General features: G+C 33.9%; 5 protein-coding genes across 6 annotated transcripts in view; 4 read left to right on the forward strand and 1 right to left on the reverse strand.

Annotated features, from left to right (window-relative positions):
* Positions 1-4,519: 4,519 nt before the first annotated feature.
* Positions 4,520-16,146, reverse strand: LOC126699710 (uncharacterized). The gene is made up of 6 exons (XM_050397662.1): positions 16,029-16,146; positions 9,207-9,280; positions 8,864-8,923; positions 7,233-7,334; positions 5,900-6,277; positions 4,520-4,808 (listed from the first exon to the last, which is right to left on the reverse strand). Exons 1-6 carry the CDS (start codon positions 16,144-16,146, stop codon positions 4,734-4,736), a joined length of 807 nt encoding a protein of 268 aa, XP_050253619.1. The 3' UTR covers positions 4,520-4,733.
* Positions 16,147-43,178: 27,032 nt separating this feature from the next.
* On the forward strand, positions 43,179-50,476 carry LOC126713816 (uncharacterized). Of its 2 annotated transcripts, none has more exons than XM_050413687.1 (2): positions 43,179-46,101; positions 49,828-50,476. In XM_050413687.1, the coding sequence occupies exon 1, from the start codon at positions 43,958-43,960 to the stop codon at positions 45,044-45,046; it is 1,089 nt and encodes a 362-aa protein (XP_050269644.1). In that variant the 5' UTR covers positions 43,179-43,957; the 3' UTR covers positions 45,047-46,101; positions 49,828-50,476. Both variants share the same exon structure in this region, with proteins under 2 accessions (XP_050269644.1, XP_050269645.1).
* A 13,357-nt stretch (positions 50,477-63,833) lies between these two features.
* Positions 63,834-67,492, forward strand: LOC126713820 (uncharacterized). Its single transcript, XM_050413690.1, has 3 exons — positions 63,834-64,006; positions 66,298-66,632; positions 66,792-67,492. The coding sequence occupies exons 2-3, from the start codon at positions 66,300-66,302 to the stop codon at positions 67,329-67,331; spliced, it is 873 nt and encodes a 290-aa protein (XP_050269647.1). The 5' UTR covers positions 63,834-64,006; positions 66,298-66,299; the 3' UTR covers positions 67,332-67,492.
* On the forward strand, positions 64,248-66,138 carry LOC126713819 (uncharacterized). Its single transcript, XM_050413689.1, has 2 exons — positions 64,248-65,163; positions 65,243-66,138. Exons 1-2 carry the CDS (start codon positions 64,669-64,671, stop codon positions 65,507-65,509), a joined length of 762 nt encoding a protein of 253 aa, XP_050269646.1. The 5' UTR covers positions 64,248-64,668; the 3' UTR covers positions 65,510-66,138.
* A 3,824-nt stretch (positions 67,493-71,316) lies between the features above and the next one.
* LOC126699719 (uncharacterized mitochondrial protein AtMg00810-like) overlaps positions 71,317-72,089 on the forward strand; it is a 933-nt gene continuing 160 nt past the window's right edge. Inside the window, exons 1-2 of the mRNA XM_050397674.1 lie at positions 71,317-71,363; positions 71,499-72,089. The exon at positions 71,499-72,089 is cut by the window's right edge and continues 160 nt beyond it. Coding sequence (XP_050253631.1) covers positions 71,317-71,363; positions 71,499-72,089 — 638 coding nt within the window. The remainder of the gene's footprint in view (positions 71,364-71,498) is intronic.

A 72,089-nucleotide genomic window follows, 5' to 3' on the forward strand; every position in this document is an offset into this window, starting at 1 on the left:
AATAATAATAATAAAGAAAAAAGAAGAGGATCTCGACCAGGCCAGAGGGAGGATCCCGGTCAAGCCAGAGGAAGGATCCTAGTCAGGCCAGAGGATATGCAACAAGAAGAAGGATCCCAGAAAAACTAGAGGATATGCAGCAAGATGTATATTCATATTTCCAACAAAATCATTATCTTTGTAACCCATGGTCCAAGCTCGTGGGATCCCAAGTGGATAGTAAGGGAGAAATGGTTTGCTCGGTAAGGGAGTGATTTCTGGTGAAAGAAGGATCCCGAGGGTTTCCCTTTGTTCATATATTTTCTTGGAATGCATGAACCAATGGAAAACTCAGTTCCCCTATGTACATGACACCTCCCCACATATTCCTCTCAATTGTCATTTTCAACAAAGCTGTCACAGTACACTGAGCAGCCCACCCATTGTTTTGACTTTCCAAGAAGGAATCTTTCACTTATAGCTAAAGCCAAATACCCTTTTTGAGTTATAATTTCCTAAATAAGCTAAACCCCTGCCCAATGCAGCTTTTCAGGTCTCAGAGGACATGGTTTTACCCAGCAAACTAGAGGCGTCCTCGCCCGGGGTACCAGACTAGGTCTGCTATAAAAGGAACACTAAGGCATAGCAAAATGGGAGAGATTTTGGAGGGGGAGAAAAATGGGGATTTAGAGGGATAGTTCAGAGGTTCAAAAGATATTTTCTTAGAGCTTTAATAGCCCAGCAAGGAAGAGAAAGAAAGAAATAAAATAAGAGAGCCAAGGTGAAGGAATTTGTCCCATATCCTTGAGATCGTTCAAAATATCACTTAGCCTCCAAAGAAACATATGCCAAAACATGCACACATCAGATATCACTCTCTCCCACAAAAATCCTCCTCACCTAACTATCTTGGAAGGCAATGCCCAAGCAAAGCCACTTGGACTTGAGTTCCAAATCCCACAAGTCTTATGAAAAAGCACTAAGTCTGTGAGAATTGGTGTCAGGATCCTCATGGCTGAATCATTCTCATGAAATTTATTTACATATATGTATATGTATTAAAATATATATCCTAATCTAATAAACTAACAATTATTTGAAGATATGTGTATTGTATAGTGTGTTCTTATGCAGGACCTATAGAGGTAAAGGGAAATGACAAAACTCTATTCCATAATAAGCAAGGAGAAAGATCGTATAGTTCAGAAAATCAGTATTCTAGGTTCTTACAGGCCTAGTACCCCTGTGAACCACGACTGTACACTTGGGGTACCACGACTGTACGCCCAGGGTACCAAGTGAAGGAACTTTTTTTAATGTTTACATAATAAAAGATAAGCCTTAAATACTCTATTTCAGTCTCTTCTCATTGTAAATATTATGAATAATTATTTTACTTGTTTCGTAAGAGTAAATGGTCATTTTATGACACTAAAACACTTATAATGGTATTGTATTGCTTAGGAGGAATGGCATTTTCGTCTTGAGGAGCTTTATGTGACTTGCACACAGCTTGGTTCGTAATCAGCCCCCATTTAGCTGCGGTGAACCAAGCCCAATCCACCAAACAACAATTAAAGGGCTCAGGATCCTTGTTTCTACTTGGGCCTGGGTACTGTCCAAAAAAGGACCCTTGCAAAATCTAATTGAATTTAGACTCTTTGATTTTTGCCCCTAATAATTCACTTGACACACAAATTTAAAAATTAGATGAGACACGTGGCACAAAATGAAACTCCAATTTAGAATTTAATTGGATTTTTTCTCAGCTTTGGCTATTAAATTTTTATATTTTTTAAGTTTCGATTCATTGAATCTACATGCAAAGACACTAGGTATAGAATGAGAGATGGGAAGACACTTGTCATATATTAAAACTCATTTAAAATATAGGGACACTTGGTAACAATTTAGTGGGCACTTAAAAGGACACTTGGTACAAAAATTGCAATTCAATTAGAATCTAATTTGGATTCTTAATTGAATTTATCTCATTTCACTTTAATATAATACTATTGTGTAACCTCATGCATATACACGGGTACATTTAAAAACAATAACAATTATATATATATATATATATATATGATTTAGAATCTAATTGGATCTAAACTCTTCGGTTTTTGTATCCAATAATTCATTTGCCACAAAAATTTAAAAATTAGATGAGACAAGTTGTGCAAAATTAGACTCCAATTTAGAATTTAATTGGATTTTCTCTCAGTTTTGGCTATATATAAATATATATATACACTAGCTTGTTACCCGTGCTTTCGCACAAAAACATTGAACAAAAAAAAAAATTTAAATGGAAAATTTTGCCAAATTTGTAACCTGCACTTATTTTTGTTTTAAATTGTTAAGAATATTGATTATTAGTAATAATATTATACTATGAAACTCTGTGGTTAACAATGGTGATTTTAAAGAGAAATTTGACGTAATGAATGAAATTGTTTGTTTATTAATTGGAATTTAATAAAAAAGATTTGAAATCAACATTTAAAATGAATTTGAGTAATAATATTGTAAATATCTTTTGTACAATTTAAATATATTTGCTTGTTTGCTTTGTGTTGGTGCAAACACAATGATAATGGAAATAACACAAAGAGAAACTGAATAATACTTCTGAATTTTATTAATTTAAATAGAGAAATTACACAATACTATTTGGACTGAGGCGCAACACCACAATTAAAAAGAATAAAATAGTCTCTCTCCTTTTCAATGTGAGATTAAATATTTTCACTAGCTTCTCATCTTCCATATTCACTCCCAAATCTTTACATTTATGTTGTAACATTTATTCATTTTAATTATTTAATATTAAAATGCTCCAACACTTTGTAATTAATAATTGAATGCTTTTAATTTTGTGTAAACTTCATAATGTTTAATAAGAAACTACTAAAAAATCTATAAAAAGAAAATCTTCACTGTGATGAATCTAGAAGAGCATTCAAATTTTGAATGACACTTTTTTTTTTTTTTTTTTGGGATAAAAAATGTAGACAAAAACCTTGTATAACACTTGGTACTGAAAACATTACATTTCAGGAAATTTAGAGCAATGAGCTCATGAGCTGACCAGCTGGGGTTGCAATGTAATTTTCTACGGTTAATACTGGACATGAGCCACCTATGGTCTAGGACAAGTTATTGGACACTGCGCAAATTCAAATCTTTTACTTTTTAAGCTAAACATTTTTAGTAACATTGATGGCCATGCATACTTTTTTAAATTCCTTTTTTAAGTTTGCGTAAAAACTTATTCTAAACTTTATTTTGAGCAAGTAAAGTTTTAGGACTTTGGTCCTAACTCAAGTTCATTAGAGCAACTTAATGTATGTGTTCAATTCAATAATTTATTTTTAGACAGTGAAACACCTTTTTCACTTTTGACTCTTCGATTTTGATAGTGTTTTTAAATGTCTGCAGTAAAATTAAGAAATCCAATAGCATACATGGCAGAAAATTAGGCTACAATTTAAATCTAATTTTATATATAATTGAATTATATATATATATATATATATATATCCGTTGGGTTCAAGTTACACCTGGTGTAACTCTAAATAATGTTACACCGCTAATTAATATTTTTTAATTGAGTGTGAATTTTGACAAATCGACGGTTGGATTACATTATCTTTGTATATTCTCCATACTTGCAAAATTTCAAGATGATGAAAGATCAATAGTCATGCTATCAATTGTATAAATTCAAGTTTTATAATTTAAAATAAAGCATAAAATATAAATTTATGGGTCGAATGGTAAATAACATCCGGTTGGTATGAAAATTGGCATACATGTTTATAACATATAGAACATGTAATCCAATAGTGAAATTTTCAAAATATAAATTCATTAACAAGTTATTGGGTAGTGTAACATTGCTTAGAGTTACATTAGGTATAACTTGAATCCAATCCTATATATATTACACTTTAGTCATTTTCAACTTTTTAAAAATAAGTTATCTTCATAAAAAGAAAGATCGCTACAAAAAAACTGGACTATTGCGGCGGGCCAAAACCGCCACTAAAGGTCCATTTGGCCTATTGCGACGAGCAAAAAAACGTTGCCATATGAGGTTGGGTCAATTGGCCTTTTAGCGGCGGGATAGACCCGCCGCTATATGTGACAACCTTCAGTGGCAGGCATTAAGTGCCACTATAGGATTTATTAAACAACAGACTCTACGCACCTTTTAGCAATGGGCCAAAAATGCCACTATAGGCCTCCAATTATTTCATAATTTTAGTCCTTCAGCGGCAGTTTTTGCCCACCGCTATAGGTTTTTTTTCCCCCTTCTAGGTTCTAAAACCACATTTCTATTGCAAATAACCTGTAACAATTTTATTTCCACTAAGACAATACCACAAATGTAACTAGATAACACCACAAATGTCTCCAAACTAACATTATATTAACATAGAAATATTCTATTACAAATAACCTATGACAATTTTAGCTCCACTAAGACAATACCACAAATGTCTCCAAGCTAACATTATATTAACATAGAAATATATTATCAAATACATAACATTGTCTATAACCATCATCATAAAATTAACCAAAGAAAGATGTGATCCTTTGTACACAGAAAGTCCTTCAACACTTAAATTAAACTAATACCATAATCAAAGTTTCAAAGTGTTTCAAAATATTTTTCAACACTTGCAAAAAATATGTTTAGAGTTCAACTGTGGTTCTTTGTACAAAAAATGTCCCCAACATAAAATTTATAAACTGTCTGGTTGATGGGATGCGGCTGATGATTTTTGGAGAGCTAGGGATTGTAGGATCGGAGGAACGTCCTACATACAAAAAAAAAATTAAAAAAAAAAGAAGAAGGCAATAATTAGGACACAACATTGAAACCAATGCAATCAAATTGATTAAATAAAAAATAAAAAATAAAACCAAGACAAAGAACTATACATGCACAAATAGTACTACAAAAGTATCAAATACAAGTGACATGACGATGAAATGTGATAGAGCAAGTCCTTCAAATACAAGTAAAAGAACCCAGAGATGTGCAAGCGCAATGCAGTGCAGCCAAGTTTCAGATTGTCAAGATGAGGTATGCTAGGTTCATAAACTTTCTTGAATATGCTAATGCGACAAATAGGACATTATGCAATAACACTAAAAAATGGGAAACAATCTCTATATATACTACCAAGTCTGCTACAGAACAAAGCCAAGTTCAAGTCATGGACATGGCGCGGTCACCTTATGGCACGTGTTGGGCAATGGCCATGCCAAGGCCACACCGTGGGCATAGCACAGTTCATGCTAGGTGGTGGCCATGCCAAGTCCATACATTATCTGAACCACACTACCTTGTGTCAACTACTTGTAAGGTTAACAGGTTCCACACAACAAATCTTTAAGCATCATTGTGCTATCAATTATGTTTTCAACCATGACAACCAATCTCTACAACTCATCTTCAAACACATCATGCTACAAAATTGGCTCATTATCAAGCTTGTTATTTCCTACCAAATCAAAATTAAAACAAATAACAACAATTAATAACAGTATCACACAAAGCTACCAAGCCAAAGGACAAAGGCCTAGCATTTGGAGTTGCAAAGGCTTTAAGATTTGGGAACTTTATAGAGAGCAGTCTCAAGGTATTCAAGTGGCAGTGATCATCAAGGCTTTGTTTACTTATTTATAACAAAAACAAGGAACTTAAACTTATAAGTACACTCATCATCAACTGCTTTAATCAAAGAACTCAAACTGCAAACATATTACACCAAGAATTCTATAACTTGAGAACTAACCAAACCAAAGAATTGTAACTAAACTCCGAAACCCACATTTAAAAATAGAAATCTTTATGCATACCAAAATAACCAATCAAAGGAATTAAACAAACATTAATGCCAACTTGACTGCATTGTGAAGTTATTTGTTGCATTTGTTGAAGCATGCGAGTCATTCTTTGCTCCATCTCTTCAAATTGGCTAAGTCTTTCCTTCATTTCATCAAAAGAGGACAATTTCTCTTGCATCTCAGCCAAGGAAGCCTTCAGTTGTGCAACTTTGTCGTCCCTTGATTGACTTGGTCGTATTTGAAGGTTTGTAACAGCACTCTTGCTACTACGGCCACTTGGGCTTGGACCAAATCCTTCCCCACGAATATGACCTTTGTGCTCCTTAGCCATCACTTTGGCAAACACATTGTCCGGTGCCCATGCAATACTACCACTTATGTCAGATGATTGCAATTGATTTGAAGGTTCAGCCAACAACTCCTTTATTTTATCCTGATATATGAATTCAATGAGCAATTTTTAAATAGCATTTAATGAGAAATCATTTATGAATAGTACAAATAAGATTTGAAATTATGGCATAGCAGTACCAACAAGCATGCTAAACTGCCATAATTACAAGGAGCTCTAATTAAGCAATATCTGGCAAGAACCAAATGTCTAATAGATTGCTTATTTAGACAAAAGCCTCATAGTTCAAGTCCAAACAACCTTTGAAAAGATACGAATATGGTGCAGAGAGCAGCTTCTAGCAGCCACACTTTGGGGGAATTATAATCGACTAATAGGCTACCTTAATAAAAGCAGGCTCTCTCTCTATAGAAGCCAGCTAGTTTCTAGCAAAAAAAAAAAACAAAACAAAACAAAACAAAACAAAAAACCTAACCTGCTTAATCCACAATCTAGAAGTTCCACCCTACCATAGTTTTTTAGATATTATAGTTCATATCAAAAGTGACCCATGTTCCTCCAGTAAACAAATCCAATTAAATGACGATAAACTTGCACCTGTAACCATCTTAAGGCCACTTTTTGTTGGTACCAAAACTGAACTTGATAAAGTCAAGCACTAGTTTCAATCCCTATATCAGTTTTAGTCTCTGCAAGAGTAATGGATGGAAATTAAGTTTGATTATCACTAGTGGTATTTTCTCGTTTAGCCTTACTTACTAGCAGCTGTGTAGAGAATGACATCAAATAACAAAATTAGATGAACCAAATTCAATGCTATATATTGATAAGTAATGTGATTTCATTAAAACTCAAAAACAATATGCAAAGGAAACAAAGCAACAAAAAAGAACAAAAGAATCACGTAACAAATAAAATTCATATTAATCAAATAATGGAGGCCACTGCCTCCATATTATTGTTTTGTTAACCTTCATTTCATTATGCTCCCATATACAAACTCAAAAGCAGGCACGTAATAAAATGGATTACTCACCATTTTTGCTTGCACTATAGGATTAATTGCAGATCCATCTTTACAAGTATGCTGTACTAAATATAATGTTGCATGCTCTACAGGACGTCCATCCGCTTTTGCCTACAATATGAACAACATATTTATGTTATGATTCATATTGGTTCCACATAAACTTAAGATAAGTCAAATCATTTACATATTAGTCATAATACTTATTACCTTTTTTGCAGCGTGCACGGCAAAGCTACATGAACAAGTAGTATGTAAGTCCTCCTGTTTAGAACGTCAGTCTATATTCTTCTTTGACTCTATCTACAAAATTATGGAGTCAGAGAATACAAAAACAAACAAACAAACTTACATTTTTACACACAACCACAAGTGTTCTACTAATTTAACTATTGTGTTATAAAAAAATAAATAAATAAACTTATTCATACAGAAAAATCATAGAAAATTAACATTGTTTAGTAAAGGTGCTATTTATCTCATGTGTTTTTCTAACTAGAATATCACTTCACATTTATGTGAAAAGTTTTTTAACTATTCATAGAGATCTAAATGTAGTTTCACACTTTCACTAAGTTCTTATTATATTTTTTTTAAATAAAATAAAATAAAATAAAAAAATAAAAAACTTGCCTCTTAACAAAGAATTTCAACAAGCTCAAGATATACAATTGGGCAACTGTGGAATTCTTAAAAACAAATTTGCGGAAAATAAGTAAAATTCCAAACATGAAATGCTATGATCAAGCAATTATCTTAAAAATTTTATACATAAACCATTAAAACTCTATTTTGAAGCAAAACCTAGTTCAAGAAATAGTTGTAAATTGTAATCTATTCTACATTTAAGTACGGAAGAGGTTATGTAAGGATTTACACTTTTACAAAGAAAATTGAACTATGAAAATGCCATGTAAGGATTTACACTTTTACAGTTATTGCAGAGAAACCAAATCCTAAAGTAAATGTGCAGTAAAAAAAATTGAACGCATCCAGCATTTCAGAACAATCAAATGCACAAGTGGGTTTGCTAAAACTCTAATTTTTGGATTAAACTAAATCACCAGACAATAATTTCTCACAATCAATTTCGAAAGGTATGCATAGAAAAAACAAAACCAAAGGAATAATCCCACAACGATCAAATAGACAAGTAGGTATGCAAAAAAACAAACCCTTGAAGAAACCAACTCACTAGCCAGTTGTTGCAGACAATCCATTTCAAAAGGGTATGTAATAATGCATAAAAAGACAACTGAGCCCACCAAACAATATTGCCAAAACAATCAAATCCACAAAAGGATATGCAAAAATTTCAATTCCTGGATAAAACTAACTCACCAACCAGTTGCTTTATGCAACCAAAGAACACCATATCCAAAGAAACAAAGCACAGTACCAACATGGCAATAATGAAAACCAAAAACACAGATTAAGCACATCTTAAAAAAAATTAAAATTAAAAATTAAAAAGAACATACCACTGTATCCTCAATATACCAATGGTCAACAAGAACATCCCAATCTTCTGGTATGCATCCCTTGGGTCAGTTGCTCTTCACCCGTGCTTTGTTTCTTGGATGCGGTATGTAATAAGCCGTTTTCAGCCAACACTTGTGATCCCTCCAAGCCCTACAAACTTTTGTAAATGTCTTCAAATCTGCATATGCAATAGGATTAGTAGGGACAACGTATTTTCGCTACAATCAAATAGTTGAGTTAGCAATTACAGTCAAATAGTTGAGTTAGAATTAGAACTGCAACAAGCATGCTAAAATGTAATAATTATAAGTATTATAAGTTCCTGGTTTACCTCTACAAGACACCAACACTCTTTTTTAAGTTCTTCTGGCATGTCCTTCCAACTTAGATATTTAATCGAGCAATGTGGGGTTTCCGTGCAATCGTCCCCAAGAAACCAGTGAAAGCCCTTGCCTCGTCATCAACCAACTGATGCATACTATTTAGCGACAAGTTAATTACTTGGTCATTGGGAAGATCCCAAACATCCAAGTACTTGCTTGGCCTGCGAGTGGCATGTACAGGTGGTTGCACATCTGAAATTTAAATCATGCATTACAAGAAAAAATTGGCATAGATTTTAACAGACACTCATCAAATGTTAAAATTTTAACCGTTATCACTTCCTAAACAACAAAAACAAGCAAAATGTTTACTCTTTTTTTTCCAGTTCAATCAGTTCCTCATTATCACTTTATGGATAAGATAAGACCACAAACAAAGAAAAAAGTAACCATTTTCTTAATTTATAATGGTATTTCACACACAATAAGCTAATTCCACTAACTGTAGACAAATACCCATCTGAACAATCAGGAACCAACAAAGATCAAAATAAAAACTAAAAAAAAATACCAGCTTTGTCTATTAAGACTCTTATACCATAGTCACTACATAAGTATGACATATTGACAGAATTTCACATACAAATAGCCAATTTCACTAGCTGCAAATAATACTTATCTATCTAAAAATCAGAACCCAACAAAGATTAATAAAAAGCAAACCAACCCAGAAAGCCAAACAAAAGAAAAACTAAAAACCATAACTGCTTTCTTAATTAAGACTCTCATGTTTATAAGTATCAAATGGTTAAATTCACTAAAAACACACAAATAAAAAGATAAACAATGAAACCCAAATAAAAATAAAAGGCACCCAGATAAGCATTATCAAAAAATTTTATAGGTGAAATTGCTTGGAAATGATACAATGAGAATTTCACATACAATACAAACTAGCTGCAGATAAATATCTCTCTAAACAATCAGAACCCAACAAAGATTAAGTAAAAGCAAACCAACCTAGAAAAACCCTCATGTTTGCTATATACAGAGGATTTCTCATTAAATATGGCTAATTTATCTAAAAACACACAAATACAAAGATAAACAATGAGAACCCAACAAAAATAAAAAAACAAATTGTAAACAAAGGTCTTTTCTTTCTCTATCTTCTTGTTTACTAGTTAGTAGACAGTGGGGCATAATATTAGAAAATTCAACTTAACAAATTAGCATTAGTTTAAATAAAGTGGAATCGAATTTTCAATTTAAATTCAACTTAAGAATTTTTAAATAAAATTCAACTATCTAGGTGGATTAGAGAGAAGGCATGGATATGTGTTCTACGTATTAAATTTGCAACTATGATTGATACTATTATTATTTGAATAACATACTTGAGCATGGTTGTATTGATTAGCAATTAAATGATTAACATGAACCAAACTGTTAGTTTTTAGACCCCTTAAAATACAACTAGATTAATCTAGTTAATTAGCCAAGTGATTACTTAGTCAAATTAATCAGATCTAGGTTAACACAAATATATCATATCATTGTAAAGTGCGGAAAATAAAGAACACAACGATATGATAACTCAAGAAAACCAAACCGGTAAAAAACCTGGGAAGGATTTAACCTAGCTATCCTTAAGGTAAAAAGCAAATCCACTATGAAATAATTGAAGTTTGTACAATAGAACTTAGACCACTAACATTCTATTGCTACCTCGAGTAGAAAACTTACTACGACGACCCCATGATAACTCCAAGTTCACGGACTACTTCTTTCTTTAGCCTTTGCAAAACACAAACACCCACGTTTGTGACTTTGAGATCTCACTCAAAGGTTTAACAACACAAACTCTCCTGTTTGTGACTCCAAGACCACCCTTGAGGTTTAGATCATCAGCACCTTTGATGACTAGAGAAGGCAGCAACTTCTACAACACCGGATCTTGAGATTCTTCAAGTAATAACACCAGTAGAAGATATGAGAGAGTTTTTGGGAACAAAACCCTAAAATACAAAAGAGGCACACTCTTCTCTCTCTAAAAAGCCTTATAAAAATGTGTTTAGGGTTTCTTTTATATACTGGGAGAAGTAGATCTGAAACTCTAATCCTTAATGGACTTGAACTGTTGTTTGGGCTTAATTAAAATTCTGCAGATATGACTTTTGATTGGTCGAGCCTGTCTTTCAATCGATCGAACTAGACAGATTATGAAATCTTCTTCCTGCAGCTTGTATGTTCTTGAATCTTGACTTGAATCACCTTGAGCATTGTCTAATAATACCTATAGACTCTAAGATCTATATCTAGATAAGTTTTCATGATTTGCCAATTGTTCTAAACATTTAGAACCTAACAATCTCCCCCTTTGGCAATTCGTGACAAAACTTACATACAATATGAAATGCTCAAATACAAGAACAACCCAATACAATAAAATGCCCAATTACATCACAAATCCCAATCTATGACTCCTAACCTAGAAGTTACAAGAAAAGGTAGAAGGTCTTAATCAGAATGTACCTGTCTTTCTTGAAAACACTCAAAAGAACACATCAACACATGTGTGGAAAGAAAGACATGTAAACAATAATATGAAGCAAAATATAAAAACAAAAATAAATTCTAACTCTCCCCCTAAGTTAGATACATCAAAAATATTCTCCCCCTTTCAAAAACAATTTCAACTCCCCCTAAACAAAACAAACAGGATTCCCACATTTTATTTATTTCTCCCCCTTTTTTTCAGGTATTGACAAAGACAACTCAAACAAAGAGTAGAGTGACAGTAAACATGAGAGAAAAAAGAGAACCAAGGGAACATAAAACAATTTAGCTCTATAAAAAATAGAGGCAACTCCCCCTATGAAGAGCAACAACTCCCCCTATGAACAACAAAGATTAAAGAGAAGCTTCTCCCCCTATAAAAATAGGAAAAACAAAACAAGTTTTGGGAAAAACAATTTTGGGGAAAATTTAGGAGGTGGGGAAAATAAAGACACACAAACCAAACTTAAAAACTAAGTTGAGGATACACATGAAGAAAAAATTCTCTCTTTCAATAAATGCAAACATGACATTATGTGACTCATAAACAGTTGCATGAGTAGAGAAAATATTTTCACATTGATTATCCATCATATCTCTTAAGAAAAATATTTTTTGCAGTTCACAAATAAAAATAGCATATGCTAAAAAGTACATAACTCAAAAATTAATTAATCAATTTTTAAATCAAGTTGAGTACCCAATTTAGCAAAGTGTATGCATGTTATGTGTGAAACAATGAGAGATATGACTGCAAAACTGCAAGATGGATACAAAAAACAATGTAATGCATGTGAATCCTAAACATAAATGATGCATGAAAAAATATTTGGTCAAAAACTTAGAAATTGAAAATTTTTCAGTTTCGATCGATCGAGCATCAATTGAATACCAATCGAGCCAAGCAAATTCTAACCAAAAATTGTTATCGCAATTTCGATCGATCGAGCAATAGATTCGATCGATCGAAAATCTGGAAAAATCAATTTTTTGAAAAACAGAGCATTTTAATGCAGAAACTCCTTAAAGCACAATGTTTTGTGAATAAAATGCATGAGTATGAGATGAAAAGTTTTTCAAAAACCCTTGAATTTAACCCAAATCTTCCAAAAACAAGATTTTCAATCAATTTGTCCTCAAATATCAAACTTTAAATACATTTTGCATTAAAAACAAGGAATTTTCAATCTTGGATGGCCAAAACAAAATCACACACAATAACATGTACAAAGTTTAGCAAAGAGTAACTTGTGTAGTGTGTGCAACGAGATACATGTGAAGTGATATGCGAATAGTAATCAAGCACAAATTTTACAAAATTCATCACATAGAATTTGAAAGAGACTATCACCAAAAGAGTTACATCATATAACTCCCACATCTCCTAGAAAACAAGCTTGCAATCTTGTAAATTTCTTGATTTGCCTCATAATATACACACCAATTTTATTTGATTGTGAAGTTATTAAAGCCTAATAATGTATACACTAATTTTAGCATTTAAACTGAGGCTACACCTTATGATCTTTTTATGCATGTACTACACTTTCTCGAGCACAAAATTTTACAATATGCACCAAGGTGTTCATGATTGGCTAGTAAACAGTAATGAGATGGTTATTTATGCCTTTTTCAATAAGTTCAAGTCCGACAATCAAAAGCATGTGATTTCAAGATCAAGATCATGTGATCAAAAACTATAAACATCTTCCCACATAACATGCACTACAAAACTCAAACTGGTAAAGTGCAATAAAATAAGCTCATCCAAACTAAACAAGGTACATAAACTTGTTATGTAAAGATAATATGGCCAATCCTTGATTATAAACCAAGATGTGAAAAATACAAAACACAAAAATCTTTTTGGTTTTAAAAATATATATGACAATAAAACAAAAAGCACACATTATGCTAAATCAACAATGCAAATTAATGCAATGCATGACAATGCTTAACTAAGCTATAGAGGGTACACAAACAAAAAATATCAATTTTTTAATTAACCCTTGAGTACATGTATAAACTAGTGCATACTCACACAAAATCAAAAATAGCTTAGCACTTATATAACACACACTATTCAAGTTTCTCCACAATGTCAAGCATGTTCTAAATCAAGAGAGATATCATAATTCATGTAATCCTCAAGAAAAATAAAACAAGACTAAAAAAAAAATATTGTTGTCTTTTTAAAATTTTTCAATGTTTTTGGATTTTTGAATAATCAAAACAACCTAAGAAACAAAACAACCAAAAACAAAAACAAAACATGTCCACAAATAATTGAAAGAATTAAATCAGGGACAAGTAAACAACACTCACCTTAGAAAATCTTTTCTCACTCATATAGCACGAGTCTTTGGATTTGTAGGTGAAAATCCATGAGAGGTAGAGTGTATTTGAGGGATTACACCAATCTTCTAAGAGAGACTAAAATCTTGCAAATTCCTTTCACAAGCCAACAAGCTCAAATTTTTCAAAAGAATATGAAACAATTTATATGGACTTATGGCAGGAGAAATATCGTCACATATCCTAAACTGAAACACAGAATGCTTAAATTTCAATTTGTGACAATTAGGACGAGTGTGACTGGAGACACCATAAAAGTGACAAACAGGAATAAATTTAGGAACATCAGTATTCCTAACAGCAAATCTAGTCTCAAATTTTGGTTTTTGCCTCAACAAAGAACAATTTGGTCTAATATGACCAACAACACCACAAAGGTGACAAGTAGGCACAAAAACATATTTATTATGCTCTCTAATAGTAGGTTTAGACATAGGTTTAGAAACTTCAGCGTCTACATCAGAACTTTTACCTTTGTCTAACCTAGCAAAATAAGCATTTTCTTTATTATTCCTCTTGAAAGGAGGGATATAAACTTTCTCAATTTTAGGCTTAAAAGAAACCAAAACACTTATGTTATCAACAGCAGGCTTGGTACTAGACAAATTTTCAATTTTAGCTTTAGATTCAACTAACTCTTGTTCCAAGCTTTTCATCTTCTCATCTTGAGCGGAAATTTGATTTCGCAAAAATTCATTCTTTTTATTAGATTCATCTAATCTAACAACCAATTCCTCTTTTTCAAGATTAGCCAATTTTAACTCTTCCTTGAATTTCTTAGCAATTTTCATAGATTTCAATAATTCCTTATGGAGAGTTTCACGGGCATCAATAAGATCAACAGAAACATGATCAGAAAGACACTTCAAATTATCCATGACAACAGGGGTCAAGGATCAGCTCTTAGATCAAAAGATCTAAAACAAAAAAGCTACCTGCTCTGATACCACTTGTACGTTTTTAAACCCCTTAAAATACAATCAAATTAACCTAGTTAATTAGCTAAGTGATTACTTAGTCAAATTAATCAGATCTAGGTTAGCACAAATATCATATCATTGTAAAGTGCAGAAAATAAAGAATACAACGATATGATAACCTAGGAAAACCAAACCGGTAAAAAACCTGGGGAGGATTTAACCTAGCTATCCTCAAGGTAAAAAGCAAATCCACTATGAAACAATTGAAGTTTGTACAATAGAATTTAGACCACTAACATTCCATTGCTACCTCGAGTAGAAAACTTACTACCACGACCCCATGATAACTCCGAGTCCACAGACTACTTCTTAACTTGGCCTTTGCAAAACACAAACACCCACGTTTGTGACTTTGAGATCCAACTCAAAGGTTTAGCAACACAAACTCTCCTGTTTGTGACTCCAAGACCACCCTTGAAGGGTTAGATCATCAGTACCTTTGATCATTAGAGAAGGCAGCAACTTCTATAACACCGGATCTTGAGATTCTTCAAGTAATAACACTGGTAGAAGATATGAGAGAGCTTTTTGGGAACAAAACCCTAAAATACAAAAGAGGCACACTCTTCTTTCTCTAAAAAGTCTTATAAAAACATGCTTAGGGTTTCCTTTATATACTGGGAAAAGTAGATCTAAAACCCTAATCCTTAATGGGCTTGAACTGCTGTTTATTCTTAATTAAAATTCTACAGATACGACTTTCGATCGGTCGAGCCTATCTTTCAATCGATTGAACCAGAAAGATTATGAAATCTTCTTTCTATAACTTGTATGTTCTTGAATCTTGACTTGAATCACCTTAAGCATTGTCTAATAATACCTATAGACTCTAAGATCTATATCTAGACAAGTTTATGTTCACGATTTGCCAATTGTTCTAAACATTTAGAACCTAACACAAACTATAGAACTTGAGAGTTTCAACATGCATACAGGCATAACAAATAAAACTGTCACATTTTAAAAAATATAAAAATAGACAACAACCATCATGAGACATATAGGGTAGGGGTTGAGACATAGAGGCTCCTCCTTTATTTATTTATTTTTAATAGAAATTTTAAGCAAACTAATAGCAAATTTGACATCAAGTTGTAAGCCCATACCTTGCATAGAAGCTTCGTGCATTTCTTGGTTCATTTCTTCATCCACATGTTCTGTAGAAGCTCCTTCCACAGTTGCACTCTTAGAACGCATGCACAAATTTAATTTTCGTCTTGCCATTTCAACTGTCAAAGTGTAAAATAAAAACAAGTATATAAGCACAACGACAAGTAAAAAACAAGTTGATATGAATGAAATATAATGCTGGACACATTACATAACATAACAAAAAAGAAACAAAAACAAAAACAAAAGCAGAAAAATGTAATATGAATGAAATATAATGCAGCATGTAACTAATTATTATTAACAACAACAATACTTGTAAATAAATAAAAAAATAAAAAAGGGAAACAACAACAAAAATAGCCCTTCACTAATAATTCATTCGTCTGTTAGAGTTTTAATAAAGAAAATAGCAGCTTTGGTTTTGGAAGAACAGTTTAAAATCTTTATTCTAAGACATGTAAATAAATTATAAAAAACCACCATTGAACCACTATTTTCACAAAGTTTTTAGGTAACGGATTGATTAGTATAATATCCCTTCAACCAAGCTAATCAAATTCAAAACCCAAATCTCATTTTAGTCCTTTAAGATAAAACCAAAAGAATTTAATAAATAAAAAAATAAAAAATATCAAACACCAAATTTGTTTTGTAAAGAAAATATATATAGTGAAACAAACAGTTTAAGGACTGTGAGGAATTGGCTGCCTGGTTGAAGCTAAAGAAAGTGAAGAAAAGGAAATGCAAAGAAATGAGGGTGAAAATCAGACTTTTGAACCAAGCTAATTTCCCTCTAATTTTCCATTCCTTTCCTTTTTACCATTTTCTTAGCAACCAAACACAAACCAAGACCCAAAAAAAAAAAAATCAATTTCAAGCTCTCCATTTTCTTTTATTTTCCACTACATTGTCAGCAATGAAACACAAACCGAGACAATAATAATGCATTTGGACACATCTAACAACTCAAATAAAAAATAAAAAATAATCATTAACAATCAAACAAGATTAGTAAAATACCCTAATCATAGGGATACCCATAATCTAATGTAAAATTTTCATTAACAAACCAATGCACATTTGAAAATCACAAACCAACGCATAGATAAAATAAAAAATAAAAATAAAATAGAGAGTGTGTTCAAGACAACTTACAGAGAGAGCATTTGGTTTTTGGGAGTGAAATGAGGTGGTGGCAACGAGGTGGATTGGGGTTGCTAGGTGGCGCCGACGAGGTGGATTGGGGTTCCTAGGTGGCAGCCACTGAGCGTTTGGTGGTGGTGGTGGGGTTGTTGTGAAGGCGGCGGTGGTGGTGGGATTTTGGGTCTATGATTTAGAGATTGAACTAAAGAGAGAGATAGAGTTTAAAAGATAAATAGTGTTTGAGCTGGGTGTTTGGGTCGGATTTTGGGTCTCTGAAGAGTTAGAGAGAGATATAGTGAATAGTGTGTTTTGAGTCTCTGAAGAGTTAGAGAAATAGAGTGAAATGAGATAGAGAGATACAGTGTTTTTGTCAAAAATGAAAAGCCAAAAAAAACAGAGGGAAGATTTAGGGAAAGGCGGGGAGTTAGAAGGTCTATAGCGGCGGTCCAACCCACCACTATAACTAAGAAACCGCACCACAAAAAGGAGTCCCTATTGCGGCAGTCATACAAAAGCCGCTATAGATTGCATATTGCGTCATTTTTCTCTACCGTCGCTATAGTATCTGTGCAAAATGATATATTTATTGCAGCAGGTTTTTGGAGTGCCGCTAAAACTATATATTGTGGGGGTTTTATGTTCCGCCACAGTTGGACGCCACAATAGACCCTATGTACAGCGGCGGTCTCAAAAAACGCCGCAATATGCGACATATAGCGGCGGTTTTTGCACCTGCCACAATAGTACAGATTTCTTATATAGTGGACTTTTTTTCTTAAAAGAATTGTGATTAGATTATTTATTTCTAATTTTCAACCCTTTTTTTTGTAAAAAAATTGTGTTTAATTGTAATAAAATTAAGAAACTCTATAACTGAATAATGAGCAATTGATTTATGAGAAAATGAGTTGAAATAGTCTAATTGGTTAGATGCAATGGGTTTAATTCTCAATACTCAATAGTTAGAAAGACGATTTTTAATTCAAGATAAGATTTTAACGTTAGATGAATTTCTTGATATGCCATTATTATCCCCTACGCGTGACGTACCAGCCCCCACATATATTTGTATCCTTCTCACATCTTTCTTGTTGATTGTGAAACCGCAAAATTATTCAACGGGCGCGAAGTATTTTGTTAATAAGAATAATTCAATAATCTTTGTAAAGTATTTTGTTAGATTATTTAATGGACAATGCTACATATATACCTTGAGGATGATAGTATGTGTGTGTGTAATTTTTTTTTTTAGAGTCAAGAAATTTTTTAGCGTTAGATGAATTCCTTGATATCCCCCTAGCTACTACCATCTCCATTTTTCTTTTTCAATGAAACAAGTGAGCCATCTCATGGGGGGGGGGGGGATAATCTTTGCAGTTTTATTCTTTGAGGGTTCACTATATTACGAGAGATTTTAGTATCTTTGCTCTTAACCCTTTTTTCCCATCCAGTCCTTAAATCTTAAAAGAGACCCCACATGGATACCTATGTGTGTCTTGGTTTTAGCCTTGGTAGGTTTGTCGAGAAAAAAGAGAGTTTAGCGTATAAAATAAGGAAAATAAGGCTTTTAATTAGCTTGGAAGAAAACATTATGATAGATGGTTGGTTTGGATGGCAGTATTTTCTCTGACATTACCACAAATCATTGAGAATATGGGAGGCTTGGACTGACCATTTTCACTTAAGGGTGGCCATGTTTGACATGATACAACAACAAGACAAAGTGTTTTTTATGGGTTAGGTTTTAGTGCAAATAGATTTAATTATATCAAAGCAGCTAATTCACTTTGACATGATTAATAAGTGTGTCAGTTTTTCATGTTGACCTACTTAACTTTCAAATCAACTAAATAAATGTCATTTTTAACTAACATAAGTTTGAATTTTATATAAAGAAATTGAGTAAATATATATATATATATATATATTTTTTTTTTTTTTGGTTGGGGGGTGGGGATCGGATTACAGGAAAGTCACGAATAATTGAATCCCAATTTCCTTCAACTCCTCCCAGGTCGAGTTAGCATCAGTGAACAACCTATGACAAAAATTAAGATGATGCATGCTAATTACTAACTAGTATATCCTAAATCGACCTGTGGGGTTGATTAAGGATACTCTCATGGCAAAGTTAGGTGAAAATCTTTCTAGAGTAGAAAATTCGGCAAAGTACGTGTAAGTTTTGTTTCCTTTGCCAATAAAGCTTCGTTTTTTGTAAGAGTTCCCCTTAGGGAAATATAGTCATTTTCTCCAACTCTAGATCTACGGACAGACCATGCCTTCACATCCACTCCTTTGGGAGCTCCCAAGTTAGAGGGGATTTAGGGCAATTCATATCCCTAACAATCAAGGGAGTAGAGTTGGGTGGCTGTCATGTAGCATTTTATGCGATTTGATGTTAGTCGAGAATCGAGATGCAATTAATGTGAAGGATTTTGGGAGGTTAAGAGCACTCATATTAGAGCATTCACACCAAAAGTGTGATAAATGCTAAAAAGCTATTTTAGCAACAAAACCACCAAAATGCATGCTACATCAAAGATGCTATAGTTAAAAAAAATAAATAAAAAAAAAAAAAAAAAAAATAGCAATGAAGCTATATATTGTAAGTTGTCAAAGATGACAACTTAGAGCATTCATAGTAAGGAAGCTAATATAGTTTTTAGCAACTCTAAAAGCCATTTTATCTATTTTAATAGCTCACACCCAACATCAAAGTCTCTATTTTGACATTCATCTCATTAAAATAATATAAACAGCTTATTAAAATAAAATAAAACTTCCCCCACAAAAATTCACAGCAACCAGCCTCCACAGCCCTTTCACCACCACCACCATCGTGGCAGCCACAACCCACTGCAAAACAAAAAACCCAAAACAAAACCACTGACACCACCACAACGACAACCACTGTTACCAACAACCCACCACCACACAAAAAAAAAAAAAAAAAAAAAAAAAAAAAAAAAAAAAAACCCACCAAATCAGACCATTAAGACGAGCACCATCAATACAAACACCAAAATCTGATACAAACACCAAATCAGACCATTAAAACCCACCGAAATCCACCATTAAAACCGACACCATCAATACAAACTGACCAAATTAGACCCACAATCAAGCCACAATCGAGGCATCGGAGCACGGCCAACCCAAACCCACGAATCCAAGCATGGTAAAACCTCACAAATCACAAAATTAGCAACCCAATGCCACGCCGATGTCCATAATCTGATTTCACATGGGCTAGGGTAGGAGCTGAAAGGAGAGAGTAGAGGAGAAGTGAGAATGGAGAAAGAAAAGAAAAGAGATAAAACAAACCTATGCGTGTGAAGAGATTTGTGAGCATGTGGAGAATAAAGAAATACTTTTTGTTATACCATCCAGCTACAGTGAGTACTAGAGATAGCAGCCCACTATAGCAATCACTCAAAATTTTTTAGCTTTTTCTTCTTTGCTATAGTGTGTGTTTTTGGTGTTTTGGTTGTTAAAATGACTATTTAGTCATTTTAGCAACCTTATTATGAGTGCTCTTACTGTAGCACAAAGTTAAAAATAAAAACCAATATTTTATTCTACAAAATTTAAACAAAGCAAATTTGGTGGTTGTGGTTGTTGTTTATTGTATTAGATATATTATTTTATTGTGTTTGATATATTATTTTATTTTGTTAAATGCTAAAATAAAACCATTGGTGTTGGGTGTTTTGTAAAGTATGGTGTTAAAATAGATAAAGCAGTGTTTTAAGTTGCTAAAAGCTATATTTTTTAGCAACCTTGATATGAATGCTCTAAGCTTGCACATGTATAAGAGAAAAAAAAAATACTAAATTTTAGCTAATCGAGCCCAAAATTCATTCACATCAAATTATGTAAAGTTGAATAAAAATTCATTATTGCTATAATAACCATGTAAATTTATATTGTACAATTTATTTTGCATTTAGTTTTTTATTCTCTCTTTATGTATTCCAAGAATAAAGGAAAATGATGGATGATTGTTGTCATGTGTGAAAAAAGAAAAACAATTTAGAAAATCAAGAAAATTTATATTTTAATGCAATGTAGTGTAAAATAAATAAATAGATGTGGTATGTTTTGAAAAGTAAGTATATAAAATAGAAAAAGTAAGTTTTTATGCTAAAGTAAACAAAAAAATTTACATGAGCTAATGCGAATACTAGCAATGTTTTACAAATTCCTATGGATTTATCTATGTTAGGACATATGTGATTCAATGATAGGAACATATGTCACTATTTTATGTAATTGGCTAATCCTTTAATAAAACACAATTTACTTGTAATTTGGTAGATCTAAAATGTGTTTAATGCTTCAAGAAACAAAGTTTTAAGTTCAAGTGTTAAAGCCATGCAAGTCTGTCCAAGAATCAAGTTAGAAAGTGTAGGATTTTAAATCTCGACAGCTAGCTCGATAGCTAGCATCTATCGAGGTTTAAAGAGAGCTGTTTCAGCCCGAGGCTCAACACTTGACAGATAGGGTATCTATCGAGATTTATGAAGTTCTGATTTTCATCCAATCTGTGAATGTATGTTTGGGCTTTCTTTTCTCACAACCCTAAACATATATAAGGATTATTTTAAGAGTCATAAAAGGTGACACAAGTTGCAAAAGAGCACAATTCCACAAGTATGAAGAAGGTGTGACCAGAAACCTAATTTGCCCTAGTTCTTGAAGAAGTTGTTGTGTTTGTATACCATAGGGTTTTGTGACCAAGCAACTTCATGATCTTCATCGTGTAATGAACTGAATAACTTTGCAGCCAACATCCTTCTCAAGTTGGTGATTAAGTCGCGTATTGGGATCTGCACAATTGGTTAGTCACGTACTAGGAGCCGTGTATTGAAAAGGAAATATTGTCACTACAGAACAATTCCAATTGGGAATTGAGGTAAGGATTCAATTGTATGTTGGTATAAGGTACTGGAATTTCTTTACTTGTAACTGCTTGTTTTGAAAACAGTAGATTCTTGGGAGTGGTGACCTTAAAATCACCCGATGGGGTTTTTGCCATGTAGGTTTTCCCCATTTGTAAACAAACCACCGTGTCAATTTAATTTCCGCTGCATACTTAGTTTAATTGGTGATTTTTTTGTGCTACCACGTACATCGCATGTTAATTTGATTAATTAATAAACTTGGCTAATTAATCAATTAATTCATCACAAAGGGTCAATTTGTTTTTGGCCTATCAATCTATACCAAAATCATGCTAGTCTAACTGTTTATGAGTATACATTAAAACTCCCAATTAAGCTCGATCCTAACAAGCTTGTTTAGGTGGTAAGTGATTTCTAGGTTAGCTTAGTTTCTTTTACGAAACCTTGTACGTAGAATGTTTGAGTCAATAATTGTAAACTTGTAATAGACTTTAGAATGCTTGAAATCACTATTGACACTATTGACTCTAAAATATGGGTGCTACATTAAGGTTGTGTCGTGTCAATCTGCTTAATAAATTAGGTTAAATTGGGAAGTTTTTACAAAATTATTAAATGGGTTAGATTAGGGTTAACTTTGTCCTTATTTGAAATTGGCCCACATGTAGCACCCATATTTTAAACATGTACTGTATGGAACTTTATTTAGAATGTGGTTTATAATTCAAATAGATGGTTTAATTGGATTGATAATTTTCAACAAGTACTATTTCAAATTTTTTTTTTAAAGGGTAAAATATAGTTAATAGCCTTGGGGTTTTGGTTAAATCAGCCAAGTTCAAAACATTTCAAAATTGACCAATTTGGTACCTAAATTCAACTTGGTCCCTAAACTGCTACTCATTTTCTCTCCTCTCTCATGGTGATTAAAGATAAAGTTGGTCACTTTAAAAATATTTTTTTTTTTTTTTTTTTTTAGACCTAATTAACATCAGCTCAAATGATATTTTACTCTTAATAAAAATTAGGTTATGTTTGAAATAGATAGTTTTCTTTAATTGATAAGATGTTTGTCAATACCTATTCAAACTCTAAATGAGTACCACTTGAACCCCTATGTCGGTTATTGGAATTTAGGCTTGACTCTTTTAACAGTACTTTGTTGCATATGATGCAGTTTATATGCAGCTCCTTTGGCCAAGTATTGTCCTACGCATGCGCGTGTTTATGGTTCAGTTTCTTTCAGTTGAAGTTTTCACTTGTTTCTCAAAAAAAAAAAAAAAAAAAAAGTTTTCACTTTTCATAACATATATTGCTCCTCATGCGAAAGTTCGTCTTATATAGCACACCAAAAAAATAAACAGAAAAGGACGGTGAGAGAAAGGTAGGGTGTTTGAAAGTTGAAACTTCGTCTCAAGGTACCAAACAGTAATACGTGGTCGAAAAGCAATGCGTGTCATCTTTCTCTAATTATTCCAAACGTGCAATTTTGTAATTTTGACACTAAATTATAGTATTTATATCTGAAATAAGAAACCTAGGAACGTTAATAGAACAACATTATCAAACGGCTCCTAGTCACCTTTAAATATTGTTTATAGTACCTTAATTAAGAGGCAGTCAAAGATTTCGGAGAGAGGAGATCAAAGATTCTTAAGGTAAAGATCTTAACAAAAATTTATGCAATTGATTAAACACCTTTTCCTAGTGGTATCTTAGGACTAGATTGATACTTTATATTTTGTGCACCGTACCTAAGGTTTTGGGATTTTGTTTTGGTCTTTGAATTATTAAGTTAGTTTTGAATTTGAGGTAATATATTTTCAAGAATAATTATTACTCTGTAAATGGGAATTGGAACTTTTGTAAGGTGAAATACTTATAAGTGTTCGGCCATGACAATCGTTCGGTAGTAAAATTTTTAAGATCTTCAACCCTAGTTGCACCTTAATTTGTAAGGTGAATACTGTCAATCTTCATATTTTGTTTCACTTATGCTTGATATATCCTTTGTAGCTTTTCTTAGAAAGAAGATCATATCCTTCGTATTCTATCCTCATCAATGAAAGCAACCCACCTTACCATCCCTAAGCTTTCCTGCCTGCCATCTTCTTTTACAAAACGGCATCAAAGAAGGCGTGTTAACTTAACTGTGGCGGCATGTGGAGGAACGAACAGACGAGACTATTGGGGTAGGCTGGTGGATGAGAACATGATTATGCTCCGGTTACGGATAAAGGAGATGAAAATCATGGAGACAAATTACGAGCCGCCTTCAAACTGGATGGAGTGGGAGAAGCAATACTATCCGCGTTACAATGAGGATGTTTGTGAAGCATTAGGGTTGCTGCAACGTTATTTGATGAATATGAGGCCAGGTTTGGCTTTTGGGGTAATTGCACTTGTTACATTTAGTGTGCTCATATCTACTGGCATGGTCATGTTCCATGCTATAGATATTTCTAAGAAAATCCTATGAGTTTCTTCTAACCAGGTCGATGTAATTTTTTGGAATAGGTCGGTTTCTCAAAAAGCAAGTGGGGTTTGATTGTTTTAACTCCAGCCCATCATTTGTAAAACTAGCTAGTGTTGATGCTTCTCTAGAGGAAAAGAACACTGTAAAAGAGCATGATCTTTAAAGGGGACAAAGCTAATTGAATAGACAAATAATTATTTCTGTTCTTATATTTGAGATTTGTTGTCTTCGTTCTTCGGTATTTGATGAGTATTCGTTTCAGGTTTAGCTAAACACTAGATGAGTTTTCATGGAGCTACTTACTTGTATATAGTTTGCAATCATTTTATAAATATTTGCCTAGCTCCACTCTGCCCTCGGTAGTGAAAGCAAGCAAAAGCTATGATGTTTATATTAAAACTATTTTCATGCATTTATGTCAAATTGTGTGAAGACCACGGCCATGTCCACGATGGTGTTGTTGGGTTATATCAAGTTCATGAAGAAAAGGACTGCACTGAAGCTAAAGCAGCAGCTGCAACTAAGAAGAAACCGAGTCTGCAGCTGATAAACAGAGAAGAAGAAGAACACTAAAAAACGACTAGTTGGTTATTGGTTAGTGATAAATGACATGTAGCTTAGTTCATTGTATACATGCCTTTAGTGAAACCACGTGCCTCACGTGCTTGTATTAGTTTTCTGTTAAGTCAGTTTTTCTGTTAATTAGTTTAGGCAAGTAAGTTAGTTTGTTAGTGGTTAAGTCTCTCTCGTATATAAAAGGGAAATAGCTTGTAATTGAGTTCCATTCAATTAAATCATTTTTCTTCCAAATCTAGTTCTGATAGTTAAGTTTCACATTAAATAATAATGTGAAGAATTAGTTAATATATATATAACACAATTGAATACATACACATTGGACTTAGGTTGTTTGGATTAAAGTGTATCTCTATATATTATATTAATTACTTAAGGAAATTCTCCATAGTGTTTATATTGAAATCTTGAAGGGAAAGTGATCGACCCTTAATTGGCTGTGAATTCATCAAAAAGGGGATTTTACTTTACCTAAAAACCACGGACTTGGGGACGAATTGTGGACGGAGGACATGAGTTGAAACCATTAATGAAACCAAGAAGGCCCTCTTGACCTTTAAGATAGGGAAGTAATTGGGTTTTCTAGCGCATATATATATATATATATATAATTTGTATTGGCAGTCTTAATTGAATGAAAATGATGAACATTGGACAAGATAGGAAGAGCAGACATGCAAGGGTATGGAAGATGAAATGATAGTGGTGGACTAATGGTGGTTATAGTGGTGACAAAAATTATAATGATTCAAAAGGAGGTCTTGCAATCCATGAAATCTTACATCGCCTAAGAAAGTAAATGGAGATATACTTATAAAGAGTGATTATTCTTTAATATGTAGAGGCTTTTTTTCTCATGAGAGATATGGCCCCAAAGTGGACAGTATCTAAGTCCTTATTAGTGTTGTTGGTACGTATATATGAGCAAGAAATAATCTACAAATTGGTGCTCATGATGAGAACGAGAATGAGAATGAGAAATGAATGAGATAACAATAAATAAGAATCCGGCTTAAATTTTTTTTTTTTTTTTTTTTTTTTTTTTGAAACTGAACTGCTCATGTATTGGATAAATAAGAATCCGGCTTAACTTAACAAAACAAAAACAAAATGTGTGGCTCTACTATATGGTAGCCCATTCATTCTGAATGAGATACAATAAATCGGAACCTGGCTTAATTAACTCCCGTCTTAACTTAACAAAACAAAAACAAAATGTGTTGCTCTACTATATGGTAGCCCATTCATTCTGAATGAGATACAATAAATAGGAACCCGGCTTAACTCCCATCTTAACTTAACAAAACAAAATGTGTGGCTCTACTGCATGGCAGTCCATTCATTCTGAAAAAACCCAGCATATATATTATTAGCCCAGAAACTCGTTCAATTCGGACAATTTGATGTATGGCAGCCCATTCATTCTGAATACTATACCAGACAAAGAGGGTTTTATAATTGGTGGGTATGGTTTTATAAGGGTTTTATTTTTTCAATTTACCCTTCCTTTTAAAGCAAAAAAATTTAAAAATTTTAAAAAATTAAAAAAAAAAATTAATGTCTTATTATTGCTAAATCTAATTTCAATTATGATTTGTTTTGCATGGTAAGATTTGGGTATATAGGCATTTGGATTTGATGATCTATATCCATATATTTTGCTTGCATTCTTTAAAAATGATAAAGATTGGATTTGGATTTATATCCGGTCCATATTTACAACCAATTTTTTTTTTTTTTTTTTTGCTTTAATACAAGATATAAATTTTACTTTAATCTAATTTAAGAGTATATGAATGTGAAATTCTCTCCTCGAGACTTGAACCATGGCTATTGTCATCTCTCACATCTCACAAATACTTATACTTGTAGAGTAACCACCGCACCATGAAATTTCATAACAACAAATTTTCTATTCTAATCTACATATACAAATTTAGCATCTTTAATTGCATGTTCAAAGTCTTTCTATTATTCTAATTTTAAACATAGTAACATAAAACACTTTTTCTTTTCATCATAAAGATGATCTATAATTGCTGTTATTCTAATTTTAAACTTATAAACATAAAACACCTTTTACACATTTTCTTTCCCCTCGTTTAGAGCATCTCCAACAGTCACTCTATCTCTATTTTATCTTCAAAAAAGTCATTGTTCACACAAAAAAAACCCCTCCAACAGCCTCTCCATCTCCAAATTTTTTTTTTTAGATTTGCATGCTACAGTAGCTCTCCAAGCCTGGAGAGCTACTGTAACTCCTCTAAACAATATCCTCCCTTAAAATATTACCCAGTTGAATAAAAAATTACTTTTTTCTCTTTCCTCCCTTTCTCTTTCTTCCTCACTCTCTTTCTCTCTTCTTTATCTCAACGGCTACAAAACGTAAAATACAATCCAAACACGAAAATAATTTTTCTCTTAAACCAAATGAAATCAAAAAAATAAAAGCAAAAAGAGAAAAGAGAGAGACCTGTTCATGAGCAAAAGAATTAATTCAATCTCAATAATTACAACCAATTAAAATATTTAATTTTCACTCAATAATCACAACAGTAACAACATAACTATTATCTTGATCTTTTCTCTTAAACATCTCTAAACTCCGACACTTTGCCCTATGAGTGCCTGTTCTTGCATTGATCGTGCATTGCACGTGCACACATCTTTGCTACCCTTGCCATGCCTTGGTCTATATCTTATTTCCACATCCTTAGCATGTCATGTTTTCTCCGAGTATACTGGAGAGTATTGTCATTTTCTCATTCATCTTGTACCCCTCAAGCATCATTATCCTTATTCATATCTTCTTTTCTTTTTCTCATTCCTCTTGATTCATTTGTCTATTCGTGACAAAAAAGGGAAGAGTATGCTAGAGAATATATCGAAGTGTATCTTCATTTCTATATGACTCATGTGCACATTCTTAGGGGGAGAAATTCCATAGGGGAGGTGCATATACCAAGAGAGAGAAGACATTTCTTTCAATGAGAAAACCTTGTTTTGTTTGTTTTTTTGTTTGCTTTATGGTACTTTGAGTTATGTTTAGTATCTATGCTTTGTTGTTCTCATTGCATTGTGTTTGTGTGTTGGACATGCATACATCCTTATGCCATTATGCCATTGTGCTTTATTGATTGCATGTTCGGATGATCTTTTACTTTGCTATATGGTCATTGTAGTCATTTCCATATGACTATCATGTGTATGATCAAGTTGCTCATATGATTCACATCATGTTTACTTAATCGCATTTTTTCTTATTACATTATACTCATCCCTTTATTATTTGCTTTATCTTAAGGGTCTAATGTGTTTTGTGCAAATGTTTCAGGATACAGATATTTTGTTCCAAGTTGATCACAGGTTTTAAATTTAGGTGTAAGTGAGTTTTGCCATTGTTTTCAATCTTACATTTAAGTCTAAAGTCTGTTATATAATGTTTTTGTCACAAAATAAGCAAAGGGGGAGATTGTAAAGTTGTGATTTACAACTATATTTTATATTGGCTTTATTCCATGATAAAAAGTGTTGTAATTGCATTAATTTTGTTCCTTGTATTTTGTGGAATTTTATTGTATTGAGTTTAGTATTAAGTTGGTGAAAACTTAAGCATGCAATGAAGATTAGTGCAATTTCGCGACTAGCTTGCAAGAAGTTCGCGAGTAAAGGTTCTAGTGAAAAGGTTACGTGAGAAGCACATGCTGAAAGCTGAAGAGTCAAGTGTCAAGTTGCATTTCGCAAGTACTTCGCGAGACAAGCCATCTTGGGAGGTACCCGCGAAACTTTCTACCTAGAGGATTTTGAAGTGTAACTTTCTTACCCTTCACCCATACTATATATACTTTCATTACCCATAAAAGTAAAAAGAAGGCTATTCAAAAAGAAAACCTTAGATAGGTTTCTACAACACAACACACCCACCTTTTAGAGAGAGAGAACTACTCATCCTTTAATGAGAAATCATTGTAGTCTTTTCTTCTTCCCCTCTCCCATTGTTATACCTTAAGAGGAAATTTGTACCCAAATATAACTCACACCTATTCAAAGTGTAGAGAGTATTTTGGAGCTTGGGACATATTTGGAATTTGCCAAAAGAAGTCGGTGAGGCTTGGCAGATGCAATCGGGCAGTATTGCGAGATCTGAAAAGTTAGTGAAGACAAGACTCCGAGAAGTCCATTGGTAGCAGGAGCTTGGAGGGCTCAAGTACATTGGGTAAACTAGACTTGAAGGGTCTTTTGTTATTCGTGTACTCTAACTTATTCACTAGTGAATCAATTTCGACTTGGAGGGTCGCGGAGAAGTTTTTCACCGAATTCTTCGGTTTCCTCTTCGATAACACGTCTTGGTGTTATCTTGTGTTTGCATCTTTCTTCCCTATTCTTTAAGTTTTTCTTTTACTGTTCATTGTAGTTAAATATGGTTTAGACTAGTGTTACCGGTTTATTACGCTTATTTACTCTTATTCCACACTTTGATAAGTTAGAGTAAAAGCAATCTAACTGTAATAATTGGGGTCTGAACAAGCATTAGTGTTTTCACACTAATTGAGCTTTCAATATAAATATAAATATAAATATAAATATAAATATATATATATATAAATATATATATATATATATATATATATATATATATATATAATATTGGATGAGTTTCAACTATTCAGGATGAGGTTGGGTTTTCACCGCTAGTGTAAGGTCTTTCCTTGCATAGTTTTTTTCGCTGCTATTGTATATTCTACTCTCCTTTTGGGGTTCTTTAATATAAGTTTTTACTTTCATCAAAATACTGAACTGTTTGTGAAGTTGATTGAAACACTCTTCTTTTAAATTTTCAAATATTATTTAAAGGAAAGATATGAAGGTTAATTTGAATGTGCATGATTGAAATACTCTTTTATGGGTTTTTTCTTTTTTTTTCTTTTTTACTTTAATAGCCTATGTACAACCAAAATGCATAGTAGTTGTAATGCTTAGGGTATTTGATTATTTTGAATATATCATTGTTGATTTAATGCATGTGCATGGTCATTAATCTTAATTTGGAATTTATAGTATGATACGATTCAATTGTCCCCAAAGTGAGCCAACTGGAATGACACATATATTACAAGTCAAATAACTGAAATTTAACGCCTCTTCCCTAGTTTTAATAACTAGTCGCTAACCCGTGCGATGCACAGAAAAGCTATTGACAAAAAAAAAACAAAAAAAAAAAAAATCCAACAATGAGTAAATAGACATTTTGCTAGTTAATATTTTTTTTAAATGAAGAAATATTTAACTTCTATACTTTTCAATAGTTTAGATGTGTTGTCTAACATAAAACGTTATTGAGTTGCAAGTACATTGTTACCAGAACCTACAAAGTAATTTACAATTCTTAAATTAATAAAGCAAAACTCCCAATAATTATACACACACACACTCAAAACTAATATAAACTGCAAAGATAGAAACAAAGACCATGATATGAGAAAGACACACCAAGTTTCAAATTTGAGTAGCAATATGACTTTCTCGTAGTAATAATATAGACAATTCAAAATATGGAACGATATCAAAATTATAATACCTAATTCCATTATCTTTTATGTTGAATCCCAATAGTTTTATATATATAAGAAACAATTAAGCTCATCCTTTTAAAATTTTAAATAGATTATGTCTTACCATAATGTTTTCCTTGTGGTGAGGACAAATAGAATGAAATAGGTGCTTCATGCTAAAAAGCTTTCTTCTAGTCAAATACCAAACCTGTTAAAATTCTAGTGAAAAGGAAAAACTCATCAAGAGGAGTGAGAGAGAAAGAAATTGTGCAATGAAAAACCACAATGAATGAAGAATTGATTTCAAATTTGAACTTCCAAAGAACAACATAAATTTCAGCCATAGGTTCAAAATGCCAAGTTAAACTTGTTGCTGAACACCTATCAAATACAGCCAAGAAATATAACTTTATTAATCTACATGTGAAATTTTTAAATGGACAACATAAATTTTTTTAATACTTATTGAGAAATAAATTTCATACCCTTTTTTTTTGTGTTGATTCACAGTAAAAACAAAACAAATAAGCAAATAAAATTTTCAACTAAATAGAAAAACCGTAACATTGATAAATAAATAAATATATATATATATATATATATTAATTATAAAATCAGATATACCTCATCATTGTTTGTTGTTTGAAAAAGAAAAGTATAGTATCAGATTATTCCTCATATGAATCTGTTTTAATTTTTTAACAATTATCTAAAAAAAATGTTTTCACATAATTAAAAAATTAAAAACAAAAAACAGACATAAAACCCATTACGTTTACGTTTAGCAGTTTGGGTTCATGGAGAAAGAAAAATCAAGATAAAAGAGATGGATTGCAAAAATATATTTTCTTTTCCTTTTTTCTTTCAAGGATCTAAGAGATGACTACCTGGAAGGGCTGTTGTTCAACTTCATCATTGTTCGAAGCTTCTCTCTAGGCAAAAACATCTCTTTGGAGACAGCATTCAAAATAGTATCAGGGGAATCTTCCCTTGTCGTCATCAAATCCTTGGGAAGCATCTGGAATGTAAAGAGTTTTCTCATCTATACCACTCTCAAACCGGATCTTCTCCTGGGAAGGCACTCCATCATCAACGTAGATGTCTTTCACAACAGTTGAGAGAGGGATAGGTTTGCTAGGGTTTTATAACGTGAGTCTCTCTCTCTTCTTTTTTGAATCCTAACGTGAGTCTTTTTAATGATTATAGTCTAATTAATGATTATTTGAGTCTAAAAAAAATATAAATTAAAAATGTTGACATGGAAAATTGTGGGAGCTTCAAAAGCTTCGGTAAAAAAATATAAATTAAAAATGTTGACGTGGAAAATTGTGGGAGCTTCAAAAGTTTCGGTTTTATATATATATATATATATATATAGATTAATGACTTTACGAATTACAATCTTTAATCAAAAGAATATTAAGTTCGCTCAAAGGTGCATCATTTTTTGTGTGATTAATAAATTGGAATATAATAATTGGTGAGTATTCATGTTTGAGATTGGAATGGATATGCAAAGGTAACAAACCAACTTAATGATGAATATTTTATTGATTAGTCCTTCTAAGTGAAAAATAAATCACCATAATTGTTTACTAGTTTACCAAAAGAATAACGCAAATGTGGATCACAGTAATACTATTTATTATTCTTTGAGCATCTGTTTTTTTTCTTTTTTTGGTTTATTGTTCCTTGAATGATAACTCTTAGCACTAATGTAGTGAGCATGAATATAGTTTGCAGTGCATGTTCCCACTTCATTACATTTGCATGTTTAGTCTATTTCCATCTTGAATGGATGAAAATTTTCAAATTATAAAGAAAAAGTTCAGTTTCACCTTGTTGTACTGGATCTTTCTTTTTTTTTTTTAAGTTGTACTGGATCTTGATGTAGTACTTGAATATAAAAAACTGCATGCTCCTACTGATACAAGAAATACAAAAGAAAATAATTTATATAACCATGGGACAAGTCAAATGGACTACCAACTATCATTACATTTTTGCAACTATAATAAACAACATCATGACCACACTTCCTAAAACTGGCAATACTAAAGAATTCCTTAATGATTTGGAATAGCATTCCAAAACTGCTAACAAGTCCCTTGCGGTGACATTGATGGCTAAACTTACTGCCAAGAAATTTGATGGTAAGTGTGGGATACAAGAACATGTCCTTGAAACAACAAATTTGGCTGCTCAAATAAAGAGTTAAGGGATGAATGTGGATGAGTTCTTTCTTATTCAATTTTTTTTTTTTTTTTTTTTTTTTTGAACTCCTAGCCTTCTCAATGTTGGCCATTTCAAATTAATGAAAACACTATGAAAGATAAGTGGAATGTATATCAATTGGCAAATATGTTTAATCAACAAAAGGCAATACTTAAGCAACTTGAATAACATTCAATTTATCTTGTAAATCAATGAGTTGAAAGGAAGTGGAGGAAGCCTAAAAAAGGCATCAATCATGGACCACACAAGACTAATGAGCCTAATGCATCTCAAGCTCAAAAGAATAAAAATGGCAAATATAAATGTCACTATTGTAGAAAGACGAGACAATATCAGAAAGATTGCTCAAAACATAGGCAATAGTGTTGTTTATGAATATTTGAATCTAACATAATATAAACTCCTTCTAATACTTGGTAGTTTGATTTTGTAGCTACTAATAATATTCCAAGTCTGATGCAAGGAGTCCTTTCGTGCTAGACCATAAATCCAAATGAAAACTTTGTGTTGATGGGAAACTAGATCAAAGAATCAATTAAAGCCATTGGAAATTATTATTTATTTTTAAGGTACCGATCATAATTTAGATTCGTTTTAGACATTTTATGTTTCTTCAATTTCTAGAAATTTTCTTTAGTTTGTTTAAGAATGTCTCTTTTAATCTTTGTGATTGTTTGTACAAATTTAATCTTAATGATGAATTGGTTGAAACTTTCTTCACCCTACATCATAATGTTGGTACTAAACATAGCCTAATTGATGATAACTCCTCAAACTTGTGACATAAAAGCTTATGACATATTTTTAGAGAATGGCTAAAGAGGTTAGTAAAAGATGGGATTCTTTCGAATCTAGATTTTACTAATCTCGGGGTGTGCGTGTGTGGATTCAGGATTGTATTAAAGTAAAACAAAAAAAACACAGCAAAAAAGATGCAGCAAGAAGTATAGAGCTTCTTAATATCATTTATACAGCAATTTGTGGGTCTTTTGACACTCCATTTCTTAGTTCCATAAAGATGATAAAAATATTTTTCTTTATCAATGGAGTGTCAAAAGGACTATAAATGTGTATATGGATAATTTCAAGAACCTCTATGCTTCTTATGGAACTTTTTTTTTTTTTTTTGGTGTATATTTAGTTTTGTTTCCCTTAATATAATCCACACACACTGAGATTGGTAAATCTAGGTTTAGGAGACTCTCATTTTTTACTAAACTCTCTAACATTTCTCTAATAATATGTTACAACAAGGGTGGCGTTACACACACCCCAAGGGGTTTAAATGAACCCTCTAACTTGCCCCCTAAACAAAATTATTTTTTTTTTGGACCCCACTAAAATAAAATTTTGAACACCTTGATTCTAATTTTTTTTTTTAAACCCAACTGAAATTAACTTAAATATGATCATTTTACAAATATTTTCATAATAAAAATTAGGCAAAAATGCAAAACTGACCTTCTAACTTTTATTTCAGTCCTCAAACTTTCAGTTTTGTGAATTCAATTCTCTAACTTTCAATTTTTGTCAGTGCAGGACTCCGTTATATGGCTGTTAGTGGCTGTCATAAGAACCACTGAAATGATGTTGTTTTGCATTTCTTCTTTTTTTTCTTTTTTTTTTTAATCAGAATTAAAAGAAAATAAGAAAAATCTAGAGGAAAAAAAAAAAGAGAAAACATTAAGGGGAACCAAGAAACAACACAAGGGGAGCAAGGGTTGGCAAACAAAGATCTCCGAGCAATCGACGACGCAATCGAATCGACTACCAAGAAACAACGCTTGATGACTTTGTGGAATCATCAAATCCCCAAAGAAGCACAAGTCGGCGATTGCCAAGCTCCATAATGGCTCTCCAACACCCAAATCCAAATCCTCTATCTCGATGTGAAATGAGATTGTCAGTGATGAAGTTTGGGGGTCGCATTCTGTACAGCAAGACAGCCATCGATGTAGAGGAAGCTGGAAACCACCTTCACACCATCACTAACTCCAAGTCCAAGAAGACTCAATTCGTTCTTGGATTCGACATTGAGTGGCGACCCACTTTTACTAAAGGTAACTGCACCGTTTCTTCTTTCAATTAATCTGTCAACTGGGATTTCCCCTTAATTTTTTTTTTTCCAGATTTTTCTTATTTTCTTTTAATTCCGAATAAAATAAAATAAAAAGTGCAAAACGGCGTCATTTTAGTAGTTCTAATGGCTGCCACTAACAGCCATGTAACAAAACCCTACATTGACAAAAATTGAAAGTTAGAAGACTGAATTGATAAAATTGAAAGTTAGAATACTGAAATGAAAAAAATGTGAAAGTTAGAGGATCAGTTTTGCATTTTTACCTATAAGTTAAGTAGTAAGTTGTAATTGGCTTTTATTTGGACTTGTAACTAACATAACCTTTTTACCTACCATCTAGATTTTGTTGTGATATTCTTATGAAAGTATTGTGTCAATAACGCTAATCTTAAAATATTTAATTTTATAAGAAATAAATAAATAAAATTCAAATTTTTGCTCATTCGTTAAATTTTTTTTTTTTTTAAGCCTTCTCTCTCGAACTTTGGCTTAATTTGGCATTGACAACAAAATAATTTTTTTCCCTTGCACTTTTCTTCTACATTTGTGGGTCATTAAATGTATGATTAGTTATTTGACAAGAATGTGTGATTAGTTATTTAATTCTATTTGTTTTTATATTCAATAGTTGTTGTCTTATCGATCTTTAAACTATTAATAATTTTTTTAGAATATTGTAAAATATAGTTGTATTGTATACTAAATTTTATGGAAGTAGTGTATAAAGAAAAAAAAATCTAGTCATTTTATTTTTTACTTCCCTACCCACGATAAATTCCTAACTCCGCTAATGCGGTGCCCTTAGTAAAAAATCTTGGAGCCGTCACTGTGTTACAACCTTCTATGGCACAAGTTTAAGGAGTTTTCATCAATTAGGCTGTGTTTAGTACCAACATAAATTAGTACAAACGATCACAAGGAACACCAAAACCAACCAAAGAGGTATTCTTAAACAAACTAAAACTCTTATTCCCAAACTTAATTAAGTATCCATTAAAGATCAAGTTAAACTAAAGGAACTAAGTTTCTAGAAATTGAAGGAACATAAATGGGCTAGTACAAATCTAAATGATAATTTGTCTCTAAAAATAATGATAAGTCTTAATGGCTTCAATTGGTGTTTTGACTCGATTTCCCATCAATGCAAAGTTCTCATTTGGATTTATGCTCTGGTAAGAAAAGAATCCTTAGATCATATTTGAAACATGAGTAGTAGCCGCAGAATTAAGCCACCAAGTATTAGAAGTTACTTCAATTTGATTTGATTCAAAACATAGAAAAAAAAAAAAAAAAACAAAAACAAAAACAAAACAAAACCTTTAATTAAAGATTTCCCTTTCCTTTTGAACCATTGCCTACGTTTTGAGCAATCTAATTTGGTAGTGTCCCATCTTTCTATAGAAGCAACACCTATCATTGTCATTTTCCTTCTTCTGAACTTGAGATGCATTAGGCTCATTAGTTTGGTGTGATACATGCTTTACGTCCTTTTTAGGCTTCCTCCATTTCCTTTTAGCTCCTTGAATCCTGAGATGAACTAAATGTTGTTCAAGTTGCTCAAGTCTTGCCTCTTCTTGATTAGAGCACATTGACCAAGTGATTCACATTCCACTTATCATTTAAAGTGTTGTAATTAATATGAAATGACCCATATTGAGGCAAGGGATTCAATATAAATTGAAAAATAAATAACTTATTCACATTCATCTCCAAAGTCTTTAATTAAGCAGCCAAATTTGTCTTTCCAAAGACATGGTCTGGTAACCCACACTTATCATCAAATTTCATGGTGGTAGTTTTAGCCATCAATTTCCTCACAAGGGACTTATTAGCAGTTTGCAAATATTATTCCACATTAACAAGGAATTCTTTAGCATTGTCAGTTTTAGGAAGTGTAGCCTTAATGTTATTTGCTATAGTTATTTGTATAAACATAGTTCTTTTTCATCCACATTGTTTGTACCTAATGACAATAATTTTTCCCCACCCCACAAAGGTGGTGGGGTGGAAATGGGGCGAGATTTTTGCCCAATACCCCAAGGCAGGGCATGGATGGTTTAGGCTTTTTAGCCCCTACGCCCACACTATGGTGGAGCAAAGTGAAAATTATTTTTGAAGAATTAAAGAAAATATATATATATATATATATATATATATATATATATATTGCTATGTATTAAGAGTTTGGATTATGTTGTTATATATTAGACTATTAGTGTTAAAAACTTGGTTTGCATTACTAAGTATTTAATTGCATGGATACTAAGACCGGTTTTTTTGTTGTAATATTATTTTGTTCACTTTAGATAATATTATTTAATCATTGCTAAATTTTTATTTATTTATTTGATGTGATAAATTTATTTATAATTTCAAGTAAATTTATATTAATGAAACGAGTTTTATAAATAAATAAATAAATAAAAATGAAATAGGTGTGGGGTAGAGTGAAATTACTTGAAGTAGATTTTTAAGGGGCAATGCAGGTCGAGGCCCTAAGGGGCAAGGATTGGATAAGGAAGTTTGCCCCATCATGAAGACCCCATCCTTCGAACCCATTTCATCCCATTGCCATCCCTACTTGTATCAGTTAGAGTAGGAAATTTGTCATATTCTAGTACTACATCAAGATCTAGTACACCAAGGTGAAATTGAACCGGTTCTTTCCAACCTAAAAAATTTATTCAATTTAACATGGGAATAGACAAAGCATACAGATGTATCAAAACAGGAACAATACAAACAATAATTCATGTTCACTACATTAGTGCTAAGAGTTATCATTCAGGGAAGAATAAACCAAATGAAACAATGTTCAAGTAATAATAATAAAAAATATTACTGCGATCCACCTTTAGGTTATTCTTATGGTAAACTATTAGATATTTATGGTAATTTTATTTTCACCTAATACGACTAATTAATAAAATATTCACAATTAAGTTGGTTTGATACTTTTGTGTATCTGTTCCAATTCCAACCATGAATATCCACCAATTATCCTATTCCTGTTCATTAATAACTCATCAGTAGTGCACTTTGGAGCCAACCTAATATTCTTGTGAATAAAGAATTGCGATTTACAAAGTCATTAATTATTAACACCAAGGAATAGATATTAAATTTCAATTATTTAAGTTGTAATTTATGTTGTATTCTAGTTAGGCCACTTTGATGACTATCAAACCGTAACATAATATAGAATTCAAATCAAGATTAATAACCTTGCACATACGTTAATTCATAGTAATATGAATAATTATAAGCATGTCATTCAAATACCCTAAGCGCTACAGCTATTGTTTTGTTTGTACATAAGCAATTGAAGGGTATTACTAAGCCAATAATAAAATATTTATGAGAAGAGAATTGAATCCAACTTCACATCATATATAATACTAGCCTGTAACCTGCACTATGTGCAATCAACCTTTCTTTTCTTTTCATCCTCAAAAAAAAAAAACCTTTCTTTTCTTTTGGTTTATTTTTTTATTTTTGACATTTAATAATAAGTAATAGTCGTAACCAAAGAAATAATACTTCTATAAGGAATTTAATCATACACATTCCTTCCTATATTTCTAACCAACCAACTGAGAAAATGAATTGTGAATTGCACGAATTAGAATGATTACAATAAGCAAAGAAAAAACAAAACACCTATTGGTATAAGCAACTTAAGCCCACTTTTGTCATAGAGATGCATTGGCTTACTAACTTGAATGAAAGTTAGTGTGGTGTGGGTAGCGATTTGGAATGCGAGACTTGTACCAAGGAAGTCAATCTCATATCGGAGGCTGTACCGATTTGATCAGTGAAACGATATATTTCAATACTGGTCAATACAGGGGCGGCTTGATGCATTTGGGGGCCTAAGGCGAAAATTGATCATCTTATTTAGATGCAAAATTACTACTAATTAACATGAATTACATAGAATTTTTTTTTTTTTTTTTTGAATTTTTAAGACAAAAAAAATTTGACAAAATTTTTCATACTTGTTGATGTGGTAGATTAATAGTGGTAAGTAAAACAGTGGTGTTAGTGGTAGATTTAGATGAAAACTAGTAAAAGTTTGCTAATTAAACTCTTATTATTATTCTATTTTTTTAGAAGTGCAACATTCACAATATTTTTTACAACAAATCCTAGATTTTAAACCGCTTTTTGTTTTTTATTTAAAGATATCACTATAATTATTTTTTTGCCATCAACAATAGGCTGTAATAACTTGCTACTTAGCATTAGTTGTACAAGTGTTGTGAAAAATATTGTGGACGACGTTGCATTTTTCTCTATTTTTTTATTTATTTTTCATCTAATAAAAAAATTTATTTTATTTATTGATTATAAATAATCCTATTGGTTAAAATTTAGGGGCCTTTTTTTTACTTGGGGCCTTAGGCGGTTGCATTTTTTGCTCCACCATAGAGCCGGCCCTGGGTCAATAGCAGTATACCATTTCGAGTTTACCGTTATTTTTTTTTATTTATAAATATATATATATATATATATATTATAATAAATATAAAAGTTTACCATAAAACATTACTTCAATTCAGAACAAATTATTCATGGTTTTAGACTTTAGCTTCAATTAAAAGAAAAAAAAAAAAAAAAAACACAATATAAAAAATTGAAAGCCTGCCTAATTGTTCAATGCATACTAAGAAAACAAATAATATTAATAAATTAATACAAATAAGTTACCATTCTGGTCTTACAAAAATTCAAAAATTACAAAACTAAAAAAAAAAATTGTAACAAGCTCGGAATCGACCGATACAGCCGGTATTTAAACCGATACGAAACATTGGTTTTTTGATACCGGTATATGTACCAGTATAGTACATACCGGCTGATACACTATCAACTACCTTGACTGGTACACATAACAATTGTTAAGAGAATCATGTACCTTATTCTTGAAATAAAATGACCTAAATTGATGGTACTTTTCAATAATGTAAACGTATACCAAAAATGATTCTCTCAGTGGGTGGAAGTGGGAGCCAGTAGCCACCCACGACATGTGTCTGTGTAGGGCCTGTAGGCTAAGATTCTAGGAACATATGCTTTCAAGGAAAAATGAATCCTACTACCCAAACAAATTAAGTTAATCCAAAAAAAAAAAAAAAAAACCTAAAAACGCACTGCAAATTATTTCTAGAGAAATAATTTAAAATTTCAGAATTTGATTTTAATTTCAAAGGAGGGAACCGATTTTCGGTGTTGTTAGTATTAAAGGTTTAGAATTCTAAAGGTAAATGTAATTATATGAAAGTAATGTGACGACAACACATCTCAATGGACCAATTAAGAAGCATACCACACACAGACTAAATATTTAAAAAAATTTACACAAACGATGAAAGTAAAAGAACGGAAAAAGACATACAGAACTCATCGCTACGCTTGTAACATCGAAGTGGGAGACCCAAGGACCATATGTTGTGTTGGAACCAAGACTCGTCATATGCTTGCTGGTGGTGGTGGGGTGGGTAGTTCCAGAGCCAGAGGGCTGCATAGCCATCCTAGACCTCATCATTCAGCCTCAATATACCCTTCACTTCTTACGCTATTCTACCAAATAGAGTTATTTAAATCATGACCATTCTTTTAAAATAAATAGTTAAGATCCACATCATAAATTCATTAATACACAACGAGATTGAGCTTGCACAAAAGCTCTCTCATTCACCATTTTTCGTATTAATTTTTTCCCCCCTCAAAGAGAAAATTAATTTTTTTTTTCCGCACAAAGAAACAACTAACAAGTGATGTGTTCATGTCCATATATATATATATATATATATATATATATATATATATATAATAAATAAAATTGATGTTTCTTTGAATCATTATAGTTTTTTTTTTTTTTTTTTTTTTTTCCTTTGGCCTTCTACAAGAATAGTAAATGGAAATTTTTAGCAAAGTTTGGAATTGTAAGTCACGACTTTTCTTGGACACTATTATTTGTGGGTTAAAATAATAAAAATTTTAAGAGTATTAATCTTAGATGATTTTGTCTGAATGTTATTTCAATCAAGGATAAAGTTTAGCTATAAAATTAATTGTAACTTAAGGTTACAACCTTACTCAATATCTTTTTATTAAAGGTGAATTTTGACAAATTTATCATTGGATTACATCTTCTTCTTATATCCTCCATACTTGCAAAAATTCTAGAAAATTAAAAATCAATAGCTATTTAATCAATAAATTGTTTAAATTGCAAATTTTTGTAATTTAAAATTATGCATAAAATATAAGCCTATAAATTACATAGTAAATACTATCCGATTAACATAAAATTTGACATGTGTATTAAAAGCGCAAAGAACATGTAATTCAACGATTAGATTTTTAAAATATGTAGTAATATTTATTTTAGGCTAAAATGCAAAACTCACCATCTATGTTTTACATTTTGTCATTTCAATCCTCTAAGTTTTCATTTTATCATTTCAATCCTCTAAGTTATAATTATACTCAATTCAATCCTCCATTTACTATTTGTCAAATTGCACCGTTAACTTACACAAAGCGATGCCGTTTTACACTTTAATTAACGTTTAATTTTTGTTTTCTGAATTTTAGAAAGAAAAAAACGTTAATTCAAAATTTTTATTAAAAATAAAAAATAAAAAAGAACCTAAACCCCAAACGATGTCTCCCTTCCCACTCGTGAAGAACACCCTTGAAGAACAAAATCCGAAACCCAAGTCCGGCTATATATATTGTCCCTCTTTATGATTAACCAAAATAACTAAAAAAATAATTAATAATCAAAATATAACAAGATTTAAGCTAAGGTAGAAGAGAATCAAAGAAATTTCTTTCTCTTCCGGAAGACTTGGTCGGCGCATGGACCATTGTACAGCCTCAGCGCGAGATCTAATGGTGGCAATTGAGGCAAACGATCATTGGCATCAGTTGAAGAAGGAGCTGTAGAGAAGAAGGAACCGCAGGGAGGAAGGGTATTCTGGTAATTACAAAACTTTGCTTTAGCTTTAGCTACGCCGATCGAAAAACCAGAGAGGTCCCCTCTGTGCTTCTGGCAGCGAGTCCATTATCCATGCACTCCGGGATTGTGTTGTTGTGCAGCCCGTGTGGTTCCAGCTGGGTAGTAATAGGCTTTCTAATCAGTTCTTCACCAGCAACGTCTCTGTTTAGCTTGAAGAAAATGGCACTAACCACCAGGTCCGTGATCTTCATAATATTCCTTGGAGCACAACTTTTCTTTTTGCTATTTGGAGTATTTGGAAACACAGGAACCAATTTTTATTTAAAAACCAAGGGCCTAATCCTCAGCTTGCAAACATCATTAAGCGGAGTGTTCTAGAATTCTCTTTCTGTGCCGCTCCTACCAGGGAAGCTTCTACTCGTGTTCCTAAACCAGTCCGTTGGACAAGACCAGATTTGGGTTGGGTGAAATTGAATACCGATGGGTCTTCTCTTGGCAATCCGGGTATTGCAGGTAGTGGGGGATTGATCCGGGATGATAATGGGAGATGGATTGTGGGATTTTCTCGCAGAATAGGGGTGACTTCTTGCTTCCTTGCTGAGCTGTGGGCTCTTAGGGATGGTTTGAGGCTTTGTGTCAGCCGTAAGTTCCATGCTGTTGAAGTTGAGATTGATGCTAAGGCGATCGTGGATGCGTTGAAAAACCCAAGGTATTCCAACCTTTTTGTTTCGGCCATCATGGATGATTGTAGGACTTTGTTTTCTCAGATTCCCCGGACGTGTTTCAGGCACTGTTATCGTGAGATGAATAGATGTGCGGATGCGTTAACCCGCAAGGGTGGCTGCCAATCTGCTGGTTTTTTGATTTTTGAAAGTCCGCCTGTGGACATTTCTAGTTTAGTTGATTTTGACTTGAGTGGTTTGTATTTGAGTAGGCTCTGCCCTGCTCCTCCTTTGTCGTTCTAGTTTATGAAAGTTCCTTTTAACCAAAAAAAAAAAAAACCAGAGAGATGTTTCAAGGGTATTCTGCTTTTGGATATTTGCTTTTGAATACTTGGGTTTCAGATTTTGTCATTCAGGGGTGTTCTTCGTGTGTGGGGAAGGAGTCGCCGTTTTGGGTTTAGTTTTTTTTTTTTATTTAACGTTTTTTCTAAAATTCAGAAATTAAAAAAAAAAATACATTAATTAAAGTGTAAAACAGTGTCGTTTTGTGTAAGTTAACGGTGCAATTTGAGTTGTCATCGTTTAAAAACTCAAGCGACTAATAATTGGCTCTCTCTAACAAGCTTTCTCTTTAAAAGAGTTTTACCCTTTTGGGTCACCGCCGGCAACACCTTGGACAGGTTGTCACTGTCCTTCTCTGTTACTTTCCCTCCCGTCTGTTTCCGTGCTCGAGTTGGTGAAGCCGTCTTTTCTATTCAATTCCACCCTCTTTATGCACGTTTTCACCATTGCAAACCGCCAAACAAGAGTCTTGCATGATGTTTGAAGCGTGTCCAGCTAAGGCACTAGTCAACCTTTCATTATCCTTTCACCTGTTCGCAAACTAAGATTAAGACACAATCGTACTTTTCAACCCCACCTGAACTTCTCTTCTCCAATCATTCTATTCTTTTTTCCCCAAAATACCTGCATCTCTTCTTCTTTACTCTTTTAGTTTTTTAGTGGTCCCCTGCTTTGTCCAGTTAGAGTGGCACAGCATTACTTTGATAGTGCAAGCAACTTAACCTTTACTTCCTTTCCACCATGGAGCACTGATCTCTTTATTGAAGAACAAGATTCGGATCTACTATCTAGTGATGATGACGAAGTCCCTTTTGCAAGACATGGACCAACAGTTGAAACTGATCCAGCACATTTAGCCTTACAACGTGATTTCTAGATCCTCTGTGTGATTGGATTCATTCTGGACCATCGAAAGTTCTCAGTGAGTCATCTTCAACACATTATAGATGATGTATGGAGAATTAGAGGGATTGTATCAATAATGGGTAGGGAATCATATTTTTACATTTTCCATTTTGAATATGTTGAAGATCTTCTTCACATTTGCAATGAAGGGCCTTGGGCTGTTGATGAGGCTTTATTAGTCTTAGAGAGATGGAGACCTAACCTGGTCCTGAGCCACCTCCAATTGAATTACATCTCAGTATGGGTTCAATTGCATGGATTACCTCTAGAATACCAGTACCCTGAGCTACCTAAACGCATGGGTCAAATGATGAGTTTGCTAGAGAGAGTGAATTGGGAAGATAGGATTCCTAGAAACATTAGATTCATGCGCATTAAGGTTAGAATAGATCCATGGCTTCCTGTTATTGCTGGTTTTATGCTAAGACTTGATGATGGGTCTCAGGTGTGGGTTCAATGCAAGTATGAGAGAGTCCATAAGTTATGTGTTAAATGTGGATTAATAGGTCATACTCACAGACAATGTACTCACTGCATGGACAACATTGAACTAATGCTTTATAGACAAAGACTAAGAATACAGGATCTCCATCAAGTCCAATACAGATATGATGCTATGCAACCACAGTTCTCAAATGATCTCCAGACTTTTCACAAGAGAAGATGGACTACCCAATTTTGGTTTGGGCATATCACACAGCTGGCAGGACATGCAAACCCTCACCATTCAAGCCCAGACCACCCTAACCCAAGTACTCCAAATTCATCACACTCTAACCATGCAACATATCCTACCACCACTAATCACCCTAAAAATAATGAGCCAAACACCACATCCACACAGCAGCCAGACACCAATCACCAAACACATAATGGTGACACTTACCTACATGCTGCCATCAATCTCCTAACTCTGAATCACCCAAACATTCCCTATCTAGGTGGGAATCAGACTGTTCCCCCTACCCCAGCTAACTCCTTAATCTCATCCAACTCAAATTCCCTTCATGGTGAAACTGAACACCCTCTGAACAACCAAGCTGAAAATACATTACATGCAGACATCCCTCATCCCCTGTTGAACCCATCAAACAGTGGTACAAATGTGACCAGCTTTGCTACGAGACCACCCTGGTTGCCCCTTGATGAGACTAATCTTAAATGAGCTTTAATTGAGGGTAATGGTCCATTTATAACAAATGGCCAAAACAGTCGTCCCCAATTTGAAGCCTCAGACTCTGGAACTGAAAGTGACACCACTGCAATTATGTTTAATCTTGATAGTTTAAATGAACGAAGACCTGAAATTGTGCAAGCCCAAACCTGGATGACAGGATGCATACCAGAGTCTCTGGATTCTTTTATTGAGTCTCTAGTGCAAAGGGTTAATCGCAAGAGATTCAGATTTGAACTAGGGGATTCAAGTAATGGGCCGAGGCTAATAGCTCCACAATCAGAGGCAGCCCAACCCAATGCTGACAAGAAGACACCCCCTGAAGAACAAGGCCTGCGCTTGCTCAACATACCTTCTCAACCTGGCCAACATGCAAACCCACAAGAAACCCAACAGCCCACTAATCTAGACCACAATGTGAAAGACCTAAGCCCTTTTGAGCTCCTTACCTTAGGCCCAAGACCACCCTCCCCTGTAATATCTGCACCCTCCCCCACACTAAGTACCTCTCTGAGTTGTAGTGAAGACCTGAACCCAACAGATGAAGAAGCAGCCAAGGAAAGTTCAAGAAAGAAATTGAAAGATTTGGAAGAAATATCAAACAAAGACTCTGTTGTGCAATCTTTGAGAAAGAAGATAATCATGCAAGACCACCCACTACTTGGTATAACATGGCAAAAGCAGGCACATCTACATTCTATGTCGACTCTGATGCAGGGCTTTGGGAAGCTGGCCAGTAATAGCTTCCTCAAGAGCCATGAGGATTATAAGCTGGAATTACAGGGGGCTGGGCAACCCCTTTGCAGTTCTACAATGCAGAAAAAGGCCCAGGAGTACAAACCTGATATTTTGTTTTTGCTGGAAACCAAACTTGCTAAAGACAAGGGTCAAGATATTTTTAAGAAAGTGTGGATTTTGGAATGGGTGGGAAGTCCCTCGTGAAGGCCTCAGTGGTGGATTGCTCCTTGGATGGCTCCAAGGTCAAACTCTCAACATCCAATACAGCTCAAAGAACTTGCTGCATGCTGATCTCCTCGACCTTAAAGGTACCCCCTCTTTCAATTACTTTTGTTTATGGTCAGCCAGATCACACTAAAAGAAATGAAGTACGGGTAGAGCTGAAACATCTTCAAACCAAAGCCCAACCTAACTGGTTATGTATTGGAGACTTTAACCAAGTTTTATCTAATGGAGACAAACTGTCCTTCACTAATAATAAAATTGTAGGAGTTCCAACAAATGTTAAATGATCTTCATCTCTGTGAGCTTGAAGCTAAACGAAAAACTTAACTTGGATGAATAGAAGGGAGGATGAAGCATTTGTTATGAAGAAATTAGACAGAGCTTTTGCTTCAATAGACTAGATAAACACTTACCCTCAATATGCCCTTCAAAACCAAGCCATTCTAAGGTCAGACCATGGATCAATTATTTTGGACTTTGAAGTTATACAACCTTTAAGGAGGAGACCCTTTAGATTTGAGAAAATGTGGCTCACACATGCTAACTGCAAGGGACTAGTCCAAAGTGCCTGGACAGCCCACACCCAAGGATCAAAAAGCCTTTAAGCTACAGCATAAGCTTTTTACTGTGAAGAAACAGTTCATTGATTGGAACAAGAACTTCTTTAGGAAAGTAGAAAGAGAGATTAGACATAAAAAAACAAATTCTGCAGGATATCCAAAACTCCATCAAAACTATAGCAAATGTGAGAAGAGAGAAGGACCTTAGGAAGGAGTTATAAAATCTGATGACTAGGGAGGAAATCATGTGGGCTCAAAAAGCTAGAAGTGATTGGATTGTGCAAGGAGATAGAAACGCTAAGTATTTTCAAACAATAGTAAAGCAAAGAAGAGTAAGAAACAGGATTTTGCAAATCAAGACAGCAGATGGAAGCACAACCGAGGACATAAATGTTATTGAGAATACTTTAGTGGATCACTTTAGAAAACAATATGAAGAGGCAAAAACAAAACCAATTCAGGGGCTAATGAAAGAGCTAGAGACACTGCCTATTCCTAAAATTGACACTCAACAACAATCCCATCTTGATAGCCCTTTATTTGATGCAGAAATTGAGATGGCTATATACCAACTTGGTCCTCACAAAGCTTTAGGTCCTAATGGAATACCAGCTTTTTTCTATCAGAAGTACTGGGACATTGTGAGACAGGACATACTCAATTCTGTCCATGCCTTTTTCTATTTAGGGTCCCTTTTTCCATTATCAGTGATATCCTCACCCTGGTCCCTAAGATTAGTATCCTTGAGGAGGTCTCACACTTCAAACCCATTAGCCTTTGCAATGTCGCTTACAAAATCATCTCCAAAATCTTGGTGAATAGGTTAAAACCTCTCATGGACAAACTAATCTCACCCTTCCAAAATGCTTTCATCCAGGGTAAGGATATCACTGATAATATCCTACTAGCACATGACATTTTTTATTCTTTGAGAAAGAAAAAAGGAAGGAAAAATGGGTATGGAGCTCTGAAAATAGACATGTGTAAAGCTTATGATAGGGTCAACTGGAATTTTCTCAAGGCAGTAATGCTTTCCATGAACTTCAGTAGCACCTGGGTCAATTGGGTAATGGAATGTGTAACTACTATTCAGCATACCTTACTCCTGAATGGAAGCCCTACAGAACCTTTCTACCCATCTAGAGGGATTAGACAAGGAGACCCCATCTCCCCTTATCTGTTTCTACTTTGTGCAAACATCTTATCTATTGCACTTTTCTACTTTGTGCAAACATCTTATCTATTGCACTTACTCAGGCTGAAAGCCAAAAGAAAATAAGAAGCATCAGAATTGGAAGAAATGGAATTTCTTTCACACCTCGTTTTAGTTGATGACTCTTTATTTTTTTTTTTTTTCCAAAATGATAAGTGCTCCCTTTCCAATCTGAAAAACACCATTATGTGGTATTGCTCCTTATCTGGCCAAACCATAAATTTTGATAAGTCCGACCTCTTTTGCTACCCCAATATTCCCCTAAAGACCCAAGAATCTCTTGCTAGTAACCTACAAGTGAATCTGGTTCAAAATCCTAGTAAGTACCTTGGTATAAATTTTAAACTTACGGGAAGAAGGGTGATTGACTTCTAGGATTTAATTGACAATGTGCAGTCAAAGCTCCAAGGATGGAAAGCAAGACTTCTTTCTCAAGCTACAAGGGCAACTCTAATTTCATCAGTCCTGCAGTCCATACCCCTCTATACTCCGTCATGCTTTAGAGTACCTGAAAGTGTTTGCAACAAGTTGGATGCTGACATGAGGGCTTCTTGGTGGGGACATGGTATTGAAACCAGGAAATTGCTTTTGATTAATTGGGACACGGTCTGTCAACCATGGAGTATAGGAGGTCTTTTTTTTTTTTTTTTTTTTTTTTTGATGAACAAGAACTTTTATTCACAAGACAAAAGAACTACAAAGAGGAAAAAAGAGCCTCTTCTGTAATGATAAGCTCAAAACAGGAAGGGCTGAAACCTACATCGAAAGAACCAAAAACTTTATTCACAAATGACCACTTAGCTAGAGAATGAGCTGCTTTATTTGCCCCCCTAGGGATCCAGGCGACATGAGAGCTAGGAATAAGTGACATCAAGTTGAGAATTTCCTTGCATAAACCTCTAATTCTCCAGGGAGCCTGATTACCAGAAGGAGCTAGAGCGTCTACACAGTCTTTGGAGTCACTCTCCACAATTGTAGCAGCTGCATCAATACTTTTAGCTAAACTTAAAGCCCATTTAATGGCTTCTGCTTCTGCCTGAAGAGGGAGGTTGGAATATACTCTCTTAGCACAAGCAAAAACTACTTCACCTCTCCAATCTCTAGCATGGAGTATAGGAGGTCTTGGGTTCAAAAAGCTTAGTCTTATTAATAAAGCAATGGTATCTAAGCAGTATTGGAGAATTCAACACAACCCAAACTCATTGCTTTCCAGGACTTTTAAACCTAAGTACTTCACTAGATCTTCTCTATAGGATTACAAACCAAAACCGCATCATTCCTAGATTTGGAAGAATATTTTAGTCCCTCAAAACACAAAGTTGCATCAAGGACGTTGGAGGAAATGGCAACCAAATTCCTCTCACTCACCTAGATTGGTTCAGTTGCCCAACCCAAGTCTTAGAAGAAAATAACTTGCTTCATGGCACTGTGGCTGATCTCATTGAGGCTAGATCAAAATCCTGAAATTTGGAGTTGATAGGAAAACTATACCACTCACCTACATGCAAGGAGATTCTTCAGATTCTAATTCCCAAAACAGATGGGAGTATGGACAAACTGATATGGAAACATACTGCATCTGGGGAGTATAGGGTTAATAAGGCCTACAAAATTTTACATCATGCCCACAACCAGTCAAATGGGGTAAATCAGAACCCATCAAGTACTCCCCAATCCTTTTGGTAGCTGTTCTGGAAAATCAAATTGCCTTTGAAAATCCTCAACTTCATCTGGAAAGTCCTACATGACAGCATCCCTGTACTGGCAATCCTTAAAAGAAGAGGTATCACAAACACAAGTAACTGTCTTTTGTGCAATGAGTAAGAGGAAACTATAACACATTTGTTCCAACATTGTCCCTTTGCAAGAGCTGTTTGGCATGGTTCCATCCTAGATATTAGAACATCTGAAATCAACCAAAGGACCACAAAACAATGGATCACAGAAAGTATTACCACTAGTAGAGAATTAGGGCAAGATGGAATGAATTTCCTACAAGCACCGTTCACCATTTCATGGTTAATCTGGAATCACAGGAATTTGGTGCTCTACCAAGGAAAAACTCCTAATCCAGCTGAAGTTGTACTCACCTCTCAATCACTCATTTGCAAGTACAAGGAGGCATTCCAGAAAAATCAACTTCAACTTGAAGCAGGTACTAGACTGAAGCATTCACAAACCCTTGACCACCAGAATTGGCAAGCTATTATCAAAGTGGCAGCCTATAGGAATAGAAGATCAAGAAGATGCAGATATGCTTTTGAAGCCATCACTATGGATGGAATTAATCTTTTTACAGAAGGAGCTAGCAGTGGGAGACAATCTCAACATCTGGCAAACCAGGAAGCAGTAGTGGAAGCAATGATCAAAGCCAATGAAGTAGGTCTGAGAAGGATCATCATAATGTGTAATTGCAGAAGAACATTGCAAATCTAAAGCAACTCTAGAGTGCCAGCATGGCAGGAGCAAACCTTTATCTCTGATATTAGGCAGCTAAAGCAAGAAGGAATGCTTATTAACTTTTTTCTTGTACCTAAGGTTATAGTCTCTCGTGTTGGAACTTGCTGTTAGGACTACTAGTTTTCCAATGCATTTTTGTAGCCTGAATGTGAACTCTACATAGGCTTGGACTATTTTGTATTTCCATCATATTATATATTTATATGATTATTAGGTATTAAAAAATAAAAATAAAAACATTGCAATTTGACGGAAGACTAAATATAGTATAATTGAAATTTGGAAGAATGAAATGACAAAAGGCAAACTTAGAGGACTGAAATGACAAAAGGTAAAACTTAGAAGATGAGTTTTGCATTTTTGGCCTTTATTTTATTAAGTAAGGTTGTAACCTAGGTAAAACTTAGAAGATGAGTTTTGCATTTTGGCCTTTATTTTATTAAGTAAGGTTGTAACTTTAGGTTACAACTAATTTTGTAGCTGAACTTTGTCCTCCAATTAATAGGAAAAATTGTTTTGGTGTGTTTTTGTGTTGATTTCTCAAGAAAATAAAATAGAAGTTTAACCAATTTAGGATTTTATTAATGAATTAATGATGTGATAGCATCTTAACCATTTATTTTTAAAGAAATGTGGAGATTTAAAAAACTTGTGTCCTAGCAAATCTAGAAGATATCAATACCTCTTCAAAAGAATGTACTTTTGAAGTTTAAATATTATTTTTCATTTTTCATTTTTTGGGTAAATTTCAAATTACATCCCTGAAGTTTGGGATTGTTTGGATTTTACACCCTAAAGTTTCAAAAACTTGATTTTTCACTTTGAAGTTTGGTTCCGTTAGCAATTCACTCTCCACAGTTAGTTTCTGCTACTAACTGACACATCATTGTGCTGATCTGTTTTATTTTTCCCAATCAGTGAAGACAAAGAGCAAGCATGGTGCATTCCAATATGGTGCCGATTTGCCCAAAGTTAAAACAAAAAAAAATCCAATCCTAAACTACATCATTTCAACCTAGTGGGGTTGCTCTTCTCTTTACTAAGTCCATTCTAAGATTACATCTCTTCTTGTTACCAAATGGACATCCAAAGAAAAACTGATCTAAGTCCTACAACTACTTCATCTTCTCTTTTTTTTCTTTCTTCTTTTTTTTTTTCTTTTTTTTTTTTTTGAACTATCTACTACATTTTAAATGAACAAATTAAAGACGAAAGAAAAAGAAAAACACAATGGAAGCACCCAAGATATGAAGAAGAGGTCATGAACTGATCAATGAGACAACTATCATAGTGGCTGGAAGCATGGACCATCATGTGAAGACAATACAAGAAGCAATCTAGTCAAACAATTCTATCAACCAAAAAAAAAAAAAAAACCAACAAGTCCAAATCCAATAACAAAAATCCAACAAGAAAAAGCGAGAGAGAGAGAAACAAAGAGCTAGAAAGAAGAAAATGAGAACTCACAGTCACTATGGCCATCGCCGGACGCTACCAAGATGATGGGTTCACGATGAGCAAGAGAAAAGCAACTCACAATTGGAGTTGCCGTCGCCATCGACGCATCTAGAGCCTTCGACAAGGGAGGTGAGAAGTTTGGGTTAGAGAGGTCTGGTTCACGTGAGCCAAAATGGGAAATTAACCCTGTTTATCAAACAATATAATTAGTAGACACTGTTTTCAAACTATATTTTTTACTAGCATCTTGAGTCTCTTAGACTCGATTTAGGGCCTATAAATCGAGTTTCACAAACTCAATTTTCATGGCCTGATATGGCATTTTTTCCACATGGCGACCACCTGGAAATCGAGTCTCTAAGACTTGATTTATAAGCCAAAAATAATAATAATAATTTAAGTCTAAGTCATGTACAATCCATCCAGAAATACCCAAAAAAAAAAATTTAAGAAAACCCAAATCATCAGAGAGAGTTGAAGCAATCTCAAACTCGGATTTCAATGAAGTCTATGATCTCAAACCCGGATTTCAACATAGAAGAAGAAGAGTTGAAGCGAACAAAGCATAGAAAAACCGAGATGCGAGATCCGGAATCGGATCCAAAACCCTAGACGATCAAATGGAGATCCGAATCGGAGCAAAGCTCGTTGAAGCTCTCCGCCAAGTCCGCCGCAATTCCTCCTCCTTACCATCGTCAACCAAGCTCTCCACCAAGTAGAAGCAGAACAATCACTTTTCGTTGGATTTCAACAATCACTTTTCATTCCCAAACCCACACAACCCACAACCCACTCACCGTTTCCCACAACCCAACCACCGACTCCACAACCCAGTCATCGAATCCCATAACCCAGCCATCGAATCCCACAACCCAACCACCAATTCATCGATTCCACAACCTAGCAACCATCGTGACCCACACCTCAACCTTGAACACAAACGCCGATGTCCACCACAGATGCTGATCTCCACAAACCCACACCGTCCACCACGCCGATCCCTACAAACCCACACCCTCCATGCCGATCTAAGGGAGATGGACCGAGACAAAGAAAGGAGAGATGCTGATCTAAAAGGACTAAGACAGAGGAAGGACCGAGACAGAGAGTGGGGAGAGAGGAAGAGAAGGTGTAAATTTTTTTTTTTTTGGGTATTTCTGGGAATAAGCGTACGAGACTTAGACTTAATTTTTTTTTTTTTATTGCCTTATAAATCGAGTCTTAGAAACTCGATTTCCAGGTGGACGCCACATGGAAAAAATGTCATATCAGACGTGATCACATCCATGAAAATCGAGTCTTTGAGACTCGATTTATAGCCCAAAATCGAGTCTAAAAGACTCGAGATGTTAGTAAAATATATACTTTTGAAATTGTGCCTACTAACTATATAGTTAGAAAAATGGGCTTAATTCCCAATTTTGGCAGTTCACGCATTCTTGAATGTTTTGCCTTCATGGGGTATTGATTTTGATTTTATATCTAGGCAGAAATGGCACCGTTTTGGATCTTGCCATCTGCTCGTCTTCCCTCTTTACTGAAACAGCTTGTTTGTGGCTAATTTGGAAAAAATAAAACACATCAGCACAAGGAGCTATAACTTAACAGTAGAAACTAATTGTAAGGGGCGAATTGCTAACGGAACCAAATTTCATGGTGTAAAATCAAGTTTCTAAAATTTTGGAATGTAAAATCTAAACAACCTCAAACTTCAGGAGTGTAATTTGCAATTTACCCTACTTTTTTTTCTTCTATAGACTTCATTGTTTTGAAACTGTCAGTAGAAACTGATGACGCAAGTCAATTGTTGTTTTGACTTTTAAGGTAAACAATTTAATGAGGCAAATGAAATGGCACTAATGTTTGAAATGGTGCAGTTTATAGGGTGCATTGTTTTGAAACCAAATTAGAAATTGATTAGGCAAGTTAATTATTGTTTTGAGGTAAACAAATCAATGAGGCAAATGAACTGGCACTAATGTTTAAAATGGTGGAGTTTCTACCAAGAACATTGTAGTTATAACTTAATTGGTTAATACCTTCTGATGTTTCTATGATATCCAAAGTTCAAATCCCCCTCCTAAGTCTCCCCGTTATAACCACTGAATTATAAAAAGAAAACAATGGAGTTTTCAAGCCTTTAGACAAACCAATCAATGTAAGGAAGCACTTTATTTATTTATTCTTTTTGTTGATAATTCGATAGAATTGGGATTTGAGATTTGGGGAATCTGAAGTTTGAACCCTAAATATCTTCTTTGGAAACACTAGGAGCTAGGAGGTGTCAACCAATTGAATTACAAGGCTCTTGACAATGAACAAAATTTGTCTACAAACTTGGTTGTAACTTTGGACTACAACTTCACTTAATATCTTTTTTATTGGATGTGATTTTTTTTCTTTTTTCTTTTTTTTTTTTGACAAACAAGGGTATCTAGACCTCTTCGAGTATTAGATAATATTCCCTTAAACATGTGCAATTCCCCTGTCCGACACACACCGAGTTATTACATGGAGAAATCCTTTGGGGTGGCCCTAAGATGCTTTCAAGAGGTTTCGAACCCAAGATCTCATGAATACCATTAGATGTGAATTTTAACAAATCCACAATTAAATTACATTTTCTTCCAATATCCTTCATTCTTGCATAATTTCTAGAATATCAAAGATCAATAACTATGTCATCAATCAATTGTTTAAATTGCAAGTTTTTTAGTCTAAAATTATTTATAAAAAATAAGTTTATGGATTATATAGTAAATAACATCCAATTGACACAAAATTTGACATGTGTGTTAAGAGTGTAAAGAACATGCAATCCAACGGTTAAATTTTCAAAACATATAATAATATTAATTTTTTAAAAAGAAAATTGGGCTACAACAAAGTTTGCAACCAAACTTTATCCTTTGGCAAATCTCAAGTCGAGCTTATGTAATAATACATTATATTAGATTAAATAAAGCATTTTATTTTAAAATGGATAAAAGTTTCGTGTCCAACCAATAGAAAGAATCTTTGGTCAGATATTCATAATTGGAGTCCCTGATCAAACATCCTATGGCATGCTTTAGTTAAGTTTCAATTTCAAACAATCAACAAGCATACTTGATATTCGGTAAAATTGAAGCACAAATATAAGGCAAATAGGCAACCACCTAAAGCCCTCCAAATGAAAATAGGCCCCCAAATTTTAACCAATAAAGATATCTATGTACCAATGAGAGTATTAATTAAGTCCTAAATATCAGCCAATAAATAAAAAATAATTTTTTATCAAAGAAAAACCAGAAAAAGAAAAATCTTTTCATTGGATATGGCAATAACTTTTTGTTTTTCTTAGTTTTAGAGTGTAGAACTTATTAATCTCTCACACACAAATATTGTTCATAATTTTGCATCTATAAAAATAAATTTTAAATGAAAACAAAAACCAAAAATTAAATAAAAGTCTTTATTAATATTTAAATATAAGATAGACCCCACTTAAAGTAGCCGCCTTAGGCCCCACAATACCTTGAGCTGACCCTGAATCCATCAATACATTTTTCTTAAGATGAAAGAATCTTAATTCTCTATAAGATTGGTTTCTCTCTCTCTTGGTTCTCTTGTTGTAATTTTTTTTTTTTTTTGGTGAGAATCAACCTTGTATATGGGAAAACTGAATAGCTTTTATGCTAGAGAAATGATCAATTTCCTAGTTCAACTTTAATTTTCACTTGTCCATCAAAGTATGAGTCACATTAGGAAACCACTTTTCTCATTGACCAACTAGATAAGACACTAGGCTTCATTTGAGAGTTCATAAGAGAATGGAATGGAATTGAAAGGAATAATCATAAAAGAATGAAAATGAATGAAATGTATTTTTTTTTTTTTTTTTTTTTTTGAGAAACAATGAAATGTATTTAAGTAAGGGAAATGAACAGAAAAGAAAGAAATAGAATGAAATTAAGGAACCTTATTTGCATGTTTTGAAATAAAGGAATGGAAAGGAAATGAAATGAATGAAATGTAAGTAATCTTATTTGGGAGTAATATAGAGGGAAAAGAATGAAATCATTTTATGACAATATTACTATTAAATCCCTATTTTAAAATAAATGACTGAATATATAGGAGTATTTTGGAAGTTTTAGTAAAAATTTCATTAAATCTAATTTCATTCCCTCCAATTCCTCCCAATTTTTGGGGTAATGAAAATTTGAGGTTTTAATGGAATAGAGAGGAATAAGTGTTTCCTCCTACTCATTCCATTCCCTCCCATTTAGCCATTGTTTGAAAGGAGGGAATGGAATGGAAAGGAAGGAAGAGAATAATTTTATAATATTCTTCTATTCCTTTGTTTAGGAGTTTTAATGGAGAGAATGGAAAGTTCATTTTCTTATTTGAGAGTTTAAGTGGGAAGAAATGAAATGGGTAAAAGGAAACACCTATTCCTCTCTATTCCCTTAAAACCTCAAATTTTCATTCCTCTGAAATTAGGAGGAATTGGAGGGAATGGAATTAAATTTAATGAATTTTTTACTAAAACTCTCAAAATACTCCTATATATTCGGCCATTTATTTTAAAATAAGGGTCTAATAGTAATATTGTCATAAAATAATTCCATTTATTTCTCTCTATATTTTTCCCAAACAAGGTTACTTACATTCCATTCCTTTATTTTAAAACATCCAAATAAGGTTATTTATTCCATTTCATTCATTTCCATTCTTTTATGATCATTCAATTTAATTTCATTTCATTTCATTCCCTTATGCATCCCCAAACAAAGTCTGAAACTCCAAAATAAGGGAATGATATTTACATTCCCTCTATTAAAACTTTCAAATAAGGGAAGGGAATAATTTTATAAAATTATTCTTTTCATTTTATTCCTTTCCCTCCTCCCAAACGAGGGTTTAAATATATATAATGATTTTCTTACTAAACTTCGAACTTATAACATGTGCCTCATCATATGGGCCACCAAATTAATTTAGTCTTACACGGTTACACCCACCCCATAGAAAATGAGTTCAAAAAAAGAAATCAAATAATGACAATGTTATCCAAAAAAAAAAGAGGCAATTTTTTGTGTGGAGTAATTCTTAGGTACTCTCGGAATATGGTAAATGGTGCTCTCTTCTCTCACATTTATGATAGGGTCCACTCATTAAATTCATGATATAGTTCATCATAAATATAAAAGGAGAGAACACAATTTCACCATATTCTGAGAATAACTAAGAATTTTCCATGCACTTGTCATGCGAAAATGGTAATTTGTGTATTGCCTAGAAGCTTGTGTGATAAACAAATTGAATGCAACTTACTTTGACATTAATTAAAAAGTATAAGAATGCACGATCATATGAGTATGTGAAAGTGTGTCCTAAAAGTTATTGCTACATGATGAATAAACGCGATTCACGTCTTATTTTAAAATTTTAGATTTTTTTTTTTTTTGGTTATATAGGAAAAAATTTGAGATTAGTTTCTAACATATTTCTCATTTATATACCTATCCTATATTGAACTTAATTAGCATGTTTGAGGTTTTTCATGATTATATTTTATATAAAAATGAACATAGATGCTGGAAATTTCATAAATAATTGATGAACATATGATTTAACGTGCTAAATTTATATTCAAGATAGATCTGCATCATATAAATATCCTAAATAGTAAATAAACAGATCATGCCCATGCATCACATTTTTCCACATGGTTTGTTTTTATTATTCCTCATATTTCTCCACTTCACTGTAGTGATTGTTGTGCTTTGAACTCCGAACACTTGGGCCATGAAAAAATCATAAATGAAGGTCATTTTTTTTTTTTGAAGAGAAATGAAGGTCATTTGATTGAATATATATATTAGAAACAATTGAATATATTACATGGTCCTAATTATTAAGCTGTCAAAGTCCAACCATCCCTCAAAAATAAATTTTTTAAGTAACACGGGACAAACCAACACGCATAGAAGTACAGCTTGTTGACAGTTAGGTGCTGAAGATTATTAGGTGGATGAGTGTACTGTTTATTTAAGCTTCGCCACGGTGGTGACCCATTGTGTCAATTAATGACAGATGAATCAACTGCTAGATCACTTGTAAAAAAGGCACACACGGGTGAAAATTTTCAAAAGTATGGAATAATCTTTTCCACGAAGAAAATTGTGGTGGAAAAGGAATCTATACAATTTTTAGGCTCAATTTTAAATCAATTAGGTTTAAAACTACAACATATAATTTTTAAAATTAGAAAATTTCCTACAAACTACCGAACATTAAAATAAAAAACCCAAATTTGTGCCGATCAAGATCCTTGAAGATACTATGGCTCAAAAGACCAATGTTCATAATGGCCTATAAAGCAAACAAATTTGTAGGGGGGAAAAATGCTAGTCTAGACTCAAGGGTTAGCTTAGAGTTGGGTCCTATATATATATATATAGGTTTATTTATAAACACGTGAACATAAACTTGTCTAAATATAGATCATAGTGTCTATGAGTATGATTAAACAATGTTCAAGATGTTGTCAAGTCAGAGTACAAGAACATGAAACTGTAGATTCAAGGAATCAAGATTTAATAGTTTTAACCGATCGAAACTAAAGTTCAATCGATCAAAAGTTGATTTCCAGAATTTGTTTTTCAGCTCATTAAGCCCGGTAAGTGATTAGGGTTTCATTCCAACTACACTTTGTATTCTCCTTCCAAAGTCACTACTGGAAATCAATCTATATACAATCTAAACCGGAAGATCTGAAGTTACTACAAACCAGTTATCAAAGGTGTTAGATCTAAACCTTCAAGTGCAATCCTAGATTCGTAGACTAGAGGTCTATATTGGAGAAAATCTTTAATGGGATTTTGAAGTACGTGAATTGGAGGTTCACGTTGCAGCAGTTCACTATAAAGGAAGTTTGTGGGATACAGACTCAATTTGGTAACTGAAGTTAGATTTACTACAAATTGATATTCTTGACTGTAAATCTCCAGCTTATAGTGAATCTGTTACCTCGGGATTGATTAGGTCAAGTACCCTAGGTTTTTCCTTTGGAACAAGTTGTTTCATAAGGTTTTCTTGGTCATTACATCCTGTGTCATATTTATTTTTTGCTGTGTTTGATGTGTATGCTTGATTGTTTAACCTAAGTCTCTCATAATTGATCTAATTAACAACTTGGCCTTAAAACTAGTCAAACATTGTTTGTCTCAAGGGTCTAACAAAATATTATTTTTTACTCTTTTATTTTATTCTATTATTTGTCAAAATATGAAGTTTGATAATTAGAGTATGGAAACATCAATTATGCTATTTAAAGAAAATATGACATGGCAAGATTCTAGAACATAATTTAAAATCAAATAAAAAGAACATATATTATAATAATTTAATCTAAAATTGTCAGTGCCCAAAAACTGATCTGACAAAATATGAAAATGTAAAAAAAGAAGTAAGTCTGCTACAGTTTTATTATATATTATAAATTAATTATAGATAATAAAAAATTAAAGCTCTAGTGTTTTCCACTGTACATATATATACAAATAAGTCAAACCATGTTTATTCCTTCTTTCTACAATTATTTTTTTCCAAGATTTTTCATTTCAAACTTGAGTAAGTTATGCCAAAAAATTTTGAGTTCTTATGTCATATTCTTAGAAACGACCTTTTGTTTGCAATTCATATGGTAAATATATCCTTATCACTATTCATGTACCCTAGGCACTTTGAAAAGAAATAAAAAGTTAGTCTTGATGCTTTATTTAGTCTTGATGCTTTTCCAAAATCAACCCAAAAAAAAAGATGTAATTTTCCCTTAACACTTTTTTTTTTTTTTTTTTTTTTTTTTGCTTATAAGAATATAGCAACTTTATTAAGAAGAAGATAAACTCATTACATCATGAGCCAAAGAAGACTCAATCATATACCTGTTTTCCTCTATCCTAAGTTATAAATTTATCAATACCTTTGGCAAACTAGACTAGGGTATAAGTTGGTCGATTTCCCTATCGCATCACATGTGACACTCTTGCCACTCTAAATACCTCCATTTGTTGTTGGATCCCCTCAATAAAATTAGCAATAGTTACTGCCCTCAAACCCCGCATCACGTACACCAACCTCCCAGGCAAAACGAACTCCTTCCGCCAAGGCCATTGCTACTGTTTCCAAGGGCCCCAACTTCATGTGTAGAGTTTTACTCATAGCCACTTCAATTCTTCCAGCCGAGTCATGGATAATCACTTTGTAAGGTTGAATTTATTCAATCATGTGTTGGCTTTATTCCATGCTAAATTTGTTTGTACCTTAGCAATTAAATACTCTGTATTTAGGTGGGAATCATGTAAGGGTTGTGTGTGTGTGTGTGAGTGTGAAGAAAACTCAAGATGTGTGCAAATCAAAGGAGGCTCGCGACTAAATCTAATATTCACATGTGTAGCATGCAGGGAGTTGAAGGGTCATGACAGCTAAAGCACTAAAGGACAAAAATATACAGTCTGGCCATGCAATTAGCTCGCGACTCATTCCAGTCGCGAGGGTGAGTCCCCAAAATGCCCTGTTTGGATGAAACTTGATTTTTCACATTCCTCACATACACTACTATAAATACCCTTATACCCACGAAATGTAGAGAGCTTCCAGAGATAATTTTGAGAGAGAAACCTTAGAGAAAAACAAGATTGACTCGTCCACAATTTTCATCATTTAATTCTCTAAATTCCTCTACTCTCACCCTCTCTATTGACATATCCTTAAGAGGTACATTTTGCGAAATCCTTATCTCACCATACCCGTATCTGTGGAGAGGTATTTTGGTGCTTGGGAAGTAGTTCAGAGATGACCAATTTACTTGGTTGATGCAATGGGCTTATTGCGGGATCCGGGAAGCTAAAGAAGACAAGGTTAAGCGTAACCTTGTTGGAGCAAGAAGCTTGGAGGGCTTAGGTGCATTGGGTAGATTAGGCTTGGAAGGTCTTCTGCTATTCATGTATCCCAATTGTATTCTTTAGTGGATCATTTGACCGCTTGGAGGGCGGCAGAGAGGTTTTTCGCCGTGTTCTTCGGTTTCCTCTTCGATAACACGTGTCGGTGTTATCTTTGTATTTGCATCTCTCTTCCCTTACTCTTTACCTTTTAATTTCTATTGTGTTTGTGATTAATTATAGTTTAGAGAGTTTTACCTATTTGGTTATAGCTTATATACATCATTCCACACATATATTGTTTGTATATAAGCTTGTGTTGGTATTATTAAATTTAGGGATCTAAACATTCATTAGTGTTTTACACACTAATTGAACTTTCATTTGGTATTAGAACAGGTGCACTTGCTATGGTTTCATTACCTAAGTGTGATCCTAGACCCCTTAGCTATGGATGAAGCTATGGAAAAGGCTATGTTGAACTGTGGTTTAAATGTTTGTGATAATGACTCTATGAGTATGTTTGAAGAATGTCCTAACAATGAACTTCTAGAGTTATTAAAAACAAAGAAACATGCTAGAATGTTTGTTCACATGCTGAAATATTTTGAAAATGAGAACCATATGCTACACAATAGTCTTTGTGAATCAAATTCCTTGATTAAGAAGTATAAAAGAAGGAATAGAATATTGTGTGATAAGGTTGATGATATTAAAAAGAAAATTCAATCTAACAAGAGAGTGGAAAATGAAGATTATTTTCTGTTTAAAGATCAAGAGTGCTTGTCCCATGTTCGCTTATTTGTGCACACCTCCTTGAAGGTATTTAATTTGTGTTTATGGTATCTTGACAACAGCTGTTCTTACCATATGACAGGAGATAAATTATTATTTAAGTCACTCAAAGAGAGGGTCGGTGACTATGTGACATTTGGTGATGGAAGCCATGCTCAAGTACTTGGCAAAGGGACTATTGAGATACCGGGACTATGTGAGAGACCGCGCCCCCATCCCCTTTTTTAGGATGTTTGGCCAAACCCATGTGAATAAGTGGAGTCGTGTTATTACCTCTCAAAATGGAGGTTCGACTAGTTATATTTTCTCCTTTAGATTAAGGGTTTTACAATGGAGTTGCCACTTATTTAATTATTGGGATAAATAAGAAAACCAAAATTGAAAAATTCCTCATTTTATTAATTTTCAATTGAATTTACATTGATCATAGGAAATTACTGTTGGAAAATCTTGGTTTTGTATCTCATACAAAACACAGCGGAAGCAACAAACACGAATCTACTTCATTCATGAAAGATAACATGTAACCTTGAATTATTGAACAAAGAATAGAAAGCGTACCTTGGTGCGATGAAATTCAAAACCAAGACTTGAGAATTACTTGGGAAAACTTTTAATCTTCACTCCAATTCCAATTGATGCCCAAGAAATATGGTCTCTCAATCAGTTTCCAAGGAGAGAATAAAAGAGTGTCCAACACTCACATACATCATTTCATTCCTTATATGATCTTAATAAAAATCACTTATTAAATTATGTATGTTTTTCTCCTTATATATAACTGATTGTCTAATTGGGCTAACCTTTTGGGTCATTCTAATTGGGCTCTAGTATGTGGCTTGGAGTGGGACCAAAAGGGAACAAATAAGACTCTAGCGCCAATGGGCCTTGGGCTTTTCTGTCAACTCTTGACAAGTCCAAAGTTACCATTAATTATATTCAATACCACTATAAGAATATACTTTAGGCCTTATTAATAAATTATATCTCAAGACTTTATTATACACGCAACCCCTTCATTAAAATATTCGTAGTAATACAAAGTCATGAAATAGACTGCTACTTTGAAGATTACTACATCTTAATCCTCGAGTACCCGATTTAATCTTTTATGTTATTCATCATATATTTATGAAATCCAATTTCATAAATATATACTTTAGTAACTCCTTACTAAAGTGGTTGGGTCCAACACTCTGAATAACCAAATTCATTAAACTTATCTCAAGAGAATATTTTATATCTCCATTAAGAGATTATGAATTCTATCTTGAAAATATATATTACATCAACACTAAATGCGGCTGCCTAACATACTGAGATTTTGACCGTAACTTATAGATCTCACTCCTGATATATCAAAGCAACCTACACCTCATGATCAAGTCCATTATTTTCTCAGGATTTAGAGTTGATGTAAATAGAAGTCGTGAGATTTATTATTCATTTGACATTCGTTAGGAGAATAATAAATCTCACAGCGGTCCAGTTCAATATGTCTTAACTCTTAAAACATATCAACATATCAATTAGAAGTTTCCACTTCCATGATCAAGACAAATCATCTTAGTTGATATGTTATAGTCTTCGCAGATGAAATGCTCAATTCCATCACCGACTACGAACTAAAATTCTGAGTTTACAAAGAACTTGTGATTTATATCTTCTGTGACTTTTCACATAAATCACATATTACGCATCTCATGGACTAAGATAATGTCCCATTAGTTCATTAATAAATAGTTTCATATAATTAAACAATTTAATTATTTATGATATGTCAATAAATTGGATATTAAGGCATAAACCCCAACAATTACATGGCTTTGGTCCTAGATACAATCTAAGATAAAGTACATTCCTTTGTTTCCTAATTACAATTTAAAAATTGAAAATTACATAGATAAGCATTCGATCTACTAACCCTTGATTTAGGGTGCGTTTGATTCGGCTTCAAACGAATTCAGGAAATCGTTTTCTGGAAAATAGGGCGTTTGGCTCTCACGGAAAATATTATTTTCCGGAAATCATTTTCCTGTTGACCGAAGTTTGAAGCCTTGACCACGGAAATGAAATTCTGCCCTCATTTTCACTTCATTTCATTTCCGTGGCTTGCAAAACGCAGAGAGAGAGAGAGAAAAAACAGAGAACAGCAAACATAAGCGAGAGAGAAAGAACAAAAAAAAAAAAACAATCGAACGAGAGAGAGAGATCGTGCGGAATAGATCGACGCCAACGAACGAGATCGACGCCGTCTAACGAGATCGAAGCGCGGAATAGCTCGACGCCAACGATCGAGATCGACGCCAACGAAGTCGATCGAAGCCAACGAGAAGTGCGAGAGCGAGATCGAAGCCAACGAAGTCCGATCCGGCCAACGAGCGAAGCTTATAGCTTCAACGAGAGCCAACGATCCGAGCACGCCGATCGATCCAGCCACCCAGAGCTCCGATCCGGCCAACCAAACACAGAAAGCACGAGAGCCAACGGTCACGCCGAGCTCCGATCTACCTCACACCAGTCACGCCGAGCTCTGCCAGACGACCACCGCGCCAAACGCCGCAGACCCACGGTGAGAAAATGCACTGCTCAAACTCACCTCACCGATCCACTCACCTCACCGATCCACTCACATCCGATCCACACTATAAAATACTAACAGTTTATTTATATAAATATTTATATAATTTTTTACATGTTTTTATTTATTAATTTTTGTATTTTTTTTTTTTTGATGAATATTAATTTTTGTATTATACATTGTTTATAACTGTGTATTTGTTGGTAATGTATATCAAAATTTTGGGACTTTTCTGATTGCAGGTTTATTAATTTTTTCAATTATCCATTGTTGATTAAACTGTGTATTTGTGGATTATGCATATGAAATGTAATGATTGGTTTATGAAACTGTGTATTTATGGGTGATGCATATATCAATTTTGGGGCTTTTCTGATTGCAGGTTATTCCCAATTGCTTTGTGGTTTGAATTTTTTTGTAAGCTCTTTTGGGGCTTGACTGGTTATGCATGATTGGTTTTTGCTGTGATTTTTATTAGAATTTGGTTAGTTGGGTTCTGTGTAGAATGCAATGTGATGGTATTGTTATAGTGTAAATAGAATGCAATGTGATGGTTTGGATGTTATATGTTTGTGGCTGATTTTATTTATGGTGTAATCAATAGCATACTTGTTTACATATCTCTTAGACTACAATGTTTGTGATTTTGTTAGATGAAGAAAAAAACCAAAGCCGCAATTCTTGCATCAGTTGCATCTGTCCTCCTTGTGGGGGTTGCATTGTTAAAGAAATTACGACGTAGACGTAGAGATCTGCCTAGGGCGCCTTATGTTAACCATGCCGCCGAGAGAGAGGAATACATAAATAGTGTTTTGCATGGAAGTGAGAGACATTGTGTGAATCAACTTAGGATGAAGCCTATAGCTTTCCACCACTTATGTCACGCCCTCACTGAGGGGGAGCACGTACGTCCGACTGTTCACATGTCTGTTACGGAGCAAGTGTTCATTTTCTTGCACATTATTGGTCATAATGTGAGGTTTCGTGTAATGGGTGGTCGGATCTATAGATCAACTGAGACTGTTCATAGATACTTCAAAGTTGTCCTTAGGGGGGTCCTGAAATTATATAGAGCTCTAATAAGACTGCGTAGCGAAGATACACCTCCAGAGATAAGGAATAGCAGAAGGTTTTACCCATATTTTAAGGTAAATATTGCGACTTGTGTGTTTTTGTAAATTGTGAAGATTTATGTAATTTTAAACCATTATGTTTGTCAAAAATTAGGATTGTGTTGGAGCAATAGATGGTACACATGTTCATGCATCTGTGCCACCTGAAATACAAGGAAGATTTCGTGGTCGCAAAGATGGAACCACGCAAAATGTGTTAGCTGCCATTAGTTTCGACTTAAAGTTCACTTATGTGTTGGCTGGATGGGAAGGCAGTGCACATGATTCACTTGTATTCAATGATGCATTTGCTAGGCCAGGGGGATTTTCAATTCCCAATGGTATTACACGATTACTTCACCCTTTTGGTTTGTTAGTTTAATAAATATTATGTGTTTTCCTAAACATAGTAGTGATTTGGTTTTTTTTTTAATATATGTAGGTAAATTTTATCTTGGTGATGCTGGGTATGGTAATAAAAATGGAATATTGTCACCGTATCGGAGTGTACGATATCACTTGAAAGAGTTTAGTGATCGTCCTCCTGAGAATGCGCAAGAATTGTTCAATCTCCGACACTCTTCATTGAGAACTACCATTGAGCGAGGGTTTGGAGTGGTGAAAAAACGTTTTCGAGTGTTGGATGCAGAACCATATTGGTCTTTCCCAACCCAAGTGAAAGTAGTGTTAGCGTGTTGTGTGGTTCATAATCACATTATGGAGGTTGAACCAAATGACCATATTATGGAAGATGCAATGAACCAAGTAGAGCTTAGTGACCACCAAGAAGAAACACAGTCTCGTCGGGAGTCCGTCGAAGATAGTAGATCATGGAATGCTAAGAGAGATGAGATATGTCAAGCCATGTGGTCTGATTATATCAGGAGTGGAGAGTAGTACTTTATTTAGATTTTTATGATTGTAATGTGTTTTTTCTTTTTGTTTTTTTTTAAAGACAATGTATGTAATATAGACTTTTGGTGATGTAATGAAAAAGTATTTTTAGCATTACATTGTTATTTGATGGTATTACATTGTCATTTCCATAGTTAGCATGTTCCGTTCTATTGTGCACATTCATAAGCGTGGTTGTATGTGTGTTTGATTTGTTATTCATGTTCCGAGTGTAATTACTGAATGCTACTCTCACTATACTATTTTCGTATGTAGTAATGTCAAAGGGTAAGGAAAAAGTTAGCGGCAGCAAGCAATTTAGGTGGCTGCCACCTATGCATGAGATGATGCTAAAGATACTAACAGAGGAGGCTGGAAAGGGCAATAAGCCCTCTAATACTTTTAGGGCCGGCTCCTTTGCTCTTGTAGCGAAGGAGATAACGGCCCATTTCGGGGTTGAGTGCCACCCTGTATTTGTGGAGAACCGGATGCGGACTCTAAGGTCCATGTGGGCAACTATTCAAGAGCTTAGAAAGAAGAGTGGATTCGGTTGGGACGAAAATCTGAAAATGATAACGTGTGACGCTAAAACCTACCAAGAAGAAGTTATGGTATGGCTTCTAACTATATTTTCTTAATATAGATAATAATATATGTTTTTGCATGTTATATGAAATTTATAGTGTCATTGTTATTGCAAAGTCTTTTATATTGAATTTATGAGTGAAGTTATTATTGCATTATTATATACGTTCTTTTCTCCCTTATAGGCACATCGGAAGCATGCCGAGTATCTGAACAAAAAAATTGAGTTTTACGATGAATTAGCGATTGTGGTGGGGAAGGATACAGCCACAGGTGCCTTTGCTAAGTCTGGAGTGGATATCGAAAATGAGCCAGATAATGGGGATAATGGGGATAGTGCAGAGTTTGTGGCAGATAATGTGGATGAATGTGTGGTTGAAAAGGGGAAGAACGTAAATGAATCATCCACCACTGGGTCGGGAATTTCCAAGTCCCGCAAAAGAGGGCGTGCAGCTTCTACTGCTGATGATAGTGTGCTGACTGATCTGTCTGGTCAGCTGAAGGAAATAGCTGTCGCTCTAAAAGAAATTAATCGGGGCCCGGTAGATTACACAACTTTGTATAATGAGGTAATGGCTATGATGGCGGATGGATATAGCGAAGATATGCTCGCTACTGCCTTCGACCATCTTTGTGAGAATGAGAAGACGGCACGTGGATTTTTAGCAAAGAATGCTAGGTTGAGGAAGTTGTGGTTTGATGGTTATTTTTTCTCACAAATTTGATTTGCTTATTTCATGTTGACTGTGATGGTAGATTTAGGAATTAACTAGACATTGTAGTATTAATATTGACGTATCAATGTATTATATATGTACTCTTTTGTATTATTGGGACGATACAATTGCCCAAATTATGTATTTCGAATGATTATGTTTGATGTTGAACCAAATATGCTGCAATTTTTGTATTGTTACAGATATGTATAGGGAATGCAGGTTCTTCAATTTTATCTATAAGAGCAAAATATAGCATTGATCTTCTCCAATTCCATGCATATATCATTCAAGGATGGACGATTTTTTAGGGCCAGATTCTAGATCATTTTCCGTAAAATGATCCAAATTATTTTCCGTAAAGTATTTTCCGAACCAAACATGGGAAAACGTTTTCCGTAAAGTATTTTCCGTAAAGTATTTTCCGTAAAATATTTGGACGAACTAAACACCGGAATTAATTTTCCATAAAACGATTTCCGTAAAATATTTGGACGAATCAAACACCGGAATTGATTTTCCGTAAAACGATTTCCGAGACAGCCAAACACCCGAATACATTTTCCTTTTCCGGAAATTAGCATTTCCGGAAAATATGTATTTTCCGGAAAACGTTTTCTAGCAACCAAACACACCCTTAAGCTCGAAGGCTATGTTACAAGGTGGGAAGGTGTTAGACACCCACCTTGCCCGGTAAAACCAGTCTTCTAGATTATGATGGCCAACATTCATATCACATCATCTAATATGTTATCCATCAATTTGCATGTTGAATTCATTGTGTGTGCATGTGATAAACCCTAATTAAATCTATTAAGCATTTCATTTGGATTGAAAAATAAATTCTAGTGAATGTGTGTGGATGGTGATATCCTAAATTTAAAAATTTAAAATAATTATTAAACAAACATATTTTTCATGTTTTTGATGGGAATTTAAGATCGAAACTAGTGTTATGCATGAACATGTGATGAACAACCAAGAACATGTGAAGAATATATAAGAAAAATTTAGAACATTCAAACATATTCAAAGGAATTTAAATGATTATTATCATGTTTTAATCTTAAACTCTCATCATGGCAACACAAAAAACAAGTTAGGGAAAGAGATTATACCTTCATGCAAGATCCATATGGTGGAGGAGGAGACTCTTGGTAGAGATCCTAAGGGTGGAGGAAAAGAAGAGTTAGGAGAGAAAAAGTAAGTCTCACTCAATACCTTGAGTCTTAAGAAGACCAAAATATGACAAGACTACTCAACTTCACTAGAACTCAAGAGAGGGGAAGAGAGGGGTTTTTATATGTCTTTGGAATGAAGGAGATGAGAGATTTATATGGTAATGGTTGAGGAAATATGAATGGAATGTCATTTAATGAGGGTTGACAAAGAATCATGAACCTAGACCTCATTTTAGCCTTTAGGAAAATTTGGTGAATGTAGAGATTAGTGAGAGTGAGAAGCAAACAAAGTTCGGTTTTCTCATAGCTACTGTAACAGCCTGTAGAGTTAACTTCAAAAAATCATATCTCACTCAATTCTGATCAGAATTGTCTCATTCTTATGCTCAAATCGAAGCTCCAGATGTCTAGTTTCTAGGAAAATTAATCTCATTCATAGATTCAAAATATTCTGAGAGATATGAACGAAATGGTGAGCAGAGGTCATTTGTTAGAAAACAATTTCAGTACAATTAGCATTAATTAGTCCCAAATTAGTTCCCAATTAACACTATAGGCCCCAATCAATCCCATTTCAGACCTAATTAATTCCAAATTTGCCTAATTAAAATATAATTGCACAAATTACTCATTAAATGATTAATGTTTAACTATCTAGTTAATTAGGTGTGTACAACCCTACCATAAAATGTAGTCCTAACCAATCAAATTATGACACATCATCAATCCCAAATTGATTATACTTATAACCAATTGAAATCAATTTTTCATAATCACATATAGTCAGACTCAATTTGTGATAGTGCATCTCAGCCATTAAAACTTGATTTGATAATAACTTTCAATCTGGTGGTTCGATTAGGGCTTATGACCAGTTGATTTAATCGTTACAATATCAAGATCATTTTAGTGAAATGAGATTAAGGATCTAATGACCAGAATCAAGAGGCATATTTTCAAGGTGAAATTACCCTTTTACCCCCCATGTGAGGTTAAATGCGAGTTGCAAAATGGGGTGTCAACAAACTACCTTTATTAAAAGATATCTTATACATCAAAGGGCTTAAGGCAAATCTCTTAAGCATCACTCAAATATGTGATGAGGACTTCCTTGTTCAATTCTAAAAGAAGGGGTGTGTAATCATTGACGAAGAAGAGATTCAAGTATTGGAGGGAAATAGGACTACCGACAATTGCTACGGAATAGTTCCTACATCAACAATTTCCTGTAGAAGTGCTCGGGTTGACTTGTTAGAACTTTGGCATCAATGATTTGGGCATGCTAACTTCAAACGAGTGGCTAAAGTGTTTAAACTTGTAGCTATTGTAGGGCTTCCAAAATTTGGAAAGGTGGAGAAGACTATTTGTGGTGCATGTCAAATAGAGAAACAAACAAAGTCAAATCATCACAAAGTGAATGTGATTTGTACCTCACGATGTTTAGAGCTTCTTCATGTTGATCTAATGGGGCCCACAAGAACTGAAAGCTTTAGGAGGGAAAAAGTATATCATGGTCATTGTTGATGATCTCTCAAGATATACTTGGGTGGAATTTCTTAGGAAAAAAAAAAATCAGAGGTAAGTGAGAGATGGAAATTCTGTGCAAGAGGCTTCAAAATGAGAAAGGGGTTCCTATTGTCAAGATAAGGAGTGATCATGGCAAGGAGTTTGAGAATGCAAGATTTGAGTCTTTTTGTGAGAAAAATTGGATCAAAAAGGACCTTTCAGCCCCTAAAACTCCTCAACAAAATAGGGTAGCTGAGAGGAAGAATCCGGTGATTCAAGAAATGGCAAGAGTTATACTACTCAACAAGAAAATCCCTCAAAAGTTTTGGGGAGAAGCTATGAACACTTCCTGTCATATTGGTAATAGAATATTCTTCCGAGCGGGAATGAAGAAGACCACATATGAAATTTGGAATGGAAAGAAGCCTAAAGTGAAGTACTTCTGAGTCTTCAGGAGCAAATGTTACATTCTAAATGATTAGGAGAACCTTGGAAAATTCAATGCCAAAAGTGATGAAGGCATTTTCCTTGGTTATTCTACCACTAGCCGGGCATATAGAGTCTTCAACAAGAGAACAAAGACAGTGATAGAGTCCATCAATGTGGTGATTAATGATGCCATAACAAACATAGAGATTGATGATGATGGAGAAGGACCAAGTTCCAAAGAATCCACCGTTGAGGTTAAAGCACAAGATATTGAAGTGGAAGGACTTACACCGGAAAAGGAATCGACTCTCGTGAACTCTAGAATGGACACAATGTCAATGTCTAGATCATCAAGTCCTCTCACCCCTCCAGAAGTTCATCCTCCTATCTCTTGGAATGATGATATGTCCACCTCAAAGAAGCCATCATCAAGAGTGGTTAAAAACCATCTAGAAAGTAACATCATTGGGTCTCTAGATGAAGGTCTTCGTCTTAGAAAGGGAAACACACTTCTTGCCAATCATGTAACGTACCATTGCTACCTTACCCAATTTGAGCCGAAAAAGGTAGAAGAAACACTTCAAGATGAAAATTGGGTGGACTTAATGCATGAAGAGTTGAATCAATTTGTAAGAAATGATGTATGGGAACTTGTTCCTAGGCCTAAAAACATTCATGTCATCGGCACCAAATGGATTTTCAAAAACAAGACAGACGAAGATGGCAAGATTATACGGAATAAGTCTTGATTGGTGGCCTAAGGATACACTTAAGTGGAAGGAGTAGATTTTGATGAATCCTTTGCTCCCGTAGCAAGGCTTGAGTCTATCCGCATTCTTCTGTCAATTGCATGCACTATGAACTTCAAACTCTACCAAATGGATGTGAAATATGCATTTCTCAATGGATACCTGAATGAAGAAGTGTTTGTCGAACAAACAAATGGTTTTCAAGATCCTCACTTCCCGGATCATGTGTTGAGATTGAAGAAAGCTCTTCATGGTTTGAAACAAGCTCCTAGAGCTTGATATGATCGGCTTACACATTACCTCTTGGACAGAGGATTCAAAAAGGGATATGCCAATCGGACTCTATTTGTCAAGACTAATGAGAACTACCTTCTTGTGGCTCAAGTATATGTTGATGACATTGTATTTGGAGCTACCACAAATGCTCGAGCTATAGAGTTCTTCGAGGAGATGAAGAAAGAATTTGAGATGAGTATGGTGGGGGAGCTTACATTTTTCTTGGGCCTTCAACTCAAGCAACAACTCAAGCAAAAGAAGGAAGGTATATTCATTTCACAAGAAAAATATGCTAGAAATCTTGTCAAGAAGTTTGGATTAGATTCCAAAAAGCATGCCTCCACTCCCATGAGTTTATCCACAAAGCTTAATCTTGATCCTTCTGGGGAAGAAGTAAGTCCAACTTTGTATAGGAGCATCATTGGGAGTTTGCTCTATCTTACGGCAAGTAGATCGAATATTGCTTTTAGCATGGGAGTTTGTGCTCGATATCAAGCCGCTCCAAAGGAATCCCACTTGACTGCTATGAAGCGAATCATACGATATGTTAATGGCACTCCGGATTACGGCTTGTGGTACTCAAAGGATTCCAATGCATGCCTTGCGAGGTATTTAAATGCAGATTG

This window comes from Quercus robur, chromosome 2, assembly GCF_932294415.1.
Source record: "Quercus robur chromosome 2, dhQueRobu3.1, whole genome shotgun sequence".
Classification (NCBI taxonomy): Eukaryota; Viridiplantae; Streptophyta; class Magnoliopsida; order Fagales; family Fagaceae; genus Quercus; species Quercus robur.

What these genes read in the sequence shown, in the direction of transcription:
- LOC126699710 (XM_050397662.1), bottom strand. Translation starts at nt 16,146, where the DNA reads ATGGCAAGACGAAAATTAAATTTGTGCATGCGTTCTAAGAGTGCAACT. An exon ending in GCACGAAGCTTCTATGCAAG is followed by an intron (nt 9,281 to 16,028) that starts GTATGGGCTTAC and finishes TTTAAATTTCAG; the next exon opens with ATGTGCAACCACCTGTACAT. An exon ending in CTATAGTGCAAGCAAAAATG is followed by an intron (nt 6,278 to 7,232) that starts GTGAGTAATCCA and finishes TTCATATATCAG; the next exon opens with GATAAAATAAAGGAGTTGTT.
- LOC126713819 (XM_050413689.1), top strand. Translation starts at nt 64,669, where the DNA reads ATGAAGAAAAAAACCAAAGCCGCAATTCTTGCATCAGTTGCATCTGTC. An exon ending in GGTTTTACCCATATTTTAAG is followed by an intron (nt 65,164 to 65,242) that starts GTAAATATTGCG and finishes GTCAAAAATTAG; the next exon opens with GATTGTGTTGGAGCAATAGA.
- LOC126713820 (XM_050413690.1), top strand. Translation starts at nt 66,300, where the DNA reads ATGTCAAAGGGTAAGGAAAAAGTTAGCGGCAGCAAGCAATTTAGGTGG. An exon ending in CCTACCAAGAAGAAGTTATG is followed by an intron (nt 66,633 to 66,791) that starts GTATGGCTTCTA and finishes TCTCCCTTATAG; the next exon opens with GCACATCGGAAGCATGCCGA.
- LOC126713816 (XM_050413687.1), top strand. Translation starts at nt 43,958, where the DNA reads ATGGGTAGGGAATCATATTTTTACATTTTCCATTTTGAATATGTTGAA.